The sequence below is a fragment of the Rhinolophus ferrumequinum genome, chromosome 24 (assembly GCF_004115265.2).
Source record: "Rhinolophus ferrumequinum isolate MPI-CBG mRhiFer1 chromosome 24, mRhiFer1_v1.p, whole genome shotgun sequence".
Classification (NCBI taxonomy): domain Eukaryota; kingdom Metazoa; phylum Chordata; class Mammalia; order Chiroptera; family Rhinolophidae; genus Rhinolophus; species Rhinolophus ferrumequinum.
The window spans coordinates 5014442-5066986 of record NC_046307.1 but is presented as its reverse complement, the minus strand read 5'-3'; the positions used below and the strand labels follow the sequence as shown (position 1 = coordinate 5066986).

The 52545-nt window shown below is 45.7% G+C and overlaps 3 protein-coding genes and 1 pseudogene across 5 annotated transcripts; 2 read left to right on the top strand and 2 right to left on the bottom strand.

The window, feature by feature from the left end:
* Positions 1 to 16963: 16963 nt before the first annotated feature.
* On the bottom strand, positions 16964 to 20044 carry LOC117016776 (F-actin-capping protein subunit alpha-1-like; annotated as a pseudogene).
* Positions 20045 to 20078: 34 nt separating this feature from the next.
* Positions 20079 to 25706, bottom strand: LOC117016409 (transmembrane emp24 domain-containing protein 9). 2 transcript variants are annotated; one of them, XM_033095605.1, is made up of 5 exons: positions 25434 to 25706; positions 24932 to 25047; positions 24487 to 24612; positions 23803 to 23949; positions 20079 to 23703 (listed from the first exon to the last, which is right to left on the bottom strand). In XM_033095605.1, the coding sequence occupies exons 1-5, from the start codon at positions 25585 to 25587 to the stop codon at positions 23554 to 23556; spliced, it is 693 nt and encodes a 230-aa protein (XP_032951496.1). In that variant the 5' UTR covers positions 25588 to 25706; the 3' UTR covers positions 20079 to 23553. The 2 variants fall into 2 exon arrangements, with proteins under 2 accessions (XP_032951496.1, XP_032951497.1); XM_033095606.1 differs by having other exon boundaries at positions 24932 to 25032.
* A 10928-nt stretch (positions 25707 to 36634) lies between these two features.
* LOC117016722 (transmembrane emp24 domain-containing protein 9) lies at positions 36635 to 40336 on the top strand. Its single transcript, XM_033096323.1, has 5 exons — positions 36635 to 36866; positions 37037 to 37137; positions 37898 to 38023; positions 38370 to 38516; positions 39469 to 40336. Exons 1-5 carry the CDS (start codon positions 36683 to 36685, stop codon positions 39616 to 39618), a joined length of 708 nt encoding a protein of 235 aa, XP_032952214.1. The 5' UTR covers positions 36635 to 36682; the 3' UTR covers positions 39619 to 40336.
* A 2726-nt stretch (positions 40337 to 43062) lies between these two features.
* Positions 43063 to 52318, top strand: B4GALT7 (beta-1,4-galactosyltransferase 7). 2 transcript variants are annotated; one of them, XM_033096321.1, is made up of 6 exons: positions 43063 to 43226; positions 46788 to 47150; positions 49783 to 50008; positions 51042 to 51125; positions 51375 to 51463; positions 51951 to 52124. In XM_033096321.1, exons 1-6 carry the CDS (start codon positions 43177 to 43179, stop codon positions 51982 to 51984), a joined length of 846 nt encoding a protein of 281 aa, XP_032952212.1. In that variant the 5' UTR covers positions 43063 to 43176; the 3' UTR covers positions 51985 to 52124. The 2 variants fall into 2 exon arrangements, with proteins under 2 accessions (XP_032952212.1, XP_032952211.1); XM_033096320.1 differs by having other exon boundaries at positions 43066 to 43226; positions 51359 to 51463; positions 51951 to 52318.
* Positions 52319 to 52545: the final 227 nt, after the last annotated feature.

The window sequence follows — 52545 nt, the reverse complement described above, 5'->3', positions numbered from 1 at the left end:
TCTCCTGTTGGACATGACCAATTTCACAGAACGTCAACCTCAGGCAAAGTCGCTGGGTGGCTGTGATGGAGCAAGAATAGAAGACCCTATTCAATAATCAGGTCTGACCACAGACAAAAACGTGAGCATTGCCCAAACCTCCCCGAATGACCAAACATCTTCCCATCTGGGCTCATATGAGTGACTGCACCTTCTTTACCAATCACAACTTTAGCCTTCATTCATTCCTCCTTCCTTACAGATCAGATTTATTAAAATACCCAATCATAGATTACCCCAATTCCTGACAGCCTCTAATCCAGAGCAAAGCCTCATTTCCTTGAACCCTCCCCAAAAAACCTAAGAGGAGCCCTAATCCTATATAAATTCTTTCCAACACCCTCTTACTGAGATGCCTCCTGGTTCGCCTGTGAGGTGCATTCTCCCTTGCTGCAATAAGAGATCAACCCCACTTGTTTACTTGCAGGTGGGCTTCTGGTGGCCTTTGGCTGGAGGGCGTTGACAGAAATGGAGATTCACCAAGACTCAGTGGAAGCCCTCACCAGCTCAGACCAGCACTCTGGAATTAGTAACAGTGTGTGCATCTGAGCCCCCGTGTCTCTACCTGCTTGAGGTATCACCGTGTCCATGGCGGGAGGCAAGCTCAGGCTGAAATGAGCTCTGATATTTCATTGAAACCCTTCAGCATCGAGTTTATTTTGTTTTACTATGACTAAGGCCTCTTGGGACTGTTTTGGTTATCTGATTTGATTTGTATCATTCCTTGGTAAAATGGCTTTCTACCCTTCTAACACTTAGTGTATGGTCTATCTGCCGTTATAGTGTCTTGAGTGTTTGTTTATAAGATAAAAATTCTTTTTTAGTTGTTTTTGGGTTTTTTTTGGTGTTTTTATTATTATTATTTCCTTTTTTGTGTTTTTTTTTTGTTCTGTTAAACTTTTATTTATTTTATGTGTGTTTCTCCAGGACCCATCAGCTCCAAGTCAAGTAGTTATTTCAATCTAGTTGTGGAGGGCGCAGCTCACAGTGGCCCATGTGGGGATCGAACCAGTAACCTTAGTGCTATGGGCTTGGTGCTCTAACCAACTGAGCTAACTGGCCACTCCCTTCATTTTTGTTTTTGAAAATTCTTTTTTAATTTAAATATAATAATATAATATTATATTGTTTTTAGGTGTACAATATAATGATCACACACACACACACACACCGTATTTTGCCATGTATAATGCGCTCCTGTGTATAATGTGCACCCACACTTTTGGCCCAAACTTCCAGGGGAAAAAAAGTCTCATTTTAATTTTTTAGTGTTACCCTTGTATAATACGCACCCTTATTTTCCCCTCACAAATCTGGGCAAAAAAGTGTGCATTATACATGGCAAAATACAGTATGTGTGTATATATACCTATGTATCTATATCTATCTGTATCTATATAAAATCTGATCTCAAAATGATCACCACAATAAGTCTAGGTAACATCCATCACCAAACACAGTTACAATTTTTTTCTTGTGATGAGAACTTTTAAGATTTACTCTCTTAGCAACTTTCAACCATACAGTGCTGTGCTGTACATTCCATCCTCAGGACTTACTTATCTTTTTATTTATTTTTTTTTTTAAGATTTTATTGGGGAAGGTGAACAGGACTTTATTGGGGAACAGTGTATTTTTCCCAGGACCTATCAGCTCCAAGTCAAGTTGTTGTCCTTTCAATCTTAGTTGTGGAGGGCGCAGCTCAGCTCCAGGTCCAGTTGCCATTGTTCAATCTTCGTTGCAGGGGGTCCAGCCCACCATTCCTTGCGGGAGTCGAACCAGTAACCTTGTGGTTGAGAGCACACTTTCCAATCAATCAACTGAGCCATTTGGCCCCTCGAAAGCTCAGTGACAGCTCGTTGTCTTCAATCTAGTTGTGGAAAGCGCAGCTCACTGGCCCATGTGGGAATCGAACCAGCAACCCTGTTGCCCAGAGCTCACACTCTAACCAACTGAGCCACCCGTCGCCAGGATTTACTTATCTTATAACTGGAAGTTTGTACCTTTTGATCCCCTTCAGACATTTTGCCCACCCCCACACCCCCCATCTCAGGCAACCACCAATCTGTTCTCTGTATTTTTTTTTATTCCACATATAAATGAGAGCATATCATATTTGTCTTTCTCCATCTGGCTTAATTCACTTACATAATGCCTTCTGGGTCCATCCATATTGTTGCAAATGGCAGGATTTCCTTCTGTTTTTTTTTTTTTAAAGATTTTATTGGGGAAGGGGAACAGGACTTTTTTGGGGGAACAGTGTGTACTTCCAGGCCCTTTCTCCAAGTCAAGTTGTTGTCCCCTCAATCCTAGTTGTGGAGGGTGCCGTTCACCCTCAAGTTGCTGTCCCTTCAACCCTAGTTGTGGAGGGTGCAGCTCAGCTCCAGGTCCAGCCGCCTTTGCTAGTTGCAGGGGACGCAGCCCACCATCCCTTGCGGGGGGTTGAGAGGACATGCTCAGCAGCAGCTCAGTTCAAGGTGGTATGCTCAATCCCAGTTGCAGGATGCACAGCCCACCATCCCTTGCGGGACTCAAGGAATCGAACTGGCAACCTTGTGTTTGAGAGCCCGCGCTCTAGCCAACTGGGCCATCTGGCAGCTCAGTGACAGCTCAGCTCAAGGTGCTGTGTTCAATCTTAGTTGCAGGGGGCGGAGCCCACCAATCCTTGAGGGACTCGAGGAGCCGAACCGGCAACCTTGTGGTTGAGAGCCCACCAGCCCATGTGGGAATCGAACCGGCAGCCCTCGGAGTTAGGAGCACGATGCTCCAACTGCCTGAGCCACAGGGCAGACCCCAGGATTTCCTTCTTTTTTTATGGCTGAGTAATATTCCTGTGTGTGTGTGTGTGTGTGTGTGTGTGTGTATCACAATTTCTTTATCTATTCGTCCATTGATGGACATTTAGGTTGATTCTATGTCTTGGCTATTGTAAATAATGCTTCGATGAACATGGGGGTGCATATGTCTTTTCAAGTTAGTGACTTCATTTTCTTCAGATAAATACCCAGAAATGGGATTGCTGGATCATATGGTAGTTCTATTTTTAGTTTTATGAGGAACCTCCATTCTGTTTTCTATAGTGGCTGTAGCAATTTACATTCTAACCAACAGTGCACAAAGGTTCCCTTTTCTCCACATCCTCGCTTTTTTTTTTTTAATTTTATTGGGGAATGTTGGGAAACAGTGTGTTTCTCCAGGGCCCATCAGCTCCAAGTCGTTGTCCTTCAATCTAGTTGTGGAGGTCGCAGCTCAGCTCCAAGTCCAGTTGCTGTTTTCAATCTTTAGTTGCAGGGGGCAGCAGCCCACCATCCCATGAGGGAATTGAACTGACAACCTTGTTGTTGAGAGGTCGCTGTCTAACCAACTGAGCCATCCGGCTGCCCCCAACACTTATTTCTTGAAGATGAAAATTCTATACAGAGAGATGGGCATAAATGTGATAAGTCTGTTCTCCAGGTGACCCCTGTGTCCTTTGGACGTGTTCTGTCTTAGGTCACTGCTTCAAATCTTTGTAACAATTTCTTCCTTGATCTTGTTCTTGTGTCCCTGAGAACTATTTTGTATAGTTTAATCTGCCCAGAGTGAGGAGATTGTGTCCGACCCCGGTGGGTAATGATTGATTGGCCTTTGGCTGAGCTCCAGAGAAACATTACAAATGTGCCATCATTATGGACCATTCAGCTCCATGGGCTCTTTTAAAACTGTGCCTCTCCCAGGTTAAACACTTACCTGTAGCACGTTTTCTCACTATAACATCTCCAACGTGTATAGTTAGCTCTCTAATTGGTATAATTTCACCAGTGACGATTTGGAATTGCAGAGGCCACTTTGGGGAGCTTCCGACATTGAAAAGATTGTTCCTTTAAGAGATACCTTAGAACAAAAAGCAAAGAAACCCTCACGAAGAGATCGTCTTGTTTACTGAGAGGTCATTTTATTAAATGTAGGAAGCACCCCACTCCATTTCCGTCCATCGGGGATTAATGAGTGCTGGCTTTCTAATTTTATGGCTTGAGAAAATTGTCAGAAGCCCAAGTTACTGTCTAAACCAGCTGTCGTGTGGTTTCTTCTGCTTTCCCATATCCAAACTTTTTTCTCTTCCCTTGCAAAGGAAACGTATGTAGGCTTTTACAATGAAATTTACAATGAAATTGCAAAAGCCTACATACGTTTCCTTTGTTGATCTAAAGCCAGGTGCTTCTCACTTTCTCTCTCTCTCTCTCTTTTATTCACCCTTGGGAAATTTTAAAGATTAACCTTTTATTTTTTAAACCTCCAAATATTCGGTTATGTTAACACTCTAGGAATATTTAATCCAAATAACCAGTAAAAGACGTCTAAAACAAAGAAAGAAAAGTTATTCAGCTGTGTTTTTTTGTGTGTGGTCACTCAAAAATATAATAGCCTTAGTTATAAAATAAGAAAACAGCTTTTGACATGATTGGGAGTCATTAAAAAGTAGTTTACCTCAAATATATGGGATTGGAAGGAAAACTGACTCTGGCTGGTGAACACACAATGGGATTTATAGATGATGTAATACAGAATTGTACACCTGAAATCTGTGTAATTTTACTAACAATTGTCACCCCAATAAATTAAAAAAAAAAGTAGTTTACCATATAAAAATAATAGCACAATGTTTTGGTTTGTATAAGACTAGGGATAAATTTCTCGTGATTTAAACTTTCTAAATTTCCTGATTGATTTTATGAATTAAGTTACCACTGTTTACATGACTTGTTTCATTTAACTACATGAAATTATAATAATGGATGTCATTCTCATTGTGGTAAAATATACATAACATAAAATTTACCATTTTAACCAATTAAATTTTCGATTACAGTTGACGTTCAATATTACTTTATAGTCAATAACATGGTAATAATTATGTATAGTGCCAGGAGGGAACTGGACTAATGGGGGGATCACTTCATTAATTACATAGCTGTCTTGCCACTGTGCTGTACACCGGAAACTAATATAATAGTGAATGCCATTTTGGCCATTTTTAAGAGTACAGTTCAGTGGCATTAAGTACATTCACATTGTTGTACAACTAATACCACCATCCATCTCTAGAACTTTTTATCATCCTATACTGAAACTCTGGACTCATTAAACAATACCTCTTCATTCTCCCCTTGCCCCAGGCCCTGGCAACTATTGTTCTACCTTCTGTCTCTAGGTACCTCTCATAAGTGAAATCATGCAATGTTTGTCCTTTTGTGTCTGGCTTATTTCACTTAGCACAACGTCCTCAAGGTTTGTTCATGTTGTAGTGTATGTCAGAATTTCCTTATTTTTAATGCTAAATAATATTCCATTGTATGTATACTCCACATTTTGTTTATCCATCCATCTGTTGATGATGGACATTTGGGTTCTTTCTACCTTCAGTTATTGTGAATAATGACGCCATGAACACTGGTGTACAAATATCTGAGTCCTTGCTTTCATTTCTTCTGTGTATATACCCAGAAGTGGAATTACTGGTCATATGGGAATTCTATATTTAAGTTTTTGAAGAACTGCTGTACTATTTTCCACAGCAGGTGCACATTTACATTCCCACTAGCAATGCACAAGGGTGCCAATTTTCCATATCCTTACCAACACTGGTTCTTTTTTTTTCTTTTTAATACAAGCCATTCTAATGGGTGAGATGTGATATCTCACTGTGGTTTTAATTTGCATTTCCCTGATGATTAGAGATGTTGAGCATCTTTTTATATGTATTGGCCATTTGTATGTCTTCTTTGGAGAAATGTATATTCAAGGTCTTTACTGATTTTTTTTTTTAAGTGTACTTTTCCAGGACCCATCTGCTCCAAGTCAAGTAGTTGTTTCAATCTAGCTGTGGAGGGCGCAGCTCACAGTGGCCCATGTGGGGATCAAACCAGCAACCTTGTTGTTAAGAGCATTGTGCTCTAACCATCTGAGTTAACTGGCTGCCCCTCTTTACCAATTTTGAAATTAGGTTGCTTTTTGTTGTTGTTGTGTTGTAAGAGTTCTTTTTTTATATTTTAGATGTTAATCTATTATCATATATATGTATGATTTTAAAAATATTTTCTCCCATTCTGTGACTTGCCTTCTCACTCTATTATGTCTTTTGATGCACAGACGTTTTTAATTTTCATGTAGTCCCATTTATTTTTTTCTTTTGGTGTCAGACCCAAGAAATCTTTGTCAAATCCAGTTATAAGCTTTTCCCCAGTTATAAGATTTCTTCTAAGAGTTTTTTTTTTTAATTTTTTTTTTTAAGATTTTTTTTTTTTTTTATTGGGGAAGGGGAACAGGACTTTATTGGGGAACAGTGTGTACTTCCAGGACTTTCTTTTTTCCAAGTCAAGTTGTTCTTTCAGTCTTAGTTGTGGAGGGCGCAGCTCAGCTCCAGGTCCAGTTGCCGTTGCTAGTTGCAGGGGGCACAGCCCATCCCTTGCGGGAGTTGAACTCCGGCAACCTTGTGGTTGAGAGGACGCGCTCCAACCAACTGAGCCATCCGGGAGCTCAGCGGCAGCTCAGCTCAAGGTGCCGGTGTTCAATCTTAGTTGCAGGGGGCGGAGCCCACCATCCCTTGCGGGACTCGAGGAATTGAACTGGCAACCTTGTGGTTGAGAGCCCACTGGCCCATGTGGGAATCGAACCGGCAGCCTTCGGAGTTAGGAGCATGGAGCTCTAACAGCCTGAGCCACCGGGCCGGCCCTCTTCTAAGAGTTTTATAGTTTTAACTCACGTTTGGGTCTTTGATCCATTTTTTAAAATTCATTAATTTTTAAAATTTACATTATTAAAATTTTATTGAATTGACTTTTAATTATGGTAAAGACATAAAATTTACCATCTTAATTTTTAAGCGTACCATTCAGTAGTGTTAAGTGTATTCACATTGTTGTGCAACTGAGCTCTAGAACTTTTCATCTTGCAAAACTGAAATTCTGCATCCACTGCACAATTCCCCATTTCCCCCTCCCCCAGTCCCTGGCAACCACCATTCTCCTTTCTGTGTCTATGAATTTGACTACTCTTAGCTACTTTATGTAAGAGGTATCACACAGTATTTGTCTTTTTGTGACTGGCTTACTTCATTTAGCACAATGTCCTCAAGGTTTATCTATGTTGTAGCATATGACATGATTTCCTTCCTTTTTAAGGTTGAATAATATTCCATTGTATGTACACACCACATTTTATTAATCCATTCGTTCCTCAACAGACACTTGGGTTGCTTCTTCTTCTTGGCCATGGTGAATAATGCTGCTATGAACATGGATATATGAATGTCTTTTTGAGAGTCTGCTTTCAATACTTTTTCATGTATACCCAGTAGTAGGATTGCCAGATCATATGGTAATTCTAATTTTAGTTTCTGAGGAACTGCCATACTATTTTCCATAGTGTTATACCATTTTACATTTCCACCAACAATGCACAGGGGACGTTTTAGGTTCACAGCAAAATTGAGCAAAAAGTGCAGAGAGTTTCTATAAACCCTCTGCCCTCATAGATGCACAGCCACATCCACTTTTAACAGCTCATACCAAAGTGGTACATTTGTTACAGCCGATGAACCTATGCTGACATATCATTATCACCCAAAGTCCATAGTTTATATTAAGGCTCACTTTTAGTGTTATATGTTCTATCGGTTTTGACAAATGTGTAATGACATGTATCCATCATTATAGTAGCATACAGAGTATTTTTCACTGCCCTAAATATCCTCTGTGCTCTGCCTATTCATCCTCCCTTCTTCCTCCTCCTAACCTCTGGCAACCATTGATCTTTTTACTGTCTCCATAATTTGCCTTTTCCAGAATGTCATATAGTTGAAATCATACAGTATGTAGCCTTTTCAGGTGGGCTTCTTTCAGTTAGTAATGTGCATTTAAGTTTCCTCCATGTCCTTTTATGGTTTGATAGCTTATTTCTTTTTAGCACTGAATAATATTCCATTTTCTGATGTATCAAAGTTGATATATCCATCCACTTACTGAAGGACATCTTGGTTACTTCCAAGTTTTGGTAATTACGAATCAAGCCACTATAAACATCTTGTACAAGTTTTTGTGTGGACATAAGTTTTCAACTCATTTGGGTAAATACCAAGGAGCATGCTTGCTGGATCTTGTGGCAAGAGTAGGTTTAATTTTGTAATAAACCACCAAATGGTCTTCCAAATGGCTGCACCATTTTGCATCCCTGCAGCATGAGTGAGAGCTCCTGCTGCTGCAGATCCCCAGCATTTAGTGTTGTCGGGGTTCTGGATTTTGGCCATTCTAATAGGTGGGTAGTGGGATCTCATTTTTGTTTTAATTTGCATTTCCCTGATGGCATGATCTGGAACATCAGGGAGCATGTGTTTATTTGCCATCCATCTATCTTCTTTGATGAGGTCTTATTCAGGTCTTTTGCCCATGTTTTAATTGGGTTGTTCATTTTCTTATTGTTGAGTTCTAAGAGTTCTTTATATATTTTGGATAACAATCCCTTATCATATATGGCTTTTGCAAACACAGGAATACCTTGGAGATATTGAGGGTTTGATTCCAGATCACCACAATAAAGCGGATATCACAATAAGCGAGTCATTAATTTTTTGGTTTCCCAATACAAATAAAAGTTATGCTTACACTATACTGTAGTCTATTAAGTGTGCATTAGCATTACATCTGAAAAAAAACCCACAATGTACATATCTTAATTAAAAACTATTTTATTGGTATAAAATACTAACCATCATCTGAGCCTTCAGTGAATTGTAAGAGGCAAGAGGGTTTGTATTCAGCCTGTCTTGGCTTTTGACTGCATTCCTCACTAAACTTAATTATTTCTAGCTTTTGATTTAAGGTGAGAGACATGCGGCTTTTCCTTTCACTTGAACACTTAGAGGACATTGTAGGGTTATTAACTGCTCTAATTTTAATATTGTTGTGTCTCAGGGATAGAAAGGCCTGGGGAGAGGGAGAGAGATAGGGGGACAGCCAGTCAGTGGAGCAGTTAGAACACATACACGTTTGTCAATTAAGTTTGCTGTCTTAAATGGGTGCAGTTCATGGCGCCCCAAAACAATTACAATAGTAACATCGAAGATCACTAATCACAGATCTCCGAAACAAATATAATAATAATGAAAAAGTTTGAAATATTTTGAGAATTGCCAAAATGTGACATAGGGATACGAAGTGAGCAAACACTGTTGGGAAAACGGCACCAATAGACTTGCTCGAAGCAGGGTTGCCACAAACCTTCAATTTGTTAAAAAAAAAACAAACAACAACACAGTACCTGCAAAGTGCAATAAAGCAAGCACAATATACGAGGTATTGCCTGTATTCTGAATAATGCTGCAATGAAGATGGGGGTGCAGATATCTCTTCAAGATAGTGATTTCGTCCTCTTCAAATATATATCCAGAAGTGGGATTACTGGGTCATGTGGTAGTTCTATTTTCAATTTTTTGAGGAATCTCCAAACTCTTTTAAGTAGTGGTTGTACCAGTTTCATTCCCACCAACAGTGCACAAGGATTCTCTATTCTCCGCATCCTCTCCAACACTTGTTATCTTTCGTCTTTTTGATAACAGCCATTCTAACAAGTGTGAGGTGATATCTCATTGTGGTTTTGATTTGCATTTCCTACATGATTAGTGATGTTGTGGTCATTTGTATGCTTGTCTGTTCATCCATTTTGAAATCATCTTGTTTTTTGCTATTGAATTGTATGAGTTCCTTATATATTTTGCATATTTACTCCTTATCAGGTACATAATTTGCATTTTTCCCCATTCCGTAGGTTGCCTTTGCATTTTGTTGTTTCTTTTGCTGTGCAGGAGATTTTTAGTTTAATATAGTCCCACTTATTTACATTTGCTTTTGTTGCATGTGCTTTTGGTGTCATATCTAAATAAATTCTCGCCAAGATTAATGTCAAAGGGGTTTTTCCCCTGTTTTCTTCTAGAAGTTTTACAGTTTTAGTTCTTATGTTTAAGTCTTTAACCCATTTCAAGTTAATTTTTGAGGGTGTAAAATAGGGATCGATTTCATTGTTCTGCTTGTGATTCAGTTTTCCCATCCATTTATTGAAGAGACTACCCTTTTCAAATTGAGTATTCTTGGCTCTCCTGTCAAATATTAGTTGACTGTATATGGGAGAGTTTATATCTGAGCTCTTAATTATGATCCATTGGTCTATGTGTCTATGCCAGTACCTATTTTACTCCATTGGCCTATGTGTCTATGCCAGTACTATTTTGATTACTATAGCTTTGTAGTATAGTTTGAAATCAGGAAGTATGATGCCTCCAGTTTTGTTTCTCTTTCTCAGGATTGCTTTGGTTATTCAGGGTCTTTTGTAGTTCCATATGAATTTTAGGATTTTCTTCTTTTTCTGTGAAAAATGCCATTGGAATTTTGATAAACATTGCATTGAATCTATAGATGGCTTTGGGTAGTATGGATATTTTAACAAGATTAATTATTCCAATCCATGAACTTAGGATATTTTCTTGTTTATTTGTGTCTTCTTCAATTTCTTTCATCAAAGTCTTACAGTTTTTCAATGCACAGGTCTTTCACCACCTTGGTTAAATTCATTCTCAAGTATTTTGTTGTTTTTGATATTATTGTGAATGAGATTGTATTATTTCTTTTTATAGATATTTCATTGTTAGTGTATAGAAACACAAATGATTTCTGCATGTGGATTTTTTTTTTACTGAGGTAGGGGAACAGTGTGTATTTCCAGGACTTTATTGGGAAACAGTGTGTTTTTCCCAGGACCCATCACCTCCAAGTCAAGTTGTTTTCCTTTAATATTAGCTGTGGAGGGTGCAGATCAGCTCCAAGTCAGTTGCCGTTTTCAATCTCGTTGCAACGGGGCGCAGCCCACCATCCCATGCAGGAGTCAAACCAGCAACCTTGTTGTTAAGAGCTCGCACTCTAACCAACTGAGCCATCTGGCTGCCCCTCGGCAGCTCAGCGGCAGCTCAACTCAGGTTGTTGCCTTCAATGTAGTTGCAGGAGGCTCAGCTTACTGGCCCATGTGGGAATCGAACCAGCAACCCTGCTGCTCAGAGTTCTCACTGTAACCAACTGAGCCATCCGGCTGTCACATGCATGTGGATTTTATATTCTGCAATTTTCCTGAAATTATTGATTAGTTCTAACAGGTTTTTGGTGGAGTCTTTAGCATTTTCTATATATAAGATCAAATCATCTGCAAACAAAGGCAACTTTACTTCTTCCTTTCCAATTTGAATGCCTTTCATTTCTTTTTCTTGCCTAATTGCTTTAGCTAAGACTTCCAGTACTATGTTGAATAGGAGTGTTGTGCCGCGGCACCCTTGTCTTGCTATTGATCTTAGAGAAAAAGCTTTCAATCTTTCACTGCTGAGTATGATGTTAGCTATAGGCTTGTCTTATATGGGTTTTATTATGTTGATGTATCTTCCTCCTATACTCAACTAATTGAGCATTTTTATCACGAAAGGATGTTGTATTTTGTTAAATGCTTTTTCTGCATCTATTGGGGTGATCATATGATTCTTTTCTTTCAGTCTATTAATTGTATCACATTTATTGATTTGTGTATGTTGAATCATCCTTGCATCCCAGGGATAAATCCCTTTGTATGCTCCTGTTAATGTTCTGTTGAATTCAACTTGCTAATATTATGTTGAGAATTTTTGCACCTATATTCATCAGGCATATTGGTCTATAGTCTAGGGATATTGGTCTATGGGTTTTTTGTTTGTTTGTTCTTTGCTTGTTTGCTTGCTTTTCTTCTAGTGTCTTTATCTGGCTTTGGTATCAGGGTAATGCTGGCTTCATAAAATGAGTTTGGGAGTGTTTCCTCCTCTTCATTTTTTTTGGAAGAGTTTAAGAACGATTGGTGTTAATTCTCCTCTGAATGGTAGACTTCACCATGGAAAACATCTGGTCCTGGACTTTTCTTTGTTGGGAGTTTTTTATTACTGATTCAGTCTCCTTAATTGTTATTGGTCTGTTCAAATTTCCTATTTTTTCATAACTCAATCTTGATAGGTTGTATGTTTCTGGGAATTTATCCATTTCTCCTAGATTATCCATTTTGGGGCATATAATTATTCATAGTAGTCTCTTATGATCTCTGTATTTCTTTTTTTTTTTTTTTTAAGATTTTATTGGGGAAGGGGAACAGGACTTCATTGGGGAACAGTGTGTACTTCCAGGCCTGGTTTTTTTCCAAGTCAAGTTGTTGTCCTTTCAATCTTAGTTGTGGAGGGTGCCGTTCAGCTTCAAGTTGTTGTCCTTTCAGTCTTAGTTGTGTCGGGCGCAGCTCAGCTCCAGGTCCAGTTGCCGTTGCTAGTTGCAGGGGGCGCAGCCCACCATCCCTTGCGGGAGTTGAACCGGCAACCTTGTGGTTGAGAGGATGCACTCCAACCAACTGAGCCATCCAGGAGCTCAGCGGCAGCTCAGCTCAAGGTGCCGTGTTCAATCTTAGTTGCAGGGGGCAGAGCCCACCATCACTTGCGGGACTCGAGGAATTGAACTGGCAACTTTGTGGTTGAGAGCCCACGGGCCCATGTGGGAATCGAACCGGTAGCCTTCGGAGTTAGGAGCATGGAGCTCCAACCGCCTGAGCCACCGGGCCGGCCCTGATCTCTGTATTTCTGTGGCATCAGTTGTAATGTCTCCTTTTTCATTACTGATTTCATTTATTTGAGTTTTCTTTCTTTTTTTCTTAGTCTCGCTAACAGTTTATTAATTTTATCTTTAAAAAAAAAAAGCTCTTAGTTCCATTTATCTTTTCTATTGTTTTCTTGGTCTCTACTTCATCTATTTCTTCTCTGATCTTGTTATTTCCTTCCTTTTGTTAACCTTGGGCTTAGTTTATTTTTATTCTAATTCTGTGAAGTGTAAAGTTAGGTTGTTTAATTGAAATCTTTCTTTTCTTTTTCTTAATGTAGGTGTTTATCACTATAAACTTCCCTCTTAAAATTGGTTTTGCTGCATCCCATAAGTTTAGGTATATTTTGCTTCCATTTTTGCTCAAGATATATTTTTAAATTTCCCTTTTGATTTCTTCTTTGATCCATTGATTTTTCAGGTATATGTTGATTCCTTTCCACCCATTTGTGAATTTTCTAGTTTTCCTCCTGTTATTGATTTCTAGTTTCATACGATTGTGATCAGAAACAATTCTTGGTATGATTGCAATCTTCTTAAATTTGCTAAGACTTGTATTGTGACCTATCATGATCTATCCTGGAGAATGTTCTTGAGATCATTCTTGTGTGCTTGAGAAGAATGTGTATTCTGCTCTTTTGGATGCAATGTTGTTTATATGTCTCTTAGGTTAATTTGGTCTAATATATAGTTCAAGCCCAATATTTATTGATTTTCTGTCTGGATGATCTATTCATTGTTGAAAGTGGGGCACTGAAGTCCCCTACTATTTTTGTATTGTTGTCTATGTCTCCCTTCAGATCTCTTAATATTTATTTGCTTAATGTACTTAAGTGCTCCAGTATTGGGTGCATATATATTTATGATTGTTATATGTTCTTGATAAGTTGACACCTTTATCATTATATAATGATGTTTTTCTTTTATTATAGTTTTGGTTTAAAGTCTCTTTTGTTTGCTATAAGTATAGTTTCCACTGCTGTCTTTTGGTTGCTACTTGCATGGAGTATCTTTTTCTATCCCTTCACATTGAGCCTATGTGTGTCCTTAAAGCTGAAGTGATTCTCTTGTAGGCAACATATAGTTGGGTCTCATTTTGTAATCCATCCAGCCACTCAATGCCTTTTGATTGAAAAATTTAGTCCATTTACATTTAGAGTAATTTTTGATATGTAAGGACACTCTAATGCCATCTTATTTTCTGGATGTTTTGTACATACTTTGTTCCCTTCTTACTTTCTTGCTGCTTTCCTTTATGAAACAATGAACGTCAGTAGTGGTATGCTTTGATTTCCTTCTATTTATCTTTTGGGTATCTACTATAGGGTTTTGCTTTGTTGTTACCATTAGCCTTTCATAAAACATCTTAGAAATATAAATCTATTTTATGCTGATAACTTCAATAACATACAAAAATTCTGCTCTTTTCCTCCCCTTTGTATGTTTTTGATGTAACAATTTACCTCTTTTTATACTGTGTACTCAATTAACAAATTATTATAGCTGTAGTAATTTTAATACTTTTGCCCATTAATCTGTGTAGTAAAGTGATTAATATGCCACCATATTACAGTATTGGAGTATTCTGAATTTGACTATATACTCACCTTTATCAGTATGATGTATATTTTCATACATTTTCATGTTGCTAAGTAGCATCCTTTCATTTCAGTTTGAAGCACTCCTTTCAGCATTTCTTGTAAGGCAGATCTAGTGGTGATAAACTCCTTCAGCTTTTGTTTGTCTGGGAAAGTCCTTATCACTCCATTTCTGAAGAACAGCTTTGCCAGATATTCTTGTTTGATAGTATTTTTCCTTTCAGCTCTTTGAATATATCATCCCCCTCTTACTTGGCCTGTAAGGGTTCTACTGAGATATTTGCTAATAGTCTTATGGGAGTTCCTTTGTAAGTTACAAGCTTCTTTTTTCTTGCTGCTTTTAAGATTCTCTTTGTCTTTGATTTTTGACAATTTTATTAAAAAGATCTTCTCCAGGACACATTATAAGTTGAGTTTGTTTGATGACTAATGATGAACTTCATGAACGCAGATAGCCAAATCTCTCTCCTGATTTGGGAAGCTCTCAGCCACTATTTCTTTAAATATGCTTTCTGCCCTCTTTCCTTCTCTTCTGAGATTCTAATAATTCACAGATTGTTTCTTCTGATGTTATCCCATAGATCACATAGGCTTTCTTCACTTTTTTTCATTATTTTTAGTTTGTTCTCCTCTGACTGGATAATTTTAAAGGTCCTGTAATCTAATTCAGATTCTTTCTTCTGCTTAATCCATTCTGGTGTTGATGCTTTCTATTGCATTTTCATTTCATTCACTGTATTCATTCTTTAGCTCTAGAATTTTGGTTTGGTTATTTTTTATCATCTGTCACTCTTTGTTAAACTTCTCATTTTATTTGTGTATTGTTTTCCTGACGTGGTTCAAATATCTTTCTATGTTTTCTTGTAGGTCATTGAGATTCCTTAAAGCAGATATTGTAACTTCTTTTTTTTTTTCAATTTTTATTGGGGAACAGTGTGTTTTTCCAGGACCCATCAGCTCCAAGTGGTTGTCCTTCAATCTAGTTGTGGAGGGCGTTTTCAATCTTCAGTTGCAGGGGGCACAGCCCACCATCCCATGTGGGAATTGAACTGGCAACCTTGTTGTTGAGAACTTGCGCTCTAACGCTCTAACCAACTGAGCCATCAGGATGCCCCCCTGGAAGCTCAGCGGCAGCTCATTTTTTTCAATCTAGTTGTGGAGGGTGCAGCTCACTGGCCCATGTGGGAATCGAACCGGCAACCCTGTTGTTCAGAGCTTGTGCTCTAACCAACTGAACCATCCGGCTGCCCCATAACCTCTTTATTAGGTAAATCACAGATCGCCATGTCTTGGCATTAGTTACCAGAAAATTATTGTGATCCTTTGGTGGTGTCATATTTCCTTGATTTTTCACGTCCCTTGAAGTCTTGTGTTGCTGTCCTGACATTTGAAGTAGCAGTTACCTCCTCCAGGCTTTACTCTTTGATTTCAGAAGAAAATTACCTTCCACCAGCCCTGCTAGTGGTTCTGAGGCTCTCTCAGATCTTCTGTGGATATGCCTGCTCCACACTTCTTGATCCATCTTGTGGCAGAATTCTTAAGCTCGTATGCTTTCTCTCAATCCTTCAATGCACCAGGCCAGATACTGATAGCCTCCCTTTTGCTTTTCCAAGGGTGAAATTAAAACTTAGGTTTGTGGTCTCTCCCCTGGCTAGCAAATTTAGGCCAGTTTTCTGTACATGCACACTACCTGTCTGCCAAATCTTTCTCTCACTGCCATCAGGAGCACACACAGTGTGCTAGCCACAGGGTGGGTGTATGTGTAGGTGACGCACACAGAGCACTGGCAGTACCTGTGGGCCATTTGGGGGGACAGGTCCACAGGCAGTGTCCCCGACAGCTCATAGGTAGGCTTTTTTTTTTAGAACAGAACAGGTATAATTCTATTGGACTACCTGTACAGAGGATAGTGTGGTATGAATGGATACTAGGAATGACAAGTAATATGACATGTGTGACAAATACGACATGTATGACAAATAATGACAAATATGTTTTATTTGAAATAAACACAAATGCTTACACAGCTCAGCAGGTCATTTGGAAACAAACTCTTGCTTGACTGCATTATTGAGCAAAACCAAAGCCGAAGCACAAACACCCTTCTTTTTTGACATGTATGTAGAGATAGGTAGGAAGACACAACTTGGTTTTTAAAAAAACTGACCTTCAGGGGTGGCCGGTTAACTCAGTTGGTTAGAGCGTGGTGCCGGTAGCACCAAGGTTGCCAGTTCGATCCCTGCATGGGCCACTGTGAGCTTGCCCTCCTTAAAAAAAAAAAAAAAAAAAAATTCTGACCTTCCCCTAAGGCCTGGTCATAGGACTGTAAGCAGTGTAAATGAACCCACCATTTCAGTTGTCATATCATAGCCATGTCACCTGTGTATTCTTTTTTTTTATTTTTTTATTAGGGAACAGTAGTGTGTTTTTCCCAGGACTCATCAGCTCCATCCAAGTCAAGTTGTTGTCCTTTCAGTCCTAGTTGTGAGGGTGCAGCTCAGCTCCAGTTCAAATCGCCGTTGTTAGTTGCAGGGAGCGCAACCCACCATCCCATGCGGGGATCGAACCGGCAATCTTTTGATTGAGAGCTTACACTCCAACTAACTGAGCCATCTGGCCACCTGGGAGCTCAGTGGCAGCTCTTGACCTCATTCTAGTTGCGGAGGGCGCAGCTCGCTGACCCATGTGGGAATCGAATCTGCAGCCCTGTTGCCCAGAGCTCGCGCTCTAACCAACTGAGCTACCCATCCATCCTCACCTGTGTATTCTGACATCACACATACACCTGCAAATATTCCTGGGAAGGGTTGTTATATCACAGTTACATTTGATTCTTGGCAGGCAGGACTGAGAAAAAGTAATTTGGAACAAGTTTTACTTCCTATTTAGAGCAAATCACTAATATTCCTTTAAATAACAGGTTAGAATACATACTTTTTGGAAATTAACCTTTTCACTTTGGTTTATTTTTAGGTTTTGTTTATGATTTATATAGTTTTTTGATTAATTTGCTTATAGTAAAATCCTGCTAAAAAGTATTACAGCACAAGATACCTATTATTTCTTCAACATCTGCATTTTTCAAATTTGATACTCTACTATACCCCTGGTATGGTAGCAGTTCTTGAATATTAAAAATAATAATAAGTGGGTAAAACTCTGCTAAAAATATAGATGTCTGTAACTATAAAGGTACTAGATGGGAAGGAAACAGTGAGGGAAGGGGAAGAAGCAGACATGTTCACGTGCAGGGAATGTGGTTCAAGTCTCTGGATTTAAAAATAACTTCCTACACACAGTGTGATTTATGGATGATGTGATACAGAATTGCACACCTGAAATCTATGTAATTTTACTAACAATTGTCACCCCAATAAATTTAAAAAAAAAAACCACAAAAAAAAATTTAAGGTAAAACATTAAATTTATATACTGCATTTGAGCTCGACTTATGGTATATATGCCCTAGTAATTAAGTTGATTATTTAAAGTATAATCAACTAAAATTTGTATAAAATACCAAAGTAATCCCTGTTATTTTGAAAAATATATTTACCTCTGTCTTAATGTTTCCATCATTTCTTAAAACTTTTACTGTTTTTTTTTTTTTTTTTTTTGCTACTACATTTGTCATTTGTTTGGGGCTTTGGAGGATAATTAATAAAAGTAGTTCTCAGACATGAAAAAAAAAATAAATAACTTCCTAGAGAAGCTGCCTATAAGAGAATTTCCAGAACCCTGCCTTTCCCCTCAAAAGGACCTGAACAGCCCCAAACCAAACTTTCGAAAACTACAGTTATGTGATGCTATAAATGATCAAAGCATTAGAAGGAGAAGGATGAATGTGTCTCCCATTCAGCTACAGTTGGTGGTGTAGCCTCTTTAGCTATTGGTGAATCAGTAGAAACCATGGAAGTATCAGGAGTATTTTGAAGGACAGGGGTAGAAAAGTGCTGAACATATTACCTGTCTATATCACTAACAAGGCTTCATGGCTAGGAAAATTTTCTAAACAGTAAAATGACTCCAGGATACATCTCTCTCTCCATCATTAAATATGGCAGAATTAAAGAAAAAAAAAAGACACAGTAGATATAGTGAAAACAGAAAATTAGAAGGCACAGAAAACAAAAGTATCAAGACAATGCCATAGGATCAATAGTATTCCCTGAGACTAGAAAACCTGTGGACTTTGAAAGCCATAGCAAAGGATCACTCTTGTTTATAAGTCACTTATCAAGCACCACATGTTGAATCCTTTCTTTACACAGAAGAATCCTACATTCAGCCTTTTAAGCCTTCTTCATTTCTTTGCCAATCTTGTACCTGAGTATCTTATTCCAGTTGATTGTGGTACGGAGACTGGAAACTGCCGGCACAACGCATTGAATGTGGTGTCTGACATTGTCTGATAGTTTTCACTAATTGCTGTCTGATACTCATTTTCTGCATGCACTGATTTTCATAAATGCCTTGGCAGTTTGGACTTCATTCCAAACAGTTACCGAATCCTGTATATCTTTATGACTAACCGACTGAACACTGTCATCTTCATAGTAGTGAACCTAAATCTTAAGTACTCTAGCCACCTGGGCTGTGAGATGGTGAACTTTCATTCTACTCTCCAACGACCATTCCAGAAGTTTTCAGGCTGAAACTGGTGTCTTTGAATACACACAGTAATGGTCAGTTGCCCATCTATAGTTTTAGCATAAATAGTGCAGAAGCCATTGGAATAATGATCTTTCACATAAGCCTTTAAAGCACTGTCACAGGATTCTCTCCAAGACTTTAGACCTCCACCTACTTCCTCTGGCTGGGGGCTGGGGGGCGGTCACTTGCTTCTTTCCATAAGTGATTTAACTTAAAGGAAATTTTGTTTCTTTGATTTAAAATCAAAGAAACTACTGGGCTAGCCAGGTGGCTCAGGCAGTTGGAACTCTGAGCTCCTAACTCTGAAGGCTGCCGGTTCGATTCCCACATGGGCCAGTGGGCTCTCAAACATAAGGTTGCTGGTTCTACTCCTTGACTCCCGCAAGGGATGGTGGGCTCTGCCCCCTGCAACTAACAACGGCAATTGAACCTGGAGCTGAGCTGCGCCCTCCACAACCACGATTGAAAGGACAACAAATTGATTTGGAAAAAGTCCTGGAGGTACACAGTGTTCCCCAATAAAGTCCTGTTCCCCTCCCCCAATAAAATCTAAAAAAAAAGAGAAAGAAAAAAAGAAACCCTGGGGCTCAAAAACAAATAATAAAATAAAATAAAATCTGCTATTACCCAGGGCTCAAAAAAAAAGAAATTAAAGTAAAATAAAATAAAATCTGCTATTACCCAGGTCACTGTGTTCTGTAATTAAGACCTCATCTTCATATCCTTCTGTCTTCACGGGCATGAACTGATCCATGTTATACTGGGCAAATGCACGTGTTGCCCTTTCCCTGAGGAGATTGTCATTATTAAGTAGTAGCCGGACATCGTTGCATGCTTCATTAAATTCCCCAGGGGGTGCATGAGTGATGAATTTATCAGGGATGGTACCTTCTCCTCATCCAACACCTGATCCCTGAAGTCTTGGGAAGCTCTCGTGGGCAGGCTTAATGGAGCTCGTGATACAGTTAGTGAGATCCATGTCCCACTAATGCCCTGTAAGCGTCCCATCTGTTGCTCTCCCAGCCTCTTCCCCACCCCCCAGTACTCTGGGGGCCTCTTTGGCAGAGTGCTGCACTACTGGGGAAGAGTGCTGTGGAGAACACACATGCTCTCACTTTGCCCCCCGGAGAATCCCTGGCCAAGAAAGTGATTCCTTGGCACAGAGCTGTGCTGCCTTTGAGCACAGATGATGCAGGTAAGTCGGTCTGTTCCTCTTCCCTTCTCCGGTGTGTTCAAATGTGTGGTTTTTTGTTTTGTTTTTTTCCTCCAACTATGTGCTGAAACTTCTCCTCTGGAAAACTGGACTTCCACAAAGTCTCTTTCATCCATGGGTGATTGTCTAAGACAGTGTTCTACAGAGCAAGAGGCTCACTCCTTCCTCATAATCTTCATCATGCCTCCTGAATATGCACAACTGTCATTTTTTCCCATTTATATCAAGTGTTGCAAAACAGCATCAAGCTGCGCCATCTAACCCATTTGCCTATTCAGTATTTCCTTAAATGTATACTACAAGAACTGTGGCACTATTACTGTTGGCAACTAATTTTAAAAAACTTTAAAATACTGTGCAGAACAAACAAAATATACTATAGGCCACCAATCTGCAGCCTCTGATTGCAGCCTGCTTCTGGTTGTCCAAATTGTAGTAAGTATATTAACTTCCATCCATTGTTTGATCTAACCTCTCTCCTGGCTTCATCCCATTCACATACAATCTATTTCTTTCTTCTAAAAAGCCTCTATCTCACCATGTTATATAATTCAGGGTGTTGGATTACATTGAAATACTTTGTGCATTTGCACCTCTACAGGCTCCATTTCCCCCATTGTTCACATTCAAACCGTCCTATCTTTCAATGTTCTACTCAAGTACTGTCTCCTTTATAGACTTCTTTGACATCCTTTTTCCATCCCATCCATCCGTCTGTCCATCCATCCATCCGAGTCTCACCCCATTCTGAATTCTGAGAGCTCTGATTACCCCATTGGTTAAGTCACTTGGTACCGTATCATGAGTACACTTCTTACTCTCAGTTGTGGGTTGAATGGCAGCCTCCCAAAAGATACGTTCATGTCCTAAGCCCCAGACTGTATGAATATGACCATATTTGGAAAAAGGGTCTTTGCCGATATAGCTAATTTAAGGACCTGGAGATGAGATCATTCTGGATTACTGGGTGGGTCTTAAATCCAAATGATAAGTGTTCTTATAAGACACAGAAGAGAAGAGAGACACAAGAGGAGACAATGGAGGCAGAGACTGGAATGATGTAGACACAAACCAAGGGATGCTTAGAGCTACCAGAAGCTGGACGAAGAAGGAGGAATTCTCTCCTAGAGCCTTCGGAAGGAGTGTAGCCCTGCTGACACTTGATTTCATACTTCGGGCCTCCACAACTGTGAGAGAATAAACTCCTGTTCCTTTAATTTACCAAGTTTGTGGTAATTTGTTACGGCAGCCACAATAAACTACTGCTCTTCTCATGCACACTGCCAGCTCTTTAAAAACAGAGGCAGTGAGCCTTACCTCTTCGTATGGGGTCCTTCCTCTACTTCTAGAAAAGTGGCTGTGGCAGAGAACAGAATGCCAAGAATTGAGTTGAATTTGCCAGAATTTAAAATGGTCCTCCCCTTACCAGTTTGCTCTCTTTTCTAAAATGGGACATGTGTCATTTCCTCCCCAGTGACTGTGAGGGCTCATAAGGAAATGCATGGGGAGACTGACACTAAGAATTCCCCTCCGCTGTGTGTGTGCAGCTGTCCCATGGCTTCGTTGTCACTCTTCTGTGACTTGTTTCCCTATGAAGTGTAGGGACAAGGTCCTAGCCCATGAGTAGAGGACAGGGTCCTTCTGAAAATGGTGGTCACTCTGGGGTTAATCACTGGGGAAGAGACAAGTCCTAGACAGGAAATCATACTGTGAGTGGCTGGCAACAGGTGGCCTCTCTGGAGTAGGGATTTTGATACAGTGGCCCTCTTCCTCTTTCCCCAAATCGCCATATTCTTTCTTTTTCTAGGGCTTCTGTGTGTGCTATTCGCTCTAGCCAGAACACTGTTCCCTCAGCTAACGCCTATCCCGCGTCTCAGTTCTAAAAAGCAGCCTTCTCTGATCATGCAGACGAGGCCAGGACTCCCGTCATGTTGCCCTTAGTTGTGCCCTTCTCCTCAGAAACATGTATCACCCTAACGTCTTGTTTAATGTCCTGCCTCATTTGGCATCAGACCACAGGTTCCATGGGGAAGAATGTGCCCATCTGGGTCACTCTGCTTCCCTTGCAGCAGAAAGCAGAGCACACCACCCCCCAGCTTCAGGTGAGGCAAGTGGACCCTAAGGTCACATTCTCTGGGCAGTTTCTTCTCAGTGGTTCCCCCTCCCTCCCCAGCCTTCAGTTAAGTCTCGTACTTTCAGAGGCCAATCATGGCATGGCCAGACCCACAAGTGAGCAGTGCCCCCAAGGCCTGCAGTCATCCTTCAAGAATATCTCAGGGGAGTGTGCATCTACTTCAGGGGTCAAGAGCCAGGGCTGTCACAGTTGCCTTTCCTCATGGGGAGTTTCCTTTGTTGACCTCCTTGGCCTTGCTAATCTGGACTTGATTTTGTTGAGGGTGCCAACCAGTAAATTTCCTTATAACAGAAAATGTCAAATTCACATGAGAGGTGACTATATTCCAACAGGACAAGCAGCATGGGGCTTGGTAAAACATGGGCTAGATCAGGCAGAAGCCACGGGAAATATGGGTGCCTGGCCATCGACACCTGTGTATATATGTGAAGGTTGAGTTACGGGAGATGCTGACTAATGGAAACAGTGACTTGAAATCCTACAAAAACAAGCATCTGAAAAAAATTAATCAATTACATCATAAAGAGAGACACAGGTTGACTGAAAAATAGCAGGAAGATAGAGGTGACCATTTGACCTCCTGGAAGAACCAGCAGTCCAGGTGACTGGGATGGGATAGAAGATGAGCCTGACCAGAGCCCAGAATGAGAGAGAGAGGAAGAAAGAGAGAAGCACAAGATCACCACCAGCACTCAGGTTACCAAAAAGATGGGTCCAAATTGGACTTTTCTGGAAAGGGCTCTACACGTTGCTAAAGCTCCTGGGGTACAAGCTCTCTAAACCCCTTCCATTTTGGGTTCTGCCCACCACCAATGCACGCAGGGCCTCAAATGTTAACATCTGATTGGACACATATAACAGAATGAATTGTAGAGTAGGAGGCAATAAATGTTTAGATCAGAAAGTCTGCAGTCATAATTTATATTCGTCTTATTCCTTATTCCTCCATCCTGGGATCTCTATCCTGTTTAACATGGGGGTTGTGGACACCCTCACCCCCTTCCTACTCAACATCACACAGCCACAAAGGAGCCTACAGCTGCCCCACCTACGTGTCAGCTGGAAACCCATCCTCTCCCCAGAGGTGGCTGAGAAACCAGTTCAGAGAGGTCCTCTGTCTCGCTGCCAGCCCTACGTATTGGGAGGGCTGGAGGGAACCAGGACATAGCCCAGGCCAGGCCACTGCCCACCAGTCAGCAGCAGGGGAGTGAGGGGGTTAGGCCTCTGGTCTCTGGGGCCCATCTACACCAGTTTCTTGGCTTTAAAGAAGCTCTTGAGGTGTTGCATCTGCCAGATGCCAGTGGCCACAAGGATGAGGGTCTGCAGAATGGACCACCACAGCACCCTCCGGTTGGTGCTCTCGCTGGTCTGCCGGAAGCGCTCCTCTCGCCACTGTGGGAGGGGAGAATGGAGAAACCGCCTCGCTAGAACTGAACCCCCTCCCCTGAGGTTACACATTCCCTGTCCCACTGGGCCAGCCCAGCCCCTCACCCTCTGGTACTCCTGCTCCTTCTGGATCTGCTCCACCTGTTCCACCAGCTGCTGTACACGCAGACGCAGCTGGGTCAGCTTGTCTTTGGCCGCAAATTCTGCATAATCATTGGTGTGTTCACCCAACTTCATGTCCAAGTGAATAGCCTGGGGATAGGGGAGCCAAGGGTGGGGGTCAGGGAACTCAGCTCCAAGCACCTGCCAGAAATGCAGCTTCCACACTCCAGTCTGGGTCTGAGATTGGCAGTTCAGTTCCTTATACTCACTGACAGGGGAACTGGCCCTGCCCTGGGTGCCCAAACACCAGATCAGGACCCTGCCTGCATGGACTTCCACATTCAAAAGATACAAGAGACAGGACAACATGTGCAGAAGCAGGTATGACTCAGTGTTTGAGACAGGCAGTTACTAGAAGTTGTGTTGGTGGAAGGGGGTAGTGGAGAGCCTGGGAGCCCTCAGACGCTGAACAGCTCGTAAACTCACAGTATGAAGCTTGGTTTTCATCCTATAGGTGGCAGGGGGCCAGGGAGAATTTTCAGTCGGAGAGACTCCAGCCCGGTTCCCCTTTCACTCTTCAGGAGTCGTTCTCTGCATGCTTACTTCATGCTAAGTATCAGCCTTCCTCAACTGGCACCACCCTCTGCACCCCCTCTCACCAGGGGACCTCCTGCCTGCCACACTCACCAGCTTGCCATCATAGAAGAGGGAGAAGCGGATGGACTCGAGGTGCAGACAGATCTGGTGCTCTCCAGGAGACTGGGAGGTGAAGGTGAAGCTGCCCTGAGGGCCGTACTGACGAGCCAGAAGGTTCTAGAGAAAACAGCCTCCCGTGAGCACAGAGAAGCTGGCCAGGAACCTGCTTCCAGGAGAGGAACTCTGGGGCTATCCCAGTCCTGCCCCCCACAGGCCAGGCCAGAGAAGAGAGTGTGAGGGAAATGGCATCAGTCTGGGCTGGAAAGTCTCAGATCCCAGCATCGCCAATACTCTACCTTTGGCAGACAGCGTGGCCCTCCCTGAGCTTTCCTGCCTGTGAGGAGATGGGCCCTCCTCTGAGAAATGGAGGACGAAGGAGGACTAGGCATTGACGCTGGAGGCCTAGGGGGCTGCAGGGAATCAAAGCTTGCCTCACCTTGTTCTCGGGGTCCTTGACAAACACGAACAAATTAATCCACTGCGGGGAGGGCTGGTACTTTTCCATAGCGGGGTCGTATAGCTCGGTCTTGTAATTACCTAATGAAGACGAAGCTGAGACGCATCCCCATTTACACCCACTACCAAAGGCCCACCCAGGAACTCCCGCAGCCAGGAGGGTTGGGGTAGGTAGAGGAAGACCCGGGTGTCTGAGTGAGGGGCCTGACCACAGACCTCCGCTTCTCTCCTCCCCTCTCCAGTCCCGCTTTTCTCTCCTCATCCCGGCCTGGATCAGACTTGCCTCCGAGAAGCCCCCAGACCCAGAACGGGCATGGGAGGGGTTGCTTTAGGCAGACTGCTGTCCATCTATTTCCCACCCGTGCCCACCCCGGGCGCGGGGGAAAGGTGCGGGCCTGAGCTGATGCCGCGGCGCCCTACCCCACCCCCTCTCGGGACTCTGGGTGCGAGGCGGGGAAGGCCGGGACTGGCCGCGCGCGCACCTATGACCACGGTGCCATCGGGGATCTCCTGGATGAAGCACTTCTCCTCCAGCTCGCGGACCTCAAGGTACAACGCGCCGCCGCCGCCCATCAGCGCCAGCAGCTGCCCCAGCAGCAGCGGCAGGGACAATCCGAGCCCCCGCGCTCGGGCCATCCCCGCCCCCGGCCGGCGCTGGGTCCGGCGCCTCGCGCCTCACAAGCCCCCGCCACCTTCCCCGGCTCGCCCGCGGACCTCCGCGCCCGCCCAGCGGAGACTGCGAACTCCACGCGGACTACAACTCCCGGCAGCCCGCGCGCGGCCCCGCCCCGGGAGCGTTCCACCACCCTACGCTGCCGAGGGGCTACGCGAGCCCCCACCCCACAGTGCAGCCCTGTGGTGCGCTTTCCCTGCTCCGCTTCGTTTAATCCATGCAGGAACCCAGGGAGGCGCGGGTGCTGTTAGCTCCATTTCGCTGATGTAGTAGCTGAGACTCAGAGAGGGAAAGGGGCGTGCTCTCTGCAATTTGCGGGGCAGACGCCTGAGATGGGCGCTGAGAGGGTGGGGATGGGGAAGAGTTTATGACCTGTACCTGAACCTCGAGGAGCTTACAATTGATGGGGGTGGCGTGATGAGATAGAATGAGAAATGCAGAGAAGCCCTGTGGGTTTTAGAGGCTGAAGTAATAGTTCCGGAAGGGGAAGGAGAAACGTGGGGGCTTTCAGGGAAGGGGTAGATTTGACCCATGCCCCGAAGGATGGTTAATAGCTCCTTGAGCATGGGTGTCGGGGGACAAAAGCAATTTAGGCAGAGGGACCTAGGATTGCCTTGCAACCAGTAGAGCAGTTAAGGGACTAGGGGCAGAAAGGTTATGGAAACACAGAGGGAGGAGGTAAGTGGGGCTGAAACAGCGAGGGGCAGGACCCGCCAGGCCTGCTTGCTTAGGTGGGGCTCTTCATGCGTGTCCTTCCCTCTGCACGAGGGACCAAAAAGAAGAGGTTGCGGGTGAGCCTGAGGGTGCAAGAAGGGGTCAGGAATGCAACTGGAAAAGGAAAGTTGTGTACACAACTGAAAGCGGTGGGAGAGTGGGGCCAACGTGACAAGATGAGGACTCAGGAAAAGTAAATCTCAAGAATTCCAAAGCTCACGGTGCCTTGGGTACAGCAATGTAGAATCTGACATGTCAATATAAAGCTGTGGCCCTACCTCGGTGGTGGGATGAAGTCTGGTGATAATATACGCTCATTGGTTTACTTAGCAACGTTTAATGATGATGATGATAATACTTTTTATTCTTCTGTGCCAAACACTGTTCTAAGCACTTTTAAGTATATTAAGTGAATTAGTCATTTAAAAAATTATATAAGGTACACTGTAATGCTATTCCAATTTAACAGCTGGGGAAACAGTGGCAAAGAGAAGTTGAGTAATAACCTGCCCAAGGTCATCCGACTGATATGTAAGTAGCATTTGCTCACACAGAACTCTGGGCCTGGCCTTATGATACGTGTTGGACAGAAAAATGCGTAAGACCCATCTCCTGTCCTATAAGAGCCCACTGAAAAGCAAAGGAGCAATGTCAATACAGAGTTTTAAGATTAATAATATGTTTTAGCTACCAGGAAGTGTCCCCGCAGTTTAGTGGTGTGATCTGTTTTATAATCCCAGGGAATGTTTTTTGTTCCTTCAATGGGAATGATCTTCAAACAAAAATGACAGATGCAGACGTTAACAAAAGTCGAACTCTTTAGAAAGATCAGTCAAGACAAGGGCTGATAAGCTCTGTCGGATTTGAGTTGTTCACCAGGGGCGTTCCTCAGAGCTGGGGGCAGAGGCGGAGAGGTGCTGACTGTGTTCCCGAGGCGGGGTGAGGTGCTGTCCACGGTCCTGAATAGCGATTGCGTTCTAGACCAGTGTCACCACCTGTAATAAAGGACTGGTTTTGTTGTTTGCAATAAAATTTCCAATCCCTCATGAATCAATACTTTAAAAAAACAAAAAGATTTCATTGGGGAAAGGGAACAGGACTTTATTGGGGAACAGTGTGTACTTCCAGGACTTTTCCAAGTCAAGTTGTTGTCCTTTCAGTCTTAGTTGTGGAGGGCGCAGCTCAACTCCAGGTCCAGTTGCTGTCGTTAGTTGCAGGGGGCGCAGCCCACCATCCCTTGCGGGAGTCGCACTGGCAACCTTGTGCGGGACTGGCCGTGCGCGCACCTATGGAGAGGTCCTCTCAACCAACTGAGCCATCCGGGAGCTCAGCTCAGTAGCTCAGCTCATATTCAATCTTAGTTGTGGGGGCGTGCAGCCCAACCATCCCTTGTGGTAAACGAGGAGTCGAACCAGCAACCTTGTGGTTGACAGCCCACGCTCCAATCAACTGAGCCACCCGTCCTCCCCATGAATCAATACTTTTGTAAAATACAATAAAAAATGAAACTGATCATGTGCTTAATGTTACATTAATGTTAAATTTGTATACAAGTTCTTAAACAGTCCCTCAGTTTCTGTACTTATCTCATTGCAGACCTATAACGCGCACTCATGGACCAGCACTGGCATGCAGACCACACTGAATAGCAGTGTTCCGTGGTAGTGGTTCAGTGGTCAGGCTGCCCATAGAAACCCCCTAAAGAGACAGACACAAGTGGAAAATTCTTATGCCCAGCAGTGACATGCATATAAGGTGATAGGGCACTAGTGACTTCACAGCAAGATTTCAAGGCCCAGAACCCAGACGTTAGCATGAGGGATGTGGCTTCCTAAGTAACAGAAGTATTATGTTGATGAAAGAACAACCTGTTTCTGATATATGGCAGTACTGGGAATATAAGAGCAGTGAGCCTGCCATTCTTGGATCCTCCCACTCAGCAGAGATCGCATTCCACACTGGCTGCTAAGACCACTGAACCTGGGTGCCATTTGTAAAATTCAAATGAGACACGGGGGGCTACATCTACTTGCCCCATCTCTGGTTCCCCCAAGACCTCAGACTCTGGCAGGCCTGTACTACCTGCTGTGCCCTTTCTGAGGGATGCCTTGATCCCACATCCCTGCCCCCTTCTCCACCTGCCTAATTCCTATTCATCCATTAAAGTCTCAAGTCCAGCAGCACTTTCTTAGGTGTTTCTTCCCCTGGGCCCTTTGGGGCCTTTTAAATCTCTCTACCCCAGTGTTAACCACACTGAATTGAAATGGTCTATTCACAAACAAGTCCCTCAGGGGCTGATAACTGGAAGAGATAAAGACACAGGTTTCTGGTATATATTTATCTCTGTGCTCCCCATAGCCTAGAAAAGAACTAGAAACAGCATGAATGTGAAGTGGATGTTTGGTTAAAGAAATGAAGAGAGAAGAAGGCAAGAGAGAAAGGAGAAAGAGAGTATGGAGGGGAAAGGGGGGAGAATGAGAGGAAAAAGAAAGAAAAGGTGGAGGAAGAATGAGAGAAGAAGGAAGAAGGAAGGAAGAAATAAAGGATGAAGGAAGGAGGAAAGAAAGAAGGAAGAAGAGTAATTATGAGTCATAATTACAGGAAAAGCCAAAATTTCCATATATTTACCTGGCTTTTTTTGTGACATCCCCTCCTGATTATTCCCTTTAGGTATCTTGCGCTGGGGAGGTTGTGGGTGGGAATGCCTCGGGGATAGAATGTTCTGCATATAAAATCAGAGCTTCCATGTACAATTCTTTTGCTCTGGTGTTTGGTGAATTATTTCAGTTTACTGGTGACCTCCACACCATCCCCAGGGAACCAGCACACCACTGTCCCCTCCTCTGAACCAGTGTCCAGTGCAGACTCATCTTCCTCCCTGCCCTGTGGATAAATACCTTATGACCATCTCTACAAAGGGATTTTCTATGAGAGTGCTTTCTCCTGTGCTCTCTATCTCAGAACACCTAAGTCCTGGAGGGAGTGTGTGTGCTGAATCCAGGGACATCAAAAACTGTCCTGCTAGACCTTGAACCAACCATTGGACCTGCTTCACCACCCCCTAGGCTCACACTGGTCCCTCTGACAGAATCCTTCCGCTCCTGGTGTTTTCTCAGCGGTCCCATTGTGTCTCCTCCTCAGTGCTTTGGGCAGTCCGCCCCACAGGTCTGTGCTTGACTGAACCCTAATTGAAGGCTTGGTCTTCCCATCCTCCGGCACTGTGGGCGTTCCCATAGGGAGGGCAAATCAAGGGGAATGGCTGAGCTATGCTTCAGTCCCTGAGTCAAAAAGCCAGTCGATCCCAGGATTCAGAGGACCTCTAGCGTCAGTATGGCCAAATACCACATACCAACCCACCTAAGTCTCAGCTCTACCTGAGCCAAAATGCCATTACACTTTCCCACAGTAAATGTTTGCAGTTTCCACAAAGGTCTCCACTGTTTTCCAAACATCAATTCTAGATGGGTAAAGAAATGCATAGACTTGGCCGAGGCACCAAGACACCTCTCTGGGTTCAATATTCCAAGGGGAAATCCTCTCCCTTTGTGCCTGAGGTTATATACATGAACCTGGACATGGGATGCAGATTTCTCAGAACATCTTTTAATCACCACCCTTTCTGTCAAGTTCTCTAACCTGCAACTTCTTCTGCCCCTGAAGGGAGACTTTCTCTCCAACTTTCATTCATGTGGGAAGCTTCCTTCTTCAGGTTCAAAGGTCATTCATTGTCTATGAAATAAAACCCAAGGGAAAGGGAGGGATGGGGACATGATGGGGAGACCAAGGTGGAGGGAAGAGAGAGGAGGAAGATGACAAATGCAGAGAGTGACAAGGGTATCTTCTACTTCCCCTTTCTCTCACTTCTTCCCCACTTTTTCCTGCCCTCCTCTCCCACACCACCTTCTACCTCCCTCTGCTCTCTCCTTTGTAAAATGTAGGTTTTATTATTTAAGTATGGTGAGGCCAACAGATCAGGAGATGATTGGCACTGAAAAAAAACACACAGTTTATTACAGTTCCCAAGAGGAGAGTTACACCATGACATGCAAGGCTACATAGGAAACACCAGGGTTGGTCAGGAAGCAGAGGGAGTAAGGAGAAAGCATGGATAAATGCCGTGTTGTGGCTTTCATGGGAAGGAAGGGGTGAGACAAGGCATTCATGCTTAGGGTTGGCTAGTTTGAATGATTTCAGTGGGCTCTGGGGTGTAGGGACTTGTCTGGTTGGAAAGGTGGATGAATTCTCTATTCAGTTCCACTAGTCTATATGTCTTTGGGCCAATACCACACTGTTTTGATTACTGTGGCTTTGTAGTAAGTTTTGAAATCAAGAAGGGTGAGGCCTCCAACATGTTATCCTTTATCAAGATAATTTTGCCTATTTGGGGTTCCTGTGAATTTTGAGGTTCCATATGAATTTTAGAGTGGGTTTTCCTATTTGTGCAAAAAAACATTATTGGGATTTTGAAAGGGATTGCATTAAATCTGTAGCTTGCTTTGGATGGTATTGACGTCTTAACAATATTAAGTCTTCCAATCCATGAACATTTATTTATGTCTTCTATAACTTCTTTCAGAAATGTTTTGTAGTTTTCATTGTACACGTCTTTCACCTCCTTAGTTAATTCCTAAGTATTTTTTTTGATGATATTGAAATAAAAAATTTTAAATTAATTTCCTTTTCAGGTCGTTCATTGTTAATGTGTAAAAAGGCAATTGCTCTTTTTTGTCTTGACTTTGTATCTTGCTACTTTGCTGAATTTGTTTATTAGTTCTAACAGTTTTGGGGGGGTTTCTGTTTGTTTGTTTGTTTGTTCGTTTGTTTTTTGGTGTGTGTGTATAATCTTTAGGGTTTCTACATAGAAGAGCATCTAGGAACACAGATAATTTTACTTCTTCCTTTCCAATTTGGATGCCTTTTATTTCTTTTTCTTGCCTAATTGTTTTGGCTAAGACTTCTAGTACTATGTTAAATAGAAGTGGTAAAAGGGGCATCCTTTTCTTTTTCCTAATCTTAGAGGAAAAGCTTTTATTCGGTCATTAACTATGATGTTTACTGTGGATTTTTCACATGTGGCTTTTATTATGTTGAGGTAGCTTCCCTCTATTCCTAGTTTGTTGAGTATTTTTTATCATAAAAGTGTGTTGAATTTGGTCAAATGCTATCTCAGCTTCAATTGAGATGATCATGTGGCTTTTTTTCCTTTATTCTCTTAATGTGGTGTATTACACTGATAGATTTTTAGATGTTAAATTATCTTTGCATTCCAGGAATAAATCCCACTTGGTCATGGTGTAAAATCCTTTTAACATGCTGTTGCTGAAGTTGGTTTGCTAGTATTTTGTTGAGGATTTTTGCATCACTTTTCATAAGGGATGTTGGTCTGTAGTTTCTTTTCTTGTAGTGTTGTGTTTGTTTTTTTAATTTTCACTGGGGAATATTGAGGAACAGTGTGTTTCTCCAGGTCCATCAGCTCCAAGTTATTGTCCTTCAGTCTAGTTGTGGAGGGTGCAGCTCAGCTCCAAGTCCAGTTGCCGTTTTCAATCTTTAGTTGCAGGAGGCGCAGCCTACCATCCCATGTGGGAATTGAACTGGCAACCTTGTTGTTGAGACCTTGCGCTCTAACCAACTGAGCCATCAGGCTGCCCCTCCAGAAGCTCAGCGGAAGCTCATTGTCTTCAATCTAGCTGTGGAGGGTGCAGCTCACTGGCCCATGTGGGAATCAAACCGGCAACCCTGTTGTTCAGAGCTCATGCTCTAACCAACTGAGCCATCCCGCTGCCCCTCTTGTAATGTTTTTGTCTGGCTTTGGTATCAGTGTAATGCTGAATTACCCACAATGAATGAATGAATTAGGAATGAATTAGGGAATATTCCCTCTTCAATTTTTTGGAAAAGTTTGAGAAGGATTGGTGTTAGTTCTTTAAATGTTTGGTAGAATTCACTGTTGAAGTCATCAAGTCCAAGGCTTTTGTCTGTTGGGAGATATTTTATGACTGGTATCCTTACTGGTTTTATGTTCCTTCAGATTTTCTACCTCTTTGTGGTTTAGTCATGGTAGGTTTTTTGTTTCTAAGAACTTGTCCATTTCATCTAGGTTATTCAATTTGTTGGCATACAATTGCTCATAGCACTCGCTTATAATCTTTTTTATTTCTCTAGAATCGGCAATAATGTCCTCACTTTCATTGTTAGTAATGATTTTAATAATTTGAAACTCTCTTTCTCTTAGTCCATCTAGCTAAAGGTTTGTCAATTTTGTTGACTTTTTTCAAAGAACCAACTTTTGGTTTCATTGATTTTCTTTATAACTTTTCTATTTCTATTTGCTTATCTTTGCTCTAATCTTTATTATTTCCTTCCTTATGTTAGCTTTGTTATTGAACTCAAGGGGTTCACCACTTGGGGTATTCTATTCAAGAACTAGACATTAAGTAATTTTATTTACTTGCAGCAAGTAAAGGAGACAGGGATTCACATCCAAAGCTCTGTCTCCCCAAAGGGAGGTTTAGTCATTGCTTATCATTTCTTCTTTGCAGTAAGCCAAACTTATCTGGTTGGGTTCTGGTCAAGCTCATCAGGTTACGCCTGCATCTGCAAAATATTGTGCACATTTTAACATTTAGCAAGAATAGCATTTCATGAGAACTGCCCAGACCTTGAGACCCTTGTCCTGTCTAACAGCTTTGGCTTTATTTTGTTCTTTTTTTTCTAGTTCTTCAACTGTAAAGTGAGGTTATTGATTTGAGATCTTTCTTGTTTGTAAATGTAATAAGCATATGTAGCTATAAATTTACCGCTTAGTGCAGCTCTCTCTGTGTCCCATAAGTTTTGGTACGGTGTGTTTTTATTATCACTCATCTCTAAGTATTTTCTTAGAAATCCCTTGTAATTTCTTCTTGATCCATTGTTTAAAAAGAAGAAAAGTATACAATTACAATCATGCAGTCCCCTTTGCTAGACTGTTTTTGAATAACCAACAGATTTCTAACACCAAGCATAGGACTCGGCACAAAATATATTCTCAAGCCATCGTGGTTAAATAAATAAATGAAAAGCTCTAATCACCAAAAAAACCCTATTGTTTAATTTCCACAAATTTGTGAATTTTTCCATTTTCCTTTTGTTATTGATTTCTAACTTCATCTCATTGTTGTCAGAGAAGATGTTTTGTATGACATCTATCTTTTAAAATCTAATGAGACTTAATTTGTCTCAATAAATGCCTAATATTTCATATATCCTGGAAAATGTCCCATGTGCACTTGAGAAGAATGTGTATTGTTGTTGTTAGGTTGAGTATTTTATGTATGTCTGATATTAGGTATGTAAATGTATGTAATTGTTATATTTTCTTGCTATATTGAGACTTTTATGAAAATAATGTCCTATGTCTCTCGTAATTTTTTTTTATTTAAAGTCTAGTTTGTCTGGTATTAGTATAACCACTCGTGCATGGAATATCCTTTTCCATTCCTTCACTTTCAAATCTTTTTGTGTCTTTGGATCTAAAGTGAGTCTCTGATAGACAACGTATAGTTGGATCATGTTTTGTTTTTTTAAATTCATTTTACCAATCTTTGTCTTTTGATTGGAAAGTTTGATCCATTTCATTTAAAGTGATTACTGATAAAGAGGGACTTCTGTCATTTTGCTATTTGTTTTCTATTTGCCTTATAGCTTTCTTGTCCCACATTTCCTGCATTTATTATCTTCTTTTGTGTTTAACTTTTTTTTGTAGTGAAATATTTAAATTCCTTTCTCATTTCCTTCTGTGTGTATTCTTTAGCAATTTTCATTGTGGTTAGCATGGGAGTTACATTTACCATCCTAAAGTTGTAACACTCTAATTTGAATTTATACCAGCTTAACACCAAAAAAGTACAAAAAAATTCTCCCCCTTTAACAGCTCTGTTCTCACCCCTTTCAGTTGTTGATATTACAAAACTAATCTTGATACATTGTGTGTAATGTTTACTTTTTACTGTGAAGGAAACTAACTATTGATACATGCAACAAACTGAATAGATCTCTAGAGAATTATGCTAAGTGAAAAAAAGCCAATCTCAAAAGGTTACATACGGTATGATTCCATTTATGAAACTTTTTTTTAAAAGATTTTATTGGGGAAGGGGAACGGGACTTTATTGGGGAACAGTGTGTACTTCCAGGTCTTTTTTCCAAGTCAAGTTGTTGTCCTTTCAATCTTAGTTGTGGAGGGTGCCGTTCAGCTTCAAGTTGTTGTCCTTTCAGTATTAGTTGTGGAGGGCGCAGCTCAGCTCCAGGTCCAGTTGCCGTTGCTAGTTGCAGGGGGTGCAGCCCACCATCCCTTGCGGGAGTCTAACAGGTAACCTTGTGGTTCAGAGGATGCGCTCCAACCAACTGAGCCATCCGGGAGCTCAGCGGCAGCTCAGCTCAAGGTGCCGTGTTCAATCTTAGTTGCAGGGGGCACTGCCCACCATCCCTTGCGGACTTAAGGAGTTGAACTTGGTAATCTTGTGGTTGAGAGCCCACTGGCCCATGTGGGAATCCAAACGGCAGCCTTCGGAGTTAGGAGCACGGAGCTCTAACCACCTGAGCCACCGGGCCAACCCTTATGAAACATTCTTGAAATGACAAAGTTATAGAAATGAAAAACACAGATTAGTAGCTGTCTGGGATTAAGGAACGGCTGAGGGAGTAGAGAAGTGTTGTGACTATAATGGGATATGAAGGATCCTCGTGGTGATGTTCTGTATCTTGACTGTATCAATGTCCATATCCTTGTTATGATATTGTATTATACTTGGGCAAGAGGTTACCATTGGAGAAAACTGGGTAGTGGGTACACTGGATCTCTGCATTATTTCTTACAACTGCATCTGCATCTGTAATTACCTCAATATAAAAAAGTTTAATTTAAAAATACCTGAAACTAATATTATAAAATGTTATCACTTGTTAATTCTGAATAATGGTCACATCAGCAGTCATAGTATGTAGGTATAATACCACTAAGAAAAACACAACTAGCGGTTCATAAAAGAAAATAAATGACCAGCAAACAATGTTCAGTATCTAAGGAAGTAAAAATTAAGAGGGTAGTGAAATACAATTTTTCATTCACTGATTTTGCAAAAATTAAAAAGGTTGAGGACATTTGACCAGGGTGTGGGAAGGTAAACACTGGTACGCTGCTGGTGAGACTGTAAATTAGTACAGTTTTGGGGAGGTCAATTTTTTGATCTCTTATAAACAAAACATATCCTACAGTAATGCCTTTTGAAAATGAACAAAATTTTTATTGCAGCATTATTTGTTAGAGCAAATAATTGGGGAAAAGAAATCTTAAGCACTTTCCTCAAGGATGGTTAAAATAAATAAGGTACATTCGTATTATGGAATATTGTTACTGTTGAGAAAAATGAGATAAAGACTTTCCAGTGATGTTTGGGAAACGTGAACACATTCCCACTAAAACCTCCCTCCCTAGGGCCAAATGAAACAAGAAAGAGAACCCAAAATAGAAGGAAAATCACCAATTTCTATGAAACCTTGAGGTAGCACAATAATAAACTAACTCCGAAGAAGGGCTGCCAAAATACACTGAAATTTGGGTAAAATTCAGGAAGAACACGAAGGGCAGACCCAGACCTCTGCTGATCTCACTCTTAGTGCGAAGCTCTCCAAAACGGGGCAGTTCTGCCCCAAAAATCACAGTAACCCTTAACCTGCCGGCCACTGGGGCACCGAACCCCGGTCCGGCGACGAAGCATCACCGCCGGGAATCGGCAGCAAAGCCCGCGTGGAGGAGCATGCGGTGGTGACGGTGCGATGCCTGGGACCATACAGACCAGATTTAAGAGTGATAGGGGCTTGGGGGGTCAAAAAAGTGGTAAACGGAGACTATGACACTTCTTTTTTGTTGTTTTGGGGGAAAAAATTGAAGATAAATTCGAGCACTGTTTGTATCATGTTTTTCAAAGTTCAATTTTTAAAACGAGAAGCAAACCCAGAGTGGCAGATGCTTTGCCGGGGATAGACTCCTGTCTCTGCTCATAATTCGCTCCGTGACCTCAAGCAAACTACGTTAGTTTTGTCATCTGTAACATGCTGACAATCACCACCAGTCACCGGGCGGTGACAAGAGTCAACCAAAAGAATTTTTCAATTTTCGGGTCCTAATTCGGTCTAGATGCCGCGCCCCAATCAGGGACTGCCGCGCGACTGCCGCGTGGCATCTCGGGACTTGTATTCCCCCCACCCAACCCCCCCCCCCAGGAACTCGCTGTCCCGACAAGCCCCGCGGCGGCGGCAGCGCTACGTGGCGCGGCCGGCTGCGGCTGCACGGGCAGGTGGGGCAAGATGGCTGCGGGACGGAGTCTGTGGGTCTTTGGGCCCTGGCCCGGAGCGGGGCTGGGTCGGGTGGTTCGGACCCTACTGCTGCTGCTGTGGCTTGCGTCTCGCGGAAGAGCGCTCTACTTCCACATCGGGGAGACGGAGAAGAAGTGCTTTATTGAGGAGATTCCGGACGAGACGATGGTTATAGGTGCGGGGGGAGGGGGAGAGTTGGGAACCAGACCGCGGTCTTGAGGCATGGGGTGAGGGAGTCAGCAGCGTCCCAGAGCCCGGAGCAGTCGGCCTCGCGGTGCTCCTGCGGGCGCGGACCTGGAGCCACCTCGCGCTCCTCTGACATGGGCTCTCCTCGCTTCTCTCCAGGAAACTACCGGACACAGCTGTACGACAAGCAGCGGGAGGAGTACCAGCCGGCCACCCCGGGGCTTGGCATGTTCGTGGAGGTGAAGGACCCAGAAGACAAGGTGAGCCTGCCCCTTAGCCCCACTAAGCCCTCCATTTCGCATTTCAGCGCCAGACGAAGCAGGCGCTGGTATTTCCCCTCCTAGTTTCCACATCCGCAAAACTGGTTTAAAAAAAAACCCAACCAAACAGTTGGTGTTGTGGGAAGATCCCAGATTTTCACTCCAGGCCTAATTTAGGCTATTGCAATGCTGGCTGCTCCTCTCAACTTCTTACAGACTGCTGCAGGAGTCCGCCAAGTCAGTTATCTTCCCTGAACTATTTTCTTGGTCTGCGAAATGGAAATTGATCTATCTTATATAGGTGTGATGGGCAGATTAAATGTGGTGCTGGAAAACAGAATTTTGTCAGCTCTAAAGCTGTGACATGTAGACTTTAGAATTTCATAGAGCAGGGTACTTTCCAAAAATAAAGCAGCTTTAAATTTTGACAAATAAGGATATTAAAACAAAAAACCAAACCCTTTAGTTGTCACCTTTCACTTAAAAAAAGAACTACACCAAAGTGGTCGAAAGGACATAAGCTGTGAACGAAGGAAAACCCTTCCCAAGAGTGGTCACATGCCAACCTACTGTCAGACTCTTCATTCCTGTTCCAAATAGTTTTGAGACACGCTTTCGGCAACTGCTGCTGAGCAGCGGTGGACCTTTCAGTGTTGTGGGATGCCTAAGGCTCTGGTTGTCAAGTGTTGAGGCACTTCGAGCCGTAAGCGCTGTCCAGCCTCTGCCCACTGTAACACTCACTGCAGCTCCTTCTCTCCAGGTCATCCTGGCCAGGCAGTACGGCTCTGAAGGCAGATTCACTTTCACATCCCATACTCCTGGTGAACACCAGATCTGTCTTCACTCCAATTCCACCAAGTTCTCCCTTTTTGCTGGAGGCATGCTGGTAAGTGCACTCAAGTGGGACTTGTAGCTTGTAGCCTCTACGCCCTGCCAGGACTGGGGACTGGCGGTACTGTGGGTGTGAGATGAGTATGGCGGATTTTGTGTCTGCTAATAAAACTGGGTTTCGGTGAACATCCAGCACATGGTTGCTGTGCTCGTTTTATATGCCTTGGTCAGGACATCAGCCAAGGCTCATTCTTGTGCCTGGAGCTCCATAGGGCTGGACACTGGGGAAGCTTCACCAGTGTTGGCTAAATGACCAAATAAAGGAAGGTGGGGGACCAGCCGTCAGTCCCTGGCAGGAAGACTGAGCAGGACTGCCTGATTCTCTTCCTGTCTGTCCCCAGAGAGTTCATCTGGACATCCAGGTGGGTGAACATGCTAACGACTATGCAGAAATTGCGGCCAAAGACAAGTTGAGTGAGTTGCAGTTACGAGTGCGACAGCTGGTGGAGCAGGTGGAGCAGATCCAGAAGGAGCAGAACTACCAGCGCGTGAGTGGTTCCGTCGGGAGCGGCGGGCTTCCTCCCAGAAGCTGTCCGCTAGCGCAGCCAGGAGGGGCATGTCAGACTCAGTAGGAAACCCAAGGGACATACCTGTTTGTGCTACTTTGCAAGTCTAAAAGGTGGGATGGCTATTACTAACTCTACTCTGTAATTAAGGAGACAGTGTCTTAAGGGGGTCTTATTGCCCTATGTCACACAGTTACAAAGTGACGGAGCAGGGAATAATCTCAACACCTTGGGTGCGATTTCTGGGGCTCTGAGTGCTTCCAGGATCGGGGTTTTCAAACTCACCTGTGTCCAGGAGTCAGGCAGGTACCATGAATGGATCTATGACCATAAGGATTGATGGGACAGTGACCTATCTGAGCAGGAACAGCTGCTGTTGTTGGCTGAGAACAGCCTTGCAGAAATCCTAGCCCGCCCTGAGTTTTAAGAGGAGCCACCTTTCACAAAGGTTTTTTGTGAAAATTTCCTGGGTTTTAAATGTTGGCAAAACACTTGTGTGAGTCAAACAAACACATGTATGGACCAGACCCCTCCCTGGGGCACCAGTTTGCAACCTGTGCCCATAGCCTTCAAGGAGCAGCTTGGGAGACTTGGGCAGAGGACTCAGAACAAGTCCACTCCTGAGTGCCTCACGACGGTTCTGTCTGATGGTGATGCCACAACTACTTTACTTCTCCCCGGGCACCAGGGTAGGACCAGGTGAGGGCTGTACCTGACAGGTGAGCAAACAGACTTAGGTTACTTGAGGTCATCTGACTGGTGAGGGTGAAGGTAGTCCTCACATGGGGTGACTCTTTGCAGGCACTTGACTAGAACCTGGGCCAAGCTGGTTGGTCCTGGGCCATCATCTTCTGGGGAGGGAACCCAGCAGTTCTAAGGGCCCCAGGTGGGGCCCAGCCCACTCAGGCTCTTCTTCAATTCTCCCCTCCCACAGTGGCGAGAGGAGCGCTTCCGGCAGACCAGCGAGAGCACCAACCAACGGGTGCTGTGGTGGTCCATTCTGCAGACCCTCATCCTCGTAGCCATTGGCGTTTGGCAGATGCGGCATCTCAAGAGCTTCTTCGAAGCCAAGAAGCTGGTGTAGCCATCCTTCTTCCCACGCTGGGGGAGAAAGGGCCTCCTGGGACTGATTTCTCTCTGGCAGGAGGACTGATTCCCAGCCGTGGATGTTCTGAAGGGGAGAGGGGCCACAAGCACCCCAGGCACAAGCTGAGGGCAGCAACTCGGCTGGCTGTTACTGAGCAGGTGGTGGGGCAAATGACTGCCCCCACCTCTGGGCTCTGAGCCCTTTGCAGTAATCTCCTAGGGGCTGGTGAAGCCACTGGAAGCTCCACTGGCACCCCAGAATCACAGTGTTACTGATCAGGGATGTGAGGCCGTTGTCTGGGGTAGCTGGGGGGAAGGGAGTGGGTGGGCAAGCAAGACTTCCTTTTGTCTTCCTTTGCTAACTTGGGATTTTGAGCAGGTTGGGCTATAGCTGTGATTCCCTGCTGTTCTGGGACCCTCACTGTTCCCTCCTTGGGTCTAGACCCAGCCTGCTGATCGGGGGGGGGGGGGGGGGGGTTAATTGAGGGTGGCTGGAGGGGGTTGCAGTGTGGGAAAGTGGCCCTGAGGTTGACCCTGGGTTCTTCACATGGTTGTCTTTTTAGAGGTTTGGGGTACTGGGGTCAGGGTAAGTGGAGGTCTTGGTGCTGGCTGGGGATGCGGCCTGCAGAGTCTTAGTTACTGATTTCATTTTCAGTTAGCCTAGGTTTGTTACATTGGTTTCCCAATTAAACAAAACAAAACAAAACAAAAATAGACTTATTGTCCAGTGTAAAGTTACTCCACTATCAGTGGGCATAACACTGTGAGGTGCTTCAGGAAATGTCAGTTCTTCCAATGGCCAAAGCTTTTCGCAGTCCACAATGAGTACCCACCTGTGAACTTCATTCTTTCCGTCCTCTCTATATCTTCCTACAGTAGAGGTTAGTGATTTTGCCCAAGATCATCCAACAAGTAAATTGTGGGGTTGGTGCTCAGATCTACACCATTTTCTCTGCACCAGCTCCCTCATGAAGTACCCTTCCCACCTTTCCAGAGTAGAATTGTGGTACTGTGTTTCCCCGAAAATAAGACCTAACCGGAAAATAAGCCCTAGTGTGATTCTTCAGGATGACATCCCCGAACATAAGCCCTAATGTATCTTTTGGAGCAAAAATTAATATAAGACCCGGTCTTATTTTCGGGGAAACACTGTGGAACTGTAAGGAAGTGCCTAGTTAGAATAGTACATTGAACAGGAATGCTGCAGGTGTGGAAAGGACAAATCCCTGAGCTGGTGGGGATGAGGATACTGACGGACTTAACAAGTAGCGCGGGATTCCAGCAAGGACCTTGAAGGAGAGGAAAGATTCTGATGAAAGGCAGGACGGGGTGGTTGGGGAAAGCAGAGGCAAACAGCTGGTTTGGAGATGGGTGGGCATTGTTTCAGCTGGAGTTGGGGTGGAGGAGTTGCGAGAAGGCTGGAAAGGAGGGTTGGTTAGAGATAGAAGAGCCTCGAGCCTCATGTAAGAGATTTAGACTTTACCCACTGTTCAACAAAGTTCTGAGTAGAACATCCCCTGAATATAACTTTGAGGAAGGTTGATAACAGCAGTGTATGAGAGGGGGTGGGGAGACAATTTTGGGAACACTTGCCTTAATGGGAGGATGTAATCTGAGCTCTTAGTACCACCCAGACCACCACGTTTAGAAAAAAGTAAACATCTTTTTAGAATTACCAAAAAATTACGAAAATAGTTTTCCCTGTTATTGTCATGCATGATAGGGTATATTTGTTAATTAATGAACCAATACCAATACATTATTTTTAAAGTCTATATGCAGTCTATACTTAGTTGTTACCTAATGTCCTCTTTCTGGTCCAGGATCTCATCTAGGACACATTACATTTAATTGTCTTCTTGGGCTTCTCTCTTAGCTGTGACAGTTTCTCAGACTTTCCTTGTTTTTGATGACCTTGACAGTTTTCAGGAGTACTGGTCACGTATTTTGTAGAATGCCCCTCAATTGGGATTTGTCTGCTGTTTTTCTCATGATTGCACTGGGGTTATGGGTTTTTGAAAGGAAGACCTCAGAGGTAAAGTGCCCTTCTCATCCCATCATTCAAGGGTACTTAACATGACTGGGGATGTCACAGTTTAAAATTAGTTAATTTGGATTTTTATGTGAAATCTGATTTCTTGAGATAAATTGGATCTGACAGTAGTGGGACTTCATCCTGATGTGACAATTATCTGTACTGAATGGTAGCTGTCCCCTTTAGATGGGCTCGTGCATTCCGGGTCACAGTCCCACCTCCCTGCTGCCATGTTGGCCTTACCTGACTGGTCTCTGCAGGGGCTCAGCGTCATCTTTGTCATCAGCCAAACCTAAACTGGATTTGCCAAGGTTCTGGGAAAAGGTGCAGTGCCCTGGGAGAGTTCAGCAGGAAGGGGACCAGTGGATTGTATGCTGCTGGGTTTAAGGGAGAAAGGGGACTCCTGGGAATGATTAATTTCCTATCCACAGTGAAGTCCTCTTAGAAGGAGAGTAGTTGAGACCGTAGATTGTGCAACCAAACTACCTGGTCTTGCATACTGAATTGTCTCTGTGCCTCAGTTCCCTCATCTTTAAAGTGGGCATAATCACAATACTCAAGGACTGAATGAGACAATAGTAGTAAAGAATTTAGAACATGGGACTGCGCATAGTAAGAACTCAATAGATCTTAGCTACTTACTGGGAAACTTAAAATTTGCCTGGAAGAGCAGAGGAGATTAAGTCTAATAACTGCCACTGTCTTTTCCCAGTTGGGAAACAGGGCCAGTGAGGGTTCAGTTCCCACGGAGACAGGGCAGATACTGGAACTTAATCTCTTTACAGCATTCCCTTCAGTTCTCACCTCAGCTCCACCAAAGTACCCTTCTCCTGGATGATAGTTATCATTTATGTGGCGTTGATTATTGTGCCTGTTGCTGTACCTAGTGCATTTTCTCCTTTAGTCCTCATAGCAACCATGTAGATCAGGAAACACACTCAGGTGAGGGAACATGAAAAGAGATGGTGCCTTGCCCCTAAACAGCCGAATTGGCAGGCAGATTTTGAATGCAGTCTATCTTTAGTGCCTGACTTCAACCTATTCCTTGGGGTAGAACCCATGACTGAGCCCTGAGCTTGGCTCTGCCCTCCTCCAAGCTTGTAGCAGAGGAAGAATTCATCTGGGTTGACAACAGGGTATCCCAGACGTTGCCCGTCTTCTGTCTAGAAGACAAGGAAGATGCAAATTATCCCAAGGTGCTGGTTTGGAAGTCTGGAGTCTAAGTTCAGTCCCAGCCCAGTGACTTGAGCCCCTTTAGGGTCTCAGTTTCTCGGGATGTTAAACGGGGAGGGCAGTTAGCAGTCCGGCGGTAGGGGCGCTCACGTGTTCCTCGGCATGCGGAACCTTGGATGCCGCGGCTCCGGGGAGGAGATGGCGCGGCCGGAGCAGCGGACCCGGAGGACCGAGGGGCGGGGCTGACGGGCCTGGGCGGAGCGGGAGGCGGAGGCGCCGCGTAGGCCGGGGAGGCCGGGCCCGCCCGGCTGGGAGCTCAAGCCCCATGCGCCGCCGCCTCCCCCCACGATGTTCCCCTCCCGGAGGAAAGCGTCGCAGCTACCCTGGGAGGACGGCAGGTGAGCGGCGGCGGCGGCCGGCACGGTCCCGGTCCTCCCCGGTGCCTCTCTTTTTCCGGGCCGCCCCGCGGAATCTAGGAGCCCGAGGTCGTCGCGTCTCCGTCTCTGCGGTCTGAGTGTCTGTGGTTCTCCTGTGGGTCACTGGCTCTCTCCGTATATCGGCGTCTGTCTCGCTCTCAGTGGGTCTCTGTCTCTACCAGTCTTCGTCACTCCGCAGGTCTCCGTCACCCGCGGGTCTGTATTTCTCCTTTGACTTCCCTTTGTGAGTTTCTGTCCTTCTCTTCGCAAGTCGCTGTCCCTCATTATGGATCTCTGTGTTTCTCCACCGGCCTCTCTTTGTACGGGTCTCTGGCTCCGTGACCTCTCTCAGTGGATCTCTCTTTCTGTCTGTCCGTGGTCTCTAAGGATCTTGATTCCGTTTCTCAGGTCTCTGCCTCCCCATCACATGTAGCCTCAGACCCTCCCGTCCCTTCCTCATGCTTGCCCTTCCTTGCTGGCCGCCCAGAACAACACACCAGACAGAAGCTCTGTCTGCTCTGCCTGGCTGGCCACTGCCTGGCACTTACTAGGCACTCCTCACACATAACACTAGTTCATTTCCGGTGCAGCTGTACTTAAATGGGGCCTGATCCATGTGTTAGGTGTGGGCTTGGCCCAGACCTTAGCTAATGATGCTTCCCACTAAAGTAGAATTGGGGTGAGGGAACTATTTGGTTGCCAGCATTTGGGAGGACACTTCAGTCTTGAGATGTGCCCCCAAAACTCTTCTTACCTAGAACACATAGTAAGTCTCTACCCAGTGACTCACACCTCATTCCCTTTATGTCTCTTAAGTTTGCCAGGTGCCAAAACAGTCTGGAATATGATGGGCACAACTCTTCACCTTGGGGTTTTTTTTCAGAGTTGGTGTTAAAGTAAGAAGAAAGGAACATGATAGAAAGGAAACCTGAACTGTGGAATCAACCCTGGGCAGGAATCCTCTTTAATAGCCATGTGACCAGAAACGAGTCACTTAATCTTTCTGACTTCAGCTTTTCCATCTCTGAAACAGGGATCATAACTACTCTGCAAGGCCATATGAGGATTAAAGGAGATAACATACGTAGAACCCTTGATGCTGTGCCTGGCACAGACGCTGTAGCTTCCAGTCAGCTTTGCAGTTTGGAGGTGCTGTAACCAGAGCCATTGAGAAAAGAAAGGAAAAGTGATGGAGGAAAATTTCCATTTCCTGGTCCCTTTCCATAAACCTTTGGATCATAACTGTTCCCAGAAGCAGTTACTGATGTCAATTCTTGCTGTCGACACAGGGGTACAAAGATGCAGATGCAGGCTAATACAGCAATTAAAGAGTGCTGGCTCTGGGGCCAGCCTGTCTGGGTTCGAATTTCCCCTTTCCTAGCCTTGGGCACAGATTGATGAAGGAGACAACCTCATCTGGTCTGCCCCTCAGAGCTGGGTGGCCTGGGCCTGGGAGCACCTGGGACTGCAGACCTGGAGTTTGCCACCAGGTGGCACCAGGAGGAACTGTTCTCAGTGTCCACTGTCCTGAGGAATTAGGCCTCAACTCTAAATTCAGTTGCTCAATGGTTTGGGTCCTTAGAGCGCAGGATATGAGTGCTCACGGGACATGCTCCTAGTAGGAAGGGAAAATTAGACCGAGACGACAGTATGTGAAAGTGCATGGAATGTCCAATTCATGCCATACACCTGGATAATGGTCACTGCTTCTTCCCCGAAGGTGGGAGAGTTCCCCATGTCCATCTCCCCGGTCTCCACCCCGCCCCCAGAAAGAGCCCAGAGGGAGAATCTGTAGAGGGTCCAGCCTTCCCAGGCCACTGTCAGGACTGGGCTCTGCTCCTCCCCAGCGGAAACCCCCACCACAGGACAATGGGGGGTAAGTCAGAAGCTCCCTGCGAGGGTGACCTACGCAGCCTCCCCTCTGCTGTGTGTGGGACTTGGGCCTGGCTTCAGGGCTGCTGGCTTCCAGGTTGGCAGTTGTACCGCTAGAGAGTCTGGAGTTGGTGTGGCTCTAGTGTGTGACTTAAAGCATGCCCTGACTGCTTGAACCCTTCCTATAACTCACTTAGCACGCCCTCTGCTGTGTGACTTGTGCGCGGCCACAGATGGGAGTCTGATTACCGATGGGGAAGATAAGCAGGGACACAGGCACTCTGAGTGCTCCGAAGAGGGAAGTATCAGATGCCACAGAAACACAGAAGGAGGCGTGTGCACGTGGGTGGGCAATGCTGGCCATGACATTGGAGCTGAGGGGAAGGGACAATGTTTGCCTTGACATTGGAGTTTGGCCCTGAAGGATCAGTAAGGGGCTTTCAGGCAGGTAAAATCGGAAGGGCATTTCAGGCAGAAGCAACAGGCTGCGTGGGGGCTGGAGCAGGAAGGAACGGGTGCGCTGAGAAGCTCATGAGTGGTAGGGAGCAGCTGGAGATGGGGCCAGGTCACAGAGGGTTTTGACTATCAGGCCAAGGAATTTGGCTGTTATCTTGTAAACAGAAGAGGATCATCCATGAGATCGAAGGCGTCTGAACCAGGCAAGGAACAGATGAGACCTGAGGTAAAAGAGAGGCAATGAGTAAGGAAAGGTGAAGGGGCACTTAGGAGGTAGAATCTATAAGCCTGGGAGCTAACTGGTGACTCTTAGAGGTTATAGAGCAGATTGCTTGGCAGATTATTTTTTTGGGGGGGGCTTCCCTTTTTTGGATTCCTCAGTTCCTCCTTCATTATCCTCAGGAACTTTCAGAGAGAGGGGCAAAGGAATCAGGTAAATTCCACCTGTTTCTTTGCTCTTTCCAACCCACAGGGCAGTCTCGCCCAGCACTATCCCAGGGTCTGCGAGATCCAGCTCTCTTCCTGTGTCTGAAATGAGCCTGGCTGTTGGCCCTAGCCCTCATCTTTCTTCCCCTCGTCCGTCTTTCACCTCTCGTCACATGGGCTGCCTGTTGGACTAAAGCTTTGAGACTTGTTCAGTGGCCTGCCACTATCAGTTTGGGTCTTGCATTGGTTTGGGGACAGATTTGATCTTCCGAGAGTAAACATTGGGGACTGACGCCAGCACAGGCCCCCAGTCTTGGCGAGATTTCTAGTGTGAGAAGCAGGACAAAGCCAACGTTTCAGTTGGCGGTGAACCTGCAGGGGAGCAGATGTGGAAGGCAGGGGATGGGATCTCTAAGGTGGGCTCCTACCATCAGCTGAGGACAGGAGCCACTGTCCTGGGGAAAGGTAAGTGCAAGAGACAAGGAGCCTTGTCCCTGCCCTCATGGTCTGACCAGGACTCACTCGTAGAAAATAAGGGAGCATCATGGATCCGGGGTGGCTCTGTGACCTGGGAGTGACCAGAGGGCTTCCCGGCGGGGGGGTCGGGCTGGGCCAGAACGGTAAGCAGGACTCTGACGCACAGTGGCAGCATGAGCAAAACCATTAGAGTTGCTTCTGCACTCCTTGCCAGGCGCTCAGGGCAGACCCGTCGGGTGTGTCCTAGTTGTGGTGAAGCCGAAGGGCTCAGGCTCAGCCCGTCCTTCTGACCCGTTCCTGCTCTTGTCCCAGGTCCAGGTTGCTCCCTGGCAGCCTCCGCCGGAAATGCTCCGTCTTCCACCTCTTCGTTGCCTGTCTCTTACTGGGCTTCCTCTCGCTGCTCTGGCTGCAGCTCAGCTGCTCTGGTGACATGGCCCGGGCAGCTAGGGGACAAGGGCAGGAGACCCCAGGCCCACCCCGAGCTTGCCCCCCAGAGCCACCCCCTGAACACTGGGAAGAAGACCCGTCGTGGGGCCCCCACCGCCTGGCGGTGCTGGTGCCCTTCCGCGAACGCTTCGAGGAGCTCCTGGTCTTTGTGCCCCACATGCACCGCTTCCTGAGCAGGAAGAAGATCCCGCACCACATCTATGTGCTCAACCAGGTGGATCACTTCAGGTAGGGCCCGCCTGCCCCAGCTCGCCCTCGCCCGGGCCTTTCAGGACCTGCTCCCTTTCCTGGCAGCAGCCCACTGCCTGGTGGGCCTCAGGCCTGTGGAGGGTCACTTGGGGCAGTGGCAGGAGGGTAGGAGGTGGTAGACCCCCTTACTGGGGGTGGCAGGCATCTTCGGGGAGAGTTTGGGGCTGGGAAGGGCCCTAATCTGATTTCCACATTAAAAAGAGCCCCGTAGCTGCTGTATGTAGAAGAGCTTATCCCAGGACGAGGAGGAGCAGGGAGAGCTCAGGGTGCTCGCGGCTTGGCCTGCATGGTAGAAGGCATGGAGGAAGCGCAGACAGGGCTCGCGGGGGGTTGGCTGTGGGGACCAGGGAAAGGGAGGGGCAAGGCCACAGCTTTAAACTTGTTCACAGTCCGGCGTTACTCTGAAATCCTTACCCTTTCCAAAAACTGCTGCCTCCCACGGTCACCATGGAAGCATCTCACACTCCACCCCCACCTTGCCCTCCAACGCGCTCCTGCTGGAGACAGACTCCAACAGTTCTTGGACCCCGCCAGGCCTGGTCGGTCGTCTGTGATGGCTCACCTTCTCCTGGCCTAACTTGGATTCCATGGTCCATCATTAAAATCACTCCCGTGCGTACACCTCAACTCCCCTGCCCTTTCTGCGTGGCACAACTTCACTTGAGGAAACCTGACTGTCTGCTCCACACCTGCTCCTGGGCGGCTGGATGTGGCTGGAGACAATGCGCCTTGGCCCCGGCAGCCCCTCAGCGCTGCCTGAAGCCTCGAATTCCTCCAGTCTGCTGTTGTTTCCCTCTCCTCCCCCACCGTCCCCCCAGCTGATGACTTTGCTTCCTATTTGAGAAAACAGAACCAATTGGAAGAGAACTTGCCCAGGTCCCCACCGCCTGGACCGTGTTCCAGCTTCTGTGCAGGGCTCCTTTGGATGCCTTGTCTCAGCTCTTCCACGGTCACCAGCTCCCTCCCCGCTCCTGCATCACTGCAGCTGGCGGCCGTTTCTCCTGCATGAGGGATGTTTTCCTTCCCTCCTGGAGCATTTGCATCAGCTTACGACACACTGAAGTAGCTCCCGTCTAAAAAGGAAATGACCCCCCTTGATCATACATTGCCCACAGCTATCATCTCATTTCTCTGCTCTTCTTATAGAAAAACTTCCCCTTCTCCCCCTCGCTCTCTTAAACCTCTTCCACTCAGATGTTTACCCTTATTGTGCCACAAAACACAGCTCTCACTGACATCACCCATGAGCCCACCTCATTAACCAGCCTTCATCTTGTCAGCATTTGCCAAGTGGATTACTTTTTCCTTCCTCACACGCCTCCATCTGACTGCTGGGGCGACACACTCTAGGTCTCCTCCTCCTTCACTGGTCGCCCCGCCCTCCTCGCCTCTATGGGTTCTGCCTCTGCCTCATCTCCCTGATCGCTCAGTCTCTGTTCTCCTTGGGGCTCAGTGCCCCCTTGCTGGGTACACTCACTTGCTGGGGGATCTTGTCCAGGCCCAGGGCATTAATCCCTGTCTCTACCCTGGTGATTCCCAAGGCTGTGTTCCCAGCCCAGACCACATGTCCAGCCGCCTGAGCAGCCAGCGCTCCATTTGCTGGTATCAGAGGCATCTCGAGCGTAACATGATCAAAGTTCCTGATTTCCCACCCACCCCAAACCTGCTTCCCCTGCCACCTTCCCCATTTCAGGAAATGGCAATTCTATGCTTCCAGTTGCTCAGACCAAAAAACCTTGGAGCTATTGTCCACTCCTCTTTCTCCCTCACATAACATCCAGTCCATCAGCAGAATCCATCTAGAATCTGCCCACTTCTCACTGTCTCTACTGCCACCTCCCTGAGCTAAATCACCATCAGCTCTTGCCTAAATTATTGTAAGAGCCTCTTCCTTCATCTTCCTGCTTCCATCTCGGCCTTCCAGTCTCTTCTCAACACCCCAACGAGAGTGATCCTTTTGTGCCCTAAGTCACAGCACGTTGTGCCTCTGCCCGGAGCCCTCGATGGCTCCCCATCTCACCGAGGGCCAAAGCTCAAGCCCGTCATGGGCCCATCACCTTCTCACCTCACCCCTACACACCCCTCTCACTCTGCCTTGCTACATTGGTGTCTGTCCTGCCTCAGGCCTTGGCAGGCACGGAGCCCCACCCCCCAATTTCCTTGGGCTCATTCCCTCAGGCCTTCACGTTCCTGGGCCTCCCTGGCCACCTGTCAAAAAGAACAGCTGCCTCTGCCCCAGTGTGCGTGGTCCTTACCCTGCTTTACTTTTCTCCACAGCACTTAGCACTGTCTGCCTTGTTACGTATTTACTTATTTGTTTATTTTTGTCTCCTCTTATTAGAGTATCAGCTCCTTGAGGGCAGGGCTTTGATTTCTCTGCTGCATCTCCTGTGCTCTGAACAGTTTCTGGGACATAGTAGGTGCTCAGTAAACATTTGTGCAATGAGTGGAGGGGCAGACGTGCATCTGGGAAGCTTCACAGTGACTAGTGTCAGCCTGGAGGGTAGCGTGGGCACTGGGGTGGGTGCTGCGGGGGACAGGTTCTCATGCAGAGTTTGGGGGACAGCCAGCTTGCTGCCCGCCCCTGCCCAGCTTCAGCCGTCCTTCACAGGTTCAACCGGGCAGCACTCATCAACGTGGGCTTCCTGGAGAGTGGCAACAGCACAGACTACATCGCCATGCACGACGTGGACCTGCTCCCTCTGAACGAGGAGCTGGACTATGGCTTTCCCGAGGCAGGGCCCTTCCACGTGGCCTCGCCGGAGCTCCACCCGCTCTACCACTACAAGACCTACGTCGGCGGCATCCTGCTGCTTTCCAAGCAGCACTACCAGCTGGTGAGGCCCGGCCAGCCTGCTCTGCCATGCCAGGGAGTGCCCACCTGGGCTGGGGTCACTGGCAGGAGGCAGTTCTGGGGCCCAGCAGGGGAACCCGGAACATCCAGAGATAGGAGAGAGGAGCGGGAACAAGCAGGTCAGTTAGGGAGCACTCAGCCATAGTAACAGAAACTCAGGGACAATTCACTTCAGAAAAGTGGGGAACAGTGGGTCTCAAAATGGAAATGTCTGGGTGGGGCGAGAGGAGGGTCTAGCTTCCGGTGTGCCTTGCCCAGCCTCTCGGACAGTGTCAGCAGGGCACCGTTTCTCTTTTCGTTTCTCATTTCTGCCTTCTCTAGGCTGGATTTCTTTCCAGACATTCGGGGTGAAAGGTGGTTGCCATGACTGCAGTCTGCATCTGTCTAGGCCCAAGTCCAGTGGAAGGGGGAGCTCCTTCCCCAGCAGCCAGCGGGTGTCCCCGGGCTGCACCACACTGGCCCGTGACTGGCCTAACTTGGTCCTGGGCCCATCCCTGAGTCCGTCTGTGGCCGGGGGCAGGGTGGCAAGAACCAAGTGGCTTCCACCTGGGTCTCCTGCTCCTCACAAGGCTGAAGGCAGCTTTAGTAAATGAAGCCCTGAGTCTGATGGCAAAAATCAGTGTCTGCCATAGAGCCCAACTGTCCCTCTCCCACACGGAGGAAGAGACCAGGGCAGAGCCACCTCAGGAGAAACAGGAAGGCAGAAATCCAGCAGGAGTTGGCATTTCTGCCCACCACCATCTCTCCAGAGAGGTCCCTTCCTGCTGATCACATGTTTTTGAGAAACTAATCATCTCACACAAGTTCAAGGCCCCATAAGAACAAGCAAACGGAGGGGGTGCACTGACTATCCCCCCAATACTGCAGAGGTTGTGGGAACTGTAAGCATCTGGGTGTGTCTGTCCCAAACTGCCAGGAAAGGGGCCCCGGCCCAGCTTGGGCTGGGTACTCCGAGTGGCAGGAGGCCAGAGAACATCCTGGGAGTATGGGCAAGTGACGCTGCCTGTCTCTGTCAGTGCAACGGGATGTCCAACCGTTTCTGGGGCTGGGGCCGTGAGGACGATGAGTTCTACCGGCGCATCAGAGGAGCCGGCCTGCAGGTAACCCCCACGCCCCACCTCCTGACCGTCAGGGCCGCCCCGAGGTTCCCTTCTCTGCCCTCAGATGACGTTTCTGGGGCTTGGCACCCTGATCCCAGCCCTGCCCCCAACCAGCACACCTTTTCTGCAGAATGGGAATGTAGGCCGCCGCCTGTGGCCTGTGGCGGGACTGACTAGTGAGGGCCAGAGCTCCAGGAGGGATGGCCTGACCCAACTTGCTTTGGCCTCCTTAGCTATTCCGCCCCTCAGGAATCACAACTGGATACAAGACATTTCGCCACTTGCATGACCCAGCCTGGCGGAAGAGGGACCAGAAGCGCATTGCAGCGCAAAAACAGGTACTGGCTGGTCCCCTGACCTGGGACAGATAGGCCCAAGCATTTCTCCAAGTTCTTCGGTCAAAATGGTCCCATCCTCCCCTGCTTGGCCCAGCTCAGTTGATGGCATTCTGCTTGGGCACTCTGCCTGCTTTGTGGCTGCCATGGGCACCTGGGTACTGGGTTGGCTGACCCTCACGCAGGCTGGGTGAGGGCGGCTCAGCTGAAGGTGCCAGAATCCTAGGCAGACCTTAGACCCAGGAGTCCCCGTCCCTCAAACAGCCTCTTCTCTAGGAGCCATACTAGTCAACTGAAAGATCCCTGCTCTCCTGCTTACGGGGGGGGGACGGGGGGGTGCAGCCATGGACGAGAACCTTCACGACACTGAGCTTCCCTCCTCTCTTCAGTGGGTCACACAGGACCTCTGATGACAAGATCATGGGGCATCAATGGGCAGCTGGCACCCACAAAGCCCTGAGCACATGCTCTCTCCCCCTTTCCTTCCCAGGAACAATTCAAGGTGGACCGGGAGGGAGGCCTGAGCACCGTGAAGTACCGTGTGGATTCCCGCACAGCCCTGTCTGTGGGAGGGGCCCCCTGCACTGTTCTCAATATCATGTTGGACTGTGACAAGGCTGCCACCCCCTGGTGCACATTTGGCTGAGTTGGCTGGACAGTAAGGAAGCCCGTACCTACTCAGGCCTTGGACAAAGCCTCAGGCCCGGGCCCGGCTCCGATAGGATGTGGAGTGGCCTGAAGCAGCGGACGGCAAGCTGCACGTTTGCAGCGGCCTGGCCCCCAGAGGCGGGCTTGAGTCAAGACAGGACACAGGGTACCTGGGATGGTGCTAGCAATAAACAGTGACGGAGAAAGGCTGGGACGTGGCTCCCGACTGCTCTGCCGTCCTGTGCGTACCGAGACCTGCGGGCTTTCCTCCCTTCCCCCAACTGCCTCGTGCAGCGATGCAGCTGCGGGGCCAGGCTGCTGCCGTGGATGCCTGGGACGTGGGTGACGTGGGTGACTGGGAGGGTTTCACTGCAGAAAGCAGCGTGCGAGCCTCACAGCGAGGGGCCAGCGGAGCAGCTCTGGCTGGTTGTCACTGG

Bases quoted from the DNA above. Each gene is read 5' to 3' on its own strand.
- LOC117016409 (XM_033095605.1), bottom strand. From the start codon at position 25,587: ATGGCCCGAGCGCGGGGGCTCGGATTGTCCCTGCCGCTGCTGCTGGGG. The intron at 25,048-25,433 runs GTGCGCGCGCGG...GATGCGTCTCAG, and splicing joins CGATGGCACCGTGGTCATAG to CTTCGTCTTCATTAGGTAAT. The intron at 24,613-24,931 runs GTGAGGCAAGCT...TGTTTTCTCTAG, and splicing joins TCAAGGACCCCGAGAACAAG to AACCTTCTGGCTCGTCAGTA.
- LOC117016722 (XM_033096323.1), top strand. From the start codon at position 36,683: ATGGCTGCGGGACGGAGTCTGTGGGTCTTTGGGCCCTGGCCCGGAGCG. The intron at 37,138-37,897 runs GTGAGCCTGCCC...CCTTCTCTCCAG, and splicing joins TGAAGGACCCAGAAGACAAG to GTCATCCTGGCCAGGCAGTA. The intron at 38,024-38,369 runs GTAAGTGCACTC...GTCTGTCCCCAG, and splicing joins TTTTTGCTGGAGGCATGCTG to AGAGTTCATCTGGACATCCA.
- B4GALT7 (XM_033096320.1), top strand. From the start codon at position 43,177: ATGTTCCCCTCCCGGAGGAAAGCGTCGCAGCTACCCTGGGAGGACGGC. The intron at 43,227-46,787 runs GTGAGCGGCGGC...CTCTTGTCCCAG, and splicing joins CTACCCTGGGAGGACGGCAG to GTCCAGGTTGCTCCCTGGCA. The intron at 47,151-49,782 runs GTAGGGCCCGCC...CGTCCTTCACAG, and splicing joins AACCAGGTGGATCACTTCAG to GTTCAACCGGGCAGCACTCA.